Source organism: Nycticebus coucang, chromosome 10 (assembly GCF_027406575.1).
Source record: "Nycticebus coucang isolate mNycCou1 chromosome 10, mNycCou1.pri, whole genome shotgun sequence".
Taxonomy (NCBI): domain Eukaryota; kingdom Metazoa; phylum Chordata; class Mammalia; order Primates; family Lorisidae; genus Nycticebus; species Nycticebus coucang.
Genome location: NC_069789.1, coordinates 92,898,594 through 92,970,682, shown reverse-complemented (window position 1 = coordinate 92,970,682; position 72,089 = coordinate 92,898,594). Strand labels below are relative to the sequence as shown.

At 39.6% G+C, this 72,089-nt stretch overlaps 1 protein-coding gene and 1 non-coding gene across 2 annotated transcripts; one reads left to right on the top strand and one right to left on the bottom strand.

Moving 5' to 3' along the window:
* Positions 1-49,851: 49,851 nt before the first annotated feature.
* LOC128597964 (small nucleolar RNA SNORD56) lies at positions 49,852-49,923 on the bottom strand. Its single transcript, XR_008383497.1, has one exon. It is a non-coding gene; the product is annotated as a small nucleolar RNA SNORD56 (small nucleolar RNA).
* A 17,377-nt stretch (positions 49,924-67,300) lies between these two features.
* On the top strand, positions 67,301-71,197 carry XCL1 (X-C motif chemokine ligand 1). The gene is made up of 3 exons (XM_053607535.1): positions 67,301-67,481; positions 69,909-70,023; positions 70,891-71,197. Exons 1-3 carry the CDS (start codon positions 67,421-67,423, stop codon positions 71,057-71,059), a joined length of 345 nt encoding a protein of 114 aa, XP_053463510.1. The 5' UTR covers positions 67,301-67,420; the 3' UTR covers positions 71,060-71,197.
* The last annotated feature ends 892 nt before the right edge of the window (positions 71,198-72,089 follow it).

Sequence of the window (72,089 nt, the reverse complement as noted above, 5' to 3'; positions counted from 1 at the left end):
TCAATATCCCTGACCCCATCCCATTGCTAAGTCTCAACATAGGCCTGGTCTGTGTTTCTCTTTCCTTTTTTCCTGATCCCTCCTCCTGCTTACCCTAAGAGAGCAGTTAGGATTGCTCACATCTTTGTCCTTAAAACTCTCATTTGCAGAATATAGGAGAGAGAGTGGGTGGGGAAGAGATGCTAATTTCATCCTGGCTCCATGGTGTGCCCTGAATCCCAAACAAGAGTTATAAGGAAGCACTGGGACAGAGGTTTCAAGATACTGGAAATCTAAACTTCACCAGGAACTGGGGCTGGAGGCTTGAAGGGATTGCAATGGTGTCAGAGACAGCAGAACTTCCTCCCATAGTGACTCTGACAATGTTTAGAGACCTGGAATTCTAGATGTTGAATGTCCCAGATGACAAGCAAGTCATCAATAAAGAAATGAAAGGTTCACTGTCCTACGGCTATCCATTTTTATGTATCTTGATTAAATTTGTGTTGCATGTTGTTGTTGTTGTTATTAGCCAATTGTCAGTATGACAGAGTGACTAGTACTGGGTTGTGAAGAAGGATGATCCGGATTCTCCAATTGTGTAGCAGTGTAGTTGTGGGCAAATCACATTTTGATATCCCAGGGTTCTTTTCAGCAAAATATGAAGGGTAATCAGATTATGATGAGGGTTAAATGAGTTAGTGCCAAAAAAGCGTCCAGCACAATATCTGGCACATTGTAAAAGTGCTCCCAATCGACAGCTGGCAATTATTATCAGATAATAGTGACAACCAAAAGGAGTCCCTTTTAGCCTGAGGAAAGCCAGGCTAAATATACTGTTAAATACGTTATTTGGAACTTTGGAGAGGCTTTGCCTACTTAGCTGCTTTGAGGCAGTGCAATGTTATGGAACAGTGATCATTAGGCTTAAATCAGAAGACCTAGGTGTTAGTTCTGATTCTGTTTTTCTTAGAATGTAATCTTGGGCACTTCACCTGAGAATTCTTCTCTCTAGTTTCCTAATCTGCAAAACAAAAGGATCAGCTGAGATTAACACTATGATCCTTTCAAGCTGCAAAGCTCTGTGATTCTTTGTTTTCACCGAGCCTCTCTTTTGGACTCAGGTCCAGATGAAAGTTTGGCATGTTGGTCAGTAACTGGAAAGATGGGGTTGTTTCTGTTCTTGCCTTTGATCACTCACATTGGTTTCAGTAAATTGAGCCAGTGAGGTAAGGTTCTGTCAGCTTGGACATCTGCATCCTTGCCTGGGCAGGTGACTTTACAACAACGGGCTTCCCAGGCATACGTTCCATGTGGGCAACTTATTCCAGAGAGAGAAGCCAGAGGCCTGGAAGGTTCTTTTTACTGCTGCTCAGTTTCTCTTGTTTCCTAACTCTTGAGAAGTCCAAAGTATTAGAAAGAGAATTTGAGACATCTAATCTGACTCCAAAGCTGTGCTCCTGGACAATCTGCTGTGCTATATCAATAATACTGAATCTGTATTTTAAAGATTCTGGCAATTACTCTGTAGAGATAAATTAGTCCGTGGGCCATACTGTATGTGAAAATTAGTCTATCTGCAATAACTTCCTAAAAACAGAAATAGGACAGCCTATAAGTAAGTAGATGAAACAGATAGTCCATGAGGCCTTACACACAGTTATAGTTAGAAATTCTTTCACCCTGAGGTCAAATGATCTTAAAAGAAGTAATGTTCCACTTTGATATGTGATGAAGGAACCAGTAGTTATTAGCCTCATTTAAGGACACAGAGAAGATACTGGGGAGGAAGGCTATGCATGTGGCACTGATTTGTGCTACCCTGAGCTCCCTGCCCAGGCAACTACAAGAGGTCTTGTCTAAGTTTCCTCCTAGAAGACATTGTGGTAACTAGGCTTCCTGGGTGCTGCCACAGATGGAAATCCCCAGAAAAGACAAAGGGAACTGTGAGAGATATTGGCAATCATTTATAAGAGGTTCCAGATCACTAGAGAATTTCATGGACTCTAATAGGCACCCAAAGCAGGGTCAAACAGCACTGTGTACATCAGCTTTGGGATCAAAGGGTCTGAGCAGATGCAGTTTTCTAGTCAACCTGGTTGAGAAAACACTTCTAAGTTGATATCATAGTTCTTGTTTGCTTCTTGAATCTTGAGAGATAGAAAGGAATTTTTAAGTGGCTGCCTAAAGAATAGAAAATTGGGTGGCAGTGGTTGCTTCCAGAACATGGGCTTCCGAATGTGCCCACCACATATATGTAACCCAGATATTTGTTAGCATTGCTTACCTATTAAGGTTCAGATTTTACTCATGTAAGCACTATTTTAGGTGGAAGTTCAATGCCTCCTAAGATGTCTTGCAGTTTCACAAAGGGGCTTTAGTTCTGAGCTCTGCTGCCATTGGTCCAATTTCTAGACCATTCTTTGTGTACAGTGGCCATTCCACACTGGTCAGCTCTGTTCTTTTACCCCTTCCTGTCCCACACACAGTCTTTGCAGGTCTGGAAGACTAATGCAGTACAAAAGGGTGGAATGCAGTTACTAAAGGCTGGGAGAAAAGGAAAATAAGTATAATATTCACGCTAAGCAACATAAAAACTTTCAATTTATTATGCTTTGCTGTTAAAGTCCCTTTGGGCAGTCTGCCTTGTTACTGGGCCATCCTCTCTCCCCTTCTGCTTCCTGCTTGTATTTTTGGCTTGTTTAGTCAAACTACTGATGCCCTTGGGGTTTCACCTTCCTCCCCGGTGATTCTCCAAAGATGATTCCATCTCTTAAGGGGATTCTGATGCCAGATGTTCAGATAATGCCTACATCATCCAGCATGTACCACATATATAACATTGAAGGAGTCTTGGAACAGAGCTGATTCCTCATCTTTGTTTATATCTGGGCAGTAAAATAGTTGTCAGTAAAGTCATACATGTTTCTGTCTGTTTCATCTCCAGGCTATTTTGTTTGATCCTTTCAAGAAGCTGATTACCTTGTACAGGGGTTACCTCTGGAATCTCACTACATTGTTAGTCAATGTCTGTTTATTCCTCTCTGATATGTTCACCAGTGGCTTTTCTGGAATTTCCACCATCTGCCCTTATTCCAAGGGTGGGGCTCAACTGTCACTTCCCATTTACTTTCTTTTTTCCTCCACTTAGGGGAAAACCACAGTGGCCCCTACTCTATAATCTTCCCTCCTTTAGGTTCTATACCTAAGAAGAAGTGTGTCCCCAAGGTCTCAGGTGGATAGATGTATGTTGGAGGACTCTCAGGGCATCCAGTTACCATTTTCTTAGGTTTCTCTTCTTCAAGGAAGTGTTCCTACATGGATTTTTTTTTTCATACAATCTATGTATTATTATAGTTGCCTTAACTTATTATAGTCTGTTTAATATTGAAGTTTCCATGATATTGTCAGTCCACTGATATAATCAGGTACATGTTGTTTTGAGTGAGTATAATTTTTTGTTGTTATTTCTTTTTTTTAAATGTTTTCTTCTGGTGTAAGGTTTGTTTTGTCAATTTTTTTTAAAATTTCAGGTTATTATGAGGGTACGTATGATTGGGTTATATTATTTGTGTTTGTAAGGTAAAGTCTAAAGTCTGAGTTGTAGTTGAGCCCTTCATCTCGGAAGTATGCCACATACCCCTGGATTGTACCCAGTACAATGGGAACTTACCAAGCTCAAACTCAATTGTGTTTTTCTTCTTGAATTTAATTGTATTTTTCTCTAGTGTGGGCCTGTAGTTATTGATCTACTAATTTCAAATTAGTACTGTGTACATGAGATGCTTACTTTTCTATTCTTTTTTTTTTTGTAGAGACAGAGTCTCACTGTACCGCCCTCGGGTAGAGTGCCATGGCGTCACATGGCTCACAGCAACTTCTAACTCTTGGGCTTACACGATTCTCCTGCCTCAGCCTCCCGAGCAGCTGGGACTACAGGCACCCGCCACAGTGCCCGGCTATTTTTTTGTTGCAGTTTGGCCGGGGCTGGGTTTGAACCCGCCACCCTCGGCATATGGGGCCGGCGCCCTACTCACTGAGCCACAGGCGCCGCCTACTTTTCTATTCTTAAGATACTTTACTTAGGTGAATGTTCTCCAAATCCATCCAGGTAAATACAAAAGATTCAAAGTCTCCATCTTTCTTATGGCTAAATAGTATTTCATGGTATACATATGCCACAGTTTATTAATCCATTCATAGATTAATGGGCACTTGGGTGATTTCCACTTCTTTGCAATTGTGAACTGTTGAGCTGCTATTAACATTTGAATGTAAATGTCCTTATGGAAAAATGATTTTCTTTTTCTTCTGGGTAAATGCCTAGTAATAGGATTGCAGGATCAAATGGGAGGTCTACTTTTAGTTATTTGAGGATTCTCTATACTTCTTTCCAAAAAGGCTGACTGGTTTGCAATCCCACAAACAGTACATCAGTGTAGCCCTCTCTCTGCACCTACACTAGCATCTATGGCTTTGGGAACTTATGATGTGCGCTATTCTCATTGGTGATTAGGTGATATCTCAATATGGGTTTGATTTGTATTTCTCTGATGATTAGGGATGATGAGCATTTTTCATGTGTTTTTTGTCCATCTTCTTGGAAAAAGTTCTGTTCATGAGCACTTAAGAAAATAGGCATAAATGGACATTTTTTAAATTGATAGAAACCATCTACAACAAACCTATAGTCAATATCATACTGAATGGAAGAAAACTGAAAGCATTTCCACTTAGAACTGGAACAAGACAAGGATGTTCACTATTGCCTCTGCTATTCAACATAGTGCTGGAAATCCTGCAAATGCAATTAGGCAAGAGAAAGATATCAAAGCTACCCAAATGGTGGCAGAGAAGGCCAAACTTTTGCTTTTTGCTGATGATATGATTTATTTATTTTTAGGAAACCCTGGGGACTCAACCATGAGACTCCTGGAAGTGATCAAGAAATACAGTTAATGTCTTGGGATATAAAATTGATGTCCTTAAATCAGTATCCTTCATATACACCAATAACAATCAAGCTGAGAACCAAATCAAAGACACAATATCCTTCTCGGTAGCTTCAAAGAAAATGAAATATCTTGGAATATTCTTAACAAAGGATGTGCAGGATCTCTACAGAGAGAACCATGAAACCCTGAGAAAAGAAATAGCAGATGTTAACAAATGGAAGAACATATCATGCTCATGGCTGGAAGAATCATTAAAAGGTCTATATTACCCAAAGTTATCTACAGCATCAATGCAGTTCCCATTAAAACAGCACTGTCATATTTTGAAGAACTTGAAAAAATACTTCAATTAGTATGGAACCAGAAAAAACCCCCAAATAGCCAATGCAATATATGAAATAAAAACAAATTGGGAGGTATCTTGTTATCAGACTTCAGGTGATACTACAAGTCTATAGTGATCAAAACTTCATGTTACTGACATAAAAATAGAGACATAGATCCATGGAACAGAATTGAGAACCTGGAGAAGAAACCAGCCTTCTATTACCATCTGATCTTCAGCAAACCAAACAAAAGCATACAGTGAGGAAAAGAATCCTTGTTTAAAAATAGTTCTGGGAGAACTGGGTAGCTACAGTGTAAAAGATTGAAACTGTACCTGCACCTCTCACCACAAAAAAAAATTAACTCACATTGGATAGATAAAAGATTTAAATCTAAGACCTTAAATGATAAAAACCCAAGAGGAAAGTGTGGAAAAAACTCTTAATGCTATCAGCCTTGGGAAAGAATTCATGAAGGAAGACCTCATTGGTAACTTCAGCAACAAGCAAAATAAATAAATGGGACCTGATCAAGTTAAAAAGCGTCTGCACTGCTAAGGACACAATCAACAAAGAAAACAGGTAACTTTCAGAATGGGAGAAGATATTCACATATTATGAATGGAACAAAGGGCTAGTGACTAGAATATACAAAGAACTCAAGCAAATCAATGAGAAAAGAGCAAAAAATCCATCAATCAATCGGCAACTGACCCCAACACCTTTTCCCAAGAACACAGATGAATGGCCAACAAACACATGGAAAAAATGCTAAACATTCCCAATCTTCAGAGAAATGGGTATAATTTAAATTCTCATTTCTGCTACATGATGCTTACATAGAATTTCTAGAAACACGGTCCCACCAAGCTTTTATTAATATTTTGTCTCTGGAGGACAATCTCATTAGTTTTACATTGCATCAAACCCAGTAAATAAGATGATTTGAATGCTTAAAATAGCCCAATGGCCTCTTTCTTTTTCCTTTCTTTTTTTTTTTTTTATTGTTGGGGATTCATTGAGGGCACAATAAGCCAGGTTACACTGATTGCAATTGTTAGGTAAAGTCCCTCTTGCAATCATGTCTTGCCCCCATAAAGTGTAACACACACCAAGGCCCCACCCACCTCCCTCCTTCCCTCTTTCTGTTTCCCCCCCATAACCATAATTGTCATTAATTGTCCTCATATCAAAATTGAGTACATAGGATTCATGCTTCTCCATTCTTGTGATGCTTTACTAAGAATAATGTCTTCCACTTCCATCCAGGTTAATACGAAGGATGTAAAGTCTCCATTTTTTTTAGTGGCTGAATAGTATTCCATGGTATACATATACCACAGCTTGTTAATCCATTCCTGGGTTGGTGGGCATTTAGGCTGTTTCCACATTTTGGCGATTGTAAATTGAGCTGCAATAAACAGTCGAGTACAAGTGTCCTTATGATAAAAGGATTTCTTTCCTTCTGGGTAGATGCCCAGTAATGGGATTGCAGGATCAAATGGGAGGTCAAGCTTGAGTGCTTTGAGGTTTCTCCATACTTCCTTCCAAAAAGGTTGTACTAGTTTGCAGTCCCACCAGCAGTGTAAAAGTGTTCCCTTCTCTCCACATCCACGCCAGCATCTGCAGTTTTGAGATTTTGTGATGTGGGCCATTCTCACTGGGGTTAGATGATACCTCAGGGTTGTTTTGATTTGCATTTCTCTAATATATAGAGATGATGAACATTTTTTCATGTGTTTGTTAGCCATTCGTCTGTCGTCTTTAGAGAAAGTTCTATTCATGTCTCTTGCCCATTGATATAAGGGATTGTTGGCTTTTTTCATGTGGATTAATTTGAGTTCTCTATAGATCCTAGTTATCAAGCTTTTGTCTGATTGAAAATATGCAAATATCCTTTCCCATTGTGTAGGTTGTCTCTTTGCTTTGGTTATTGTCTCCTTAGCTGTACAGAAGCTTTTCAGTTTAATGAAGTCCCATTTGTTTATTTTTGTTGTTGTTGCAATTGCCATGGCAGTCTTCTTCATGAAGTCTTTCCCCAGGCCAATATCTTGCAGTGTTTTTCCTATGCTTTCTTGGAGGATTTTTATTGTTTCATGCCTTAAATTTAAGTCCTTTATCCATCTCGAATCAATTTTTGTGAGTGGGGAAAGGTGTGGGTCCAGTTTCAGTCTTTTACATGTAGACATCCAGTTCTCCCAACACCATTTATTGAATAGGGAGTCTTTCCCCCAAGGTATGTTCTTGTTTGGTTTATCAAAGATTAGGTGGTTGTAAGATGTTAGTTTCATTTCTTGGTTTTCAATTCGATTCCAAGTGTCTATGTCTCTGTTTTTGTGCCAGTACCATGCTGTCTTGACCACCATGGCTTTGTAGTACAGACTAAAATCTGGTATGCTGATGCCCCCAGCTTTATTTTTGTTACAGAGAACTGCCTTAGCTATACGGGTTTTTTTCCGGCTCCATACAAAACGCAGAATCATTTTTTCCAAATCTTGAAAGTACGATGTTGGTATTTTGATAGGAATGGCATTGAATAGGTAGATTGCTTTGGGAAGTGTAGACATTTTAACAATGTTGATTCTTCCCATCCATGAGCATGGTATGTTCTTCCATTTGTTAATATCCTCTGCTATTTCCTTTCTGAGGATTTCATAGTTTTCTTTATAGAGGTCCTTCACCTCCTTTGTTAGGTATATTCCTAGGTATTTCATTTTCTTTGAGACTATGGTGAAGGGAGTTGTGTCCTTAATTAGCTTCTCATCTTGACTGTTATTGGTGTACACAAAGGCTACTGACTTGTAGACATTGATTTTATATCCTGAAACATTACTGTATTTTTTGATGACTTCTAGGAGTCTTGTGGTTGAGTCTTTGGGGTTCTCTAAGTATAAGATCATGTCGTCAGCAAAGAGGGAGAGTTTGACCTCCTCTGCTCCCATTTGGATTCCCTTTATTTCCTTGTCTTGCCTAATTGTATTGGCTAGAACTTCCAGCACTACATTGAATAGTAAAGGTGACAGAGGACAACCTTGTCTGGTTCCAGTTCTAAGAGGAAAAGCTTTCAGTTTTACTCCATTCGGTAAAATATTGGCTGTGGGTTTGTCATAGATAGCTTCAATCAGTTTTAGAAATGTGCCACCTATGCCTATGCTCTTCAGTGTTCTAATTAGAAAAGGATGCTGGATTTTATCAAATGCTTTTTCTGCATCTATTGAGAGGATCATGTGATCTTTATTTTTGCCTCTGTTAATATGGTGGATAATGTTTATAGACTTGCGTATGTTAAACCAGCCTTGCATCCCTGGGATGAAGCCTACTTGACCATGATGAATGACTTTTTTGATCATAAGCTGTAATCTATTGGCTAGGATTTTGTTGAGAATTTTTGCGTCTATATTCATGAGTGAGATTGGTCTGAAATTCTCCTTTTTGTTTGGGTCTTTTCCTTGTCTTGTTATCAGGGTGATGTTTGCTTCATAGAATGTGTTGGGGAAGATTCCTTCTTCCTCAATTTTTTGGAATAATTTCTGCAGTACAAGAATAAGCTCTTCCTTGAAGGTTTGATAGAATTCTGGAGTGAAGCCATCTGGTCCAGGGCATTTTTTGGTTGGAAGATTTTTTATTGTTTCTTTGATCTCAGTGCTTGAAATTGGTCTGTTCAGGACCTCTATTTCTTCCTGGCTGAGTCTAGGGAGAGGGTGTGATTCCAAATATTGATCCATTTCTTTCACATTGTCAAATTTCTGGGCATAGAGTTTCTGGTAGTATTCAGAGATGATCTCTTGTATCTCTGTGGGATCAGTTGTGATTGAGGTTACTAGAGATTTTACTTTTCTATTCCTTGTTAGTCTGGCCAATGGTTTATCTATTTTATTTATTTTTTCAAAAAACCAACTCCTTGTTTCATTAATTTTCTGAATGATTCTTTTGTTTTCAATTTCATTGATCTCTGATTTGATTTTGGATATTTCTTTTCTTCTACTGAGTTTAGGCTTAGATTGTTCTTGTTTTTCCAATTCCATAAGATCTCTTGTGAGATTGTTGATGTGCTCTCTGTTTTTCGAATGTAGACATCTAAAGTGATGAATTTTCCTCTCAAAACTGCTTTTGCAGTATCCCACAGGTTTTGGTAGCTTGTGTCTTCATTGTTGTTATGCTCAAGGAAGTTAATGATTTCCTGTTTTATTTCTTCCTTCACCCATCTGTTATTCAACAGAAGATTGTTTAATTTCCATGCCTTTGGGTGGGGTCGAGCATTTTTGTTAGAGTTGAGTTCCACCTTTAGTGCCTTATGGTCTGAGAAGATACAAGGTAAAATTTCAATTCTTTTGATTCTGTTGATATTTGTTTTGTGTCCCAGGCTATGATCAATTTTGGAGAATGTTCCATGGGGTGATGAGAAGAATGTATATTCTTTATCTTTGGGATGGAGTGTTCTATATGCATCTATCAAGCACAGTTGTTCTAGGGTCTCATTTAAATCTCTTATATCCTTGTTTAATTTCTGTTTAGAGGATCTGTCCAGCTCTGTAAGAGGAGTGTTAAAGTCCCCTGTTATTATGGTATTATCAGATATCATATTGCTCAGACTGAGTAAGGTCTGTTTCAAGAATCTGGGAGCATTTAAATTGGGTGCATAGATATTTAGAATTGAAATGTCTTCTTGTTGTATTTTTCCCTTGACCAATATAAAGTGACCATCTTTGTCTTTTTTGACTTTAGTTGCTTTAAATCCACATGTATCTGAAAATAAGATTGCAACTCCTCTTTTCTTCTGAATTCCATTTGCCTGAAAAATTGTCTTCCAACCCTTGACTCGGAGCTTTAATTTGTCTTTTGAAGCCAGGTGTGTTTCTTGCAGACAGCAAATGGATGGCTTGTGTTTTTTAATCCAGTCAACCAATCTATGTCTCTTCAGTGGGGAATTCAAGCCATTAACATTTATTGAGATAATTGATAAGTGTGGTAGTATTCTATTTGTCTTATTTTGTGAGAGTCCATTGCTTAGTTTTATCTTTTGCATCAGTGTGGAGGTTAGGTTCTGTCCTTTAATTTCTGAGTTCTTACTTTGCTGCTGATCCATTGTGGTGGTCAGTGTGCAGAACAGGTTGAAGTATTTCCTGTAGAGCTGGTCTTGTTGTGGCGAATTTCCTCAATGTTTGTATATCCATAAATGATTTGATTTCTCCGTCAATTTTGAAGCTTAGCTTAGCAGGGTACAGAATTCTGGGCTGGAAATTGTTCTGTTTAAGTAGATTAAAGGTAGATGACCATTGTCTTCTTGCTTGGAAAGTTTCATTAGAGAAGTCTGTGGTCACTCTGATGGATTTGCCCCTGTAGGTCAACTGGCGTTTACTCCTGGCAGCTTGCAGAATCTTTTCTTTTGTCTTGACTTTGGACAGGTTCATCACAATGTGTCTTGGAGAAGCTCGGTTAGAGTTGAGGCGACCTGGGGTCCGATAGCCCTCTGAAAGCAGTGTGCCAGAATCTTTGGTGATATTTGGGAAATTTTCTTTTATAATATTCTCTAGTATGGCTTCCATTCCTCTGGGGCATTCTTCTTCCCCTTCTGGAATTCCTATAACTCGTATGTTGGAATGCTTCATAAAGTCCCATAATTCTGACAGTGAACGTTCTGCTTTCTCTCTCTTCTTTTCTGCCTCTTTTACTATCTGAGTTATCTCAAAAACTTTGTCTTGTACCTCTGAAATTCTTTCTTCTGCATGGTCTAACCTGTTGCTGATACTTTCCATTGCATCTTTAAGTTCCCTAATTGACTGTTTCATTTCCTTCAGCTCTGCTATATCCTTTTTATATTCTTCATATCGTTCATCTCTTATTTGATTCTGTTTTTGAATTTCCTTTTTGTTATTTTCCACTTTATTAGCAGTTTCCTTCATTGTTTCCATCATTTCTTTCATTGTTTTCAACATGTGTATTCTAAATTTCCTTTCTGTCATTCCTAACATTTCTTTATAGGTGGAATCCTCTGCAGTAGCTACCTCATGGTCCCTTGGCGGGGTTATTCTGGACTGGTTCTTCATGTTGCCTGTAGTTTTCTGCTGATTGTTCCTCATGAGTGATTTCTTTTATCTGTTTCGTTGCCCTAATTTTCCTTTCACTTCCTCTTGCTCTTTAAGTTCTTGTGCCTGTGGACTAAGGGTTACAGGACCAGAAGGGTGCGAAGGTTGAAGAGCAAAAAAAGGATGAAAGAAAGGAGGACCGAGTGATAAGAAAAAAAAAAGAAAAATAGAGAAAGGAGAGGTGGTGGGTGAAAGGAATATTGACAAAAAGAAGAGAGGCACAGAAAGAGGGAGACAGAGCAATATAGGTGTACAGTAGGGTACTTTGATACAACCTTAAAAAAAAAAAAAAAACACCTTCTGGGGGTGCCCAGTTGGGTGGTTCCCTTGAGGTCAGCAGCTTTTTGCTAACCTGATCAGACACAGTACCCCACCTCCACCAAGTAGAGAGGAAAGACAAAAATGCTATAAATCAAACCAAAACAAGCAAAGAGAAAACTTTACGGGATAAAATTGGGCGAAAAACCAAATAATAGCGGTAGAAACACTAACAAAAATGAAGTTCTAATTATTGAAATAGGCAGCAATGGGAAATTATAATTAAACTAGCAAAATTGAGAAAGAAAAAGGATCTGTATGGAAAAGGTTGAACTTAAAAAACAAAACAACAATCAACAACATCAAAATAAACAAAAAAAACAACCAAACCAAAAAAAAAAAAAAAAAACCCAACCAAAAACAAAGCAGTATGTATATGTTATTGAATATTGTCTGGGCAACACGTGGTCTTCTGGGGTATGAGATGTTAATCACAGTTCTGATATGACTGGAGGCTGCTAGTTTCTCAAACCCCAGCAGGTAGACACCCTAAATCTCTCTTCAGCCCACTTAAAAGGCACTTTGCGCTTGTTCACTTGCTGAGCAGAAGCTTTCCCAGGGAAGTGCTTGTCGCTGGAATCACTGCTGAAGTGGCTATCCACTTACCCTGTGTGCCAAAACTGGTCTCCCTCTGCCCCCGAGGGTTAGGGCTGCAAGGTGGCTCAGACCCCGCCCTGAGGCTACTTGGTCGCTGGGTTACCAGCTCCCACCCAATTCCAGCTCTGCAACCCTGCGGGCGGAGCTTGCTGGGGCAGATCACTCACAATGTCTGCCTGTGACCCAGAGCCAAACACTATTAGCTCCGTCTGGCTCAGCAGCCCAGACTGGGGCCCCAGAGAAAGGCCAAAGTTCTCCGCACTCCCGCTCAGGCTCTCCCCAAGGCAGTCCAGTTGAGTGCCAAGTCCAAAGACACCAAAATAGTTCACAGGTAAGGCCTTTCTGGTTTGCAGTCTCGCTGCTACTGAACTTACAGTTGCGGGCAGGTTTAGACGGATTGAACACATGCGACCACTTGCCGGTTTTCCACTGTTTTAGTCCTCCTCTTGGGGTCCAGAAGTCTCTCGCTGACTCCCTGTATCCTCTCAGGGGTGATGATAGGCAGATCCCACCAGCCAGAGATGCCTGGAGTCCTATCTCCCCAGACTCACAGTGCCCAGATGCAAGGAAGCTGTTACTCGGCTGCCATCTTGCTCCGCCTCCCCTTTTTTTTCCCAATGGCCTCTTTCAAGCAGTGTACAGTGGAGTTGAGTCACTGCAAGGGAAAGTCCACATCTCAAGTGCTATTATGGTCAGAGGAAGGGGAAGTACCATAACGTTTTCCAGATCAGTTCCTGAACATCAGAGGGTTCATGGTCTCTGCTGAGTTTGATAGCAGGTCCAGCTATGTGACCTCACATGGCCTGCTGAGTCTTGTCTCACAGCCCTGCTTCCCAGTCCTGCTGAGAAGGCAAGAGACAGAGTCCCAAAATCTGAGGGGAGATTGGACTGGAGTGGAGCACTTAGGAAATACCTTAAACAGCCCAAACAGAGAAATGTCTGCAATGTAATGAAAGGTCTCTTCTCTCATCAGGTGTCTGATTGGGTCTGAAAGTAGGACTAAGACTCATGATGGGGTTGCTAAAAGGAAGCTGGTGGTGAATGTCCAAATTTACCCATCAAGGGGTGCCGGGTCCTCTGGCAGTCGCAGTTGAGGGAAGATCGGGGCCAGCCCGACCTCGTCCCAGGGGCTGAGCGGGATGGTGAGTGTCGGTGGTTCGAAGAAAACCACACGGAGCCGGGAGGCTGTCAAAGCAGTATCTCAACTTTATTGCGTCAAGTAGCCGCTTATATAGAGCATGGGGAAGGGGTGGGGAAAGGAAGCGGGGGATGAGGTATGTGAAATGGTGTGATGGGTGGTATAACAGGGTTGGGCCAATGGCGTGATACCATGTTGGCTGTATCTAGGTAGAGGCAGTTTCAGGCCGGGCCTTGCTGAGTCGTTGCTACGCGGAAGTAGCTCGATGGATCTACTTCTAGTCAAGCTCAGGAAGTTGCCCTAGGCCTCAGGCACATGGCAGGGCCCAACAAAGGGGGGTGATGTGTACTGGGCTGGTGGCTGAGGAAACAAGAGGACAGAAGTGTGGGCTGGAGGAACAGAAGGAGAAGTGTTATCTGGGGGTATAAGGTGATTTTTTGGGAGGAAACCGGGTTGTATGATTTGGTGTGAGGCTGGGTATGGAGCACATGATAACCTGTTATTTGTTGAGGGGGATGATGAAGGTGAAGGTCACAGAGAAATTGCAAGTTTGGGAGTTGACTCTGGCCATAGACTGGGGTAAAAAACTGAGTACACGTCAGCTGACCTGGAGCACCTTACTTACCTGAGGACTTAAATGTCTTCACTCAATTTTCTAGACTTTAGTTCTGTTGAACACTAACTCAGACATGGTTATTTCACTCATTCTCTGACATCCTCATATTAAATTAAGTATCTCAGACATAGCCACACTATTAATAGCTATAATTCCTTCTCAGCATTTATTGCTATACTTAACCAGGCCTACATTCCTACCTGTTTAACCTCTCTCACTCTTCTAGAACATTAGGTTCCACAAAAGCAGGCGGTGTATTTGTCCTTCTCACCATTGTATCTCAAAAACGTAAATAATTATTTGTTGAATGAATGAATCCATTAAATAAATGTTCACTGAGCAACAGTTGTGTGCCAGGTCTGAGGTAACTCCTTAGAGGAGAAGCCATGATGAGTTAGCCACAGACCCTGACCTCCAAGTGACTTGTGGGCTAGGATTAGAGTCACACGTGAAATAACACAAGGCCTAACACAGCACAGGAGGGGAGGACAGAGGGTTCAGGGAGGGGACAGCCACCAGCCAAACCTTGTCTGCAACTGTCAACTGCAAAGATTATGAATAGAATAATTTGCCTGTTCTTATATGGGACTGTGTGGAATGCAAGGTGGATGGATGTTATTATTAATAATATTATTAATATTTTATATATTATTAATTATGTTATTAATATTTTTTTCAGAGGAGGAGCTAAGATTCAGCAGAGACAGAGGTGGTCTGAGATTTACCCAAATTGGTGGTGTCCATTTTTTCCCCCAGAACACTAGTTTCTTATCCCTTTTGAGAGAGTTATAGAAGAAGGAGAATTTTTTCTTTGTTCTATAATGTGAGAGAATATTGACAGTCAGAAATTGATGGAAGAGATGGAAAGAGAGCATTCAAGGAGGAGGAAACAGCATTAATACAATTATAGATGTAGAGCATTCTAGGACCTGGGAACCCAGCATCAAATATGTCAGGGCTAGAGGGAATGTAGACCATTGAATCCAAGTTCTTTATTTTATAGATGCAGAAACTTAGACCCAGAGAGATGAAGTTGCCCTATCCACAGGCACAGAGCTGGTTAATGTTAGAGGGATTATCTGGAAGCAGGTCTTTGGTCTTTTAGATCTTTGTAGCTACCCATAACGTTCCTATAGTGTCCTGTGAAGTAAGTTCTAGTATTATATCCAGTAGGGGAAATTGAGCCTTATGAGATGAGGAAATTTATCCAAATTGGCTGTGATGCTGACTGGAAGAGCTGGTATTTAATCCTACATCTCAGATGATCCAAAGCCTGGGTTCTTCTTTAATGGTCTTCCCAAGTCTCTAAATATGGTTCTAGGAGCTACAGCTGGGAAACAAGGAGAAAGCATGATGGTATAGAAGCCAACAGCAGCGTTTGAAACAGTGTCTACATCCTATGACTTAGAGCAGAAAAGCAGGCAGTTCTCTTCACTACATTAAAAAGGTGGTATAATTTTAAGAACTTGCTTGACGCCTGTAGCTCAGCAGCTAGGACACTAGCCACATACACCATGGGTGGTGGGTTTGAACCCAGTCAGGGCCTGCCAAACAACAATGACAACTACAACCAAAAAATAGCCGTGTGTTGTGGTGGCCCTGTTACATGGGAGGCTGAGGCAAGAGAATCACTTAAGCCCAAGAGTTTGAGGTTGCTGTGAGCTGTGACATCACGGCACTCTACCAAGGGTGACAAAGTGAAACTGTCTCAAAAAAAATTTTTTTTTTTGAAGGACTCGATGAACCTTCCTAATAAGGGCTCTGTCAAATCCTTTTTCTGACATCAGGAACTTTATTAACTTGAACAAAGCTTTTTGATTTCACAAGAGAATGTTTAAACATAATTCTGAGTTAAGCCAACTCACTCAATTGTGAATTTGTCAGGTCTATGGGCGAACCCAAGTTTGAGGTAGCTGTGTGGAATAAACTGTAGCAATAATGACATTAGCTACTTGTATTCTGTAGTGCCAGGCCCAGGGTATAGGGATGTGACCTCACATGGCTCACATGGTCCTAGATGGCGAACATTCTGCTTTTGCTTCATTTTATTTATTTATTTATGTATTTATTTCAGAGTCTTACTCTGTTGCCCTGGGTAAAGCACTATGGCATCATCGTAGCTCGTAGCAACCTTAAACTCTTAGGCTCAAGAGATCCTTTTGCCTCAGCCTCCCAAGTAGCTGGGAGTACAGGTGCCTGCCATGATGCCTGGCTATTTCTTCTTTTCTTTTCTTTTTTTCTTAAGTAGAGACAAAGTCTCACTCTTAGGCTGGTCTCGAACTCCTCAGCTCAAGCAATGCCCCCCTCTTCAGACTCCCATGGTGTTAGGATTACAGGCCACCAATCCCAGCTACATTTAAAGATGGAGAACAGGAGGCACAGAGAATTGAGGCATCTTTTGATCATTATACGACCAATAAGTGATGGATATGAGATGTGGACCCAGAAAGGCTGTCCTCCCTCTGCTACCAGGTGATCTAGAGCTCAAGATGGGCTATAACAAAGTTTTTTTTTTTTTTTTGTAGAGACCAAGTCTCACTGTACCGCCCTCGGGTAGAGTGCCGTGGCGTCACATGGCTCACAGCAACCTCTAACTCTTGGGCTTACGTGATTCTCCTGCCTCAGCCTCCCGAGCAGCTGGGACTACAGGCGCCCGCCACAACACCCGGCTATTTTTTTGTTGCAGTTTGGCCGGGGCTGGGTTTGAACCCGCCACCCTCGGCATATGGGGCCGGCGCCCTACTCACTGAGCCACAGGCGCCGCCAATATAACAAAGTTTTTATACAGTTGATCATCAGAGATGTTACTAAGAAATGAAAATGGACTATTAGGTCAGCAAATTTTTGATGTCACAATTTCTAACCCTGCTGTGGCAAACTGTGGCGTTGTTTGTTGTAGGGAACTTCTCAGCTTTTGCTAAGAGGTTTAGAAAGTGTGAGAAATCCTGCCACTTTATCTCAAACGCCTATGAAACGGCTTGCCACTTATCCTCAGGTTCAACCTGTCCTTTAGTTGTTGCTTCTGTTGAAAATTGTCTCTTGTCAGATGTGCCATTGGCAGAGTCATGGGTTTCTGGGATTCAGTTTCCAATGGCCGATGTATGGGCTCATTGTCAGTTTACTGATGGGTTGTCATTTTCACTGAAGTGTACACACATGGCCTTCAATGTTTCAGTATCATTGAGCAGTCTTCTTCTGGGTCCAAAACGTTTCTGGGGATTGAATTATCTGAAAAGAAGAAAGAAAGGAAGGAAAGGGAACTTCAATGGAAGCTCAAAATCAAGGAAGGTGTTAAAGGTGATCACTGACATTGGAGGTGAAGTGCTGGACAAGGGCTCCTAGTACCCTGGAAAGTCCAGCTGCTGCTTAGGGATTTATGGGTCATCAAAGCTTGTATTTTCTTTTCTTTCTTTCTTTTTTTTTTTTTGTAGAGACAGAGTCTCACTGTACCGCCCTTGGTAGAGTGCCGTGGCGTCACATAGCTCACAGCAACCTCTAACTCTTGGGCTTACGCGATTCTCTTGCCTCAGCCTCCCGAGCAGCTGGGACTACAGGCGCCCGCCACAACGCCCGGCTATTTTTCTGTTGCAGTTTGGCCAGGGCTGGGTTTGAACCCGCCACCCTCGGCATATGGGGCCGGCACCCTACTCACTGAGCCATTTTCTAATGTCAGCAGTGGCCAGTTAACCTGAGGGGGTGTACTGACCTCGGCGGGGTTGACTGCTGAGGAGGGCCCATTTACTTTGGGCCATTTACTCTGCCCCAGTCAAGACTAAATGGATTTCGTGATAGCAATTGAAAACAGATGGCTCTGAACTATATTAAAAATAAAAGTTCTGTCAAATGCCAAGGGACTTCAAAGTTACAAAAGAATGGAGGATAGTTGAGGGAAAGTGCCATCTTCTCCCATGTGTTAGAGAGTTTTGGGAGGGACTGGCTACAGCGTTTACAGCACGGAGTCTGAAGGGCTTTGTGGAGTCCACTCCTCACTGTGGGGAAGCGCTGTATATAGCCCTGTCCACCTCAGAAAACTGGAGTCCACTCCTCACTGTGGGGAAGCGCTGTATATAGCCCTGTCCACCTCAGAAAACTGCCCTTTATCCAGGGCACTCCTTCCATTTACAAACTAAATCCTACCCTTTTGCAAAAAAAAAAAAGGAAAAAGTAAAGAATAAAATCAAGAAATTTACTGCTTTCTTCTATTTCCCTTGTCGCTGTGTCTCACACTCAGACTTTCCAGAGCATAGCACGGGGCACTTGAGAATTGTCTTCTGCATAAGGAAGTCTTCCTTTAGAGCTTTCGAGCCCTGCATACCCCACTTTTGTCTAATCAAGGATTTCACCCCTTATTGCTCTCTTTTTTGCAACAATTAATGATCCTGTTTCTGAAGAGTTTGTCTTCATCAGTGGCCTCTGCACTCCACCCTTTCCTCTGAACTCCAACTCAATCTCCATCTTCATTTGGGTTTCTTACAGACAAATCAAGCTTAGTGAATCCCAAACCAACTTCTGCCCCCTACTCTGCTTTAGGCTTCCTCCTCCCAGTAAATGTCAACTCGTTTCTTTCATGTTGTCAGGACCAAATCCTGAAACTCTCCTTGTTCCTCTCTTTCTCTCACACCCTGATGTCTCCCACTTTTCCCACAGTAACCTGACTGGTGGGGGGGGTCTCTCCCCCCCTCCCAGGCATGAGGGGTACCGGGGCCTCATAGCCAGTGATTCTGTTTGGTGCTTTGGGGTGGAGCACTTGCCCCAAAGGAGTGAAAAAAGCAGAGTGGAAACAATGACTTCCCTTGTCTTGCTCTGAGTCTGTGATAAAGAAGTCTGCTTTCTATTGGGCTGTATCTACTTGCCTTCCCAGAGTAACTAAGAAAATACAATCAGAAGAGAACTTCCATATGCTTCCACACCCTTGTCTCTCAGTCCACCTTTCCTCTTAGGAACAAAGCATTTCTTCTCCTGCCCAAGCCAAGCCTTCCTCCAGGGAGCTGGACCCCATGTTCCTCCTACCCAGCCAAGAACACCACTCCAGCCTTGTTTCTGCTGTCTCTTGCCTCTTTCCCTCTTCTGGATTTTCCAGTCAGCATATGAATGTGCAGTACTGTACCCCTTCTACAAAAGAAATCTCTCTTGAACATACATGTTTCTTAAATTACTTATTGGCCTATGTCTCTGCTCTTCTTTGTAGCTAACCTCCTCAAAAGGATTATGTCTACCAGCTGTCTCTCACTTTTTCTCTTGGACCATGATAGTCAAGTTTCTCTTCTTTTCATCACTTAAAAACCAAGCCAAAACAAAAGCCAACCTGCTTTTGTCAAGGTTGTCATTACCAGAGCGATGGTTTGTCTTATTTTGTTCAGAACAATCCTGGCTTATGCGTGTTGTCCTGTTGTAGTTTAATTATCAATTGCTCATATCTTCACTCTGAGAAATATTCCAATTTGGGCAATAGGTTGTATGGTCACTTTGCCTACTAATAACCCCCGTGTCCCAAATCCAATGGTAAGTGGTAAATTTTCACTCCCCTTAATCAGGAAGATTGGACACAGTTTATCTTACCTTTGTTTTAGAAGTGCTTCTTTTCCTGGCCTCTGGGTGCTGGTCTCTCTTTTCTCCTCTCCTTTTCTTCTCTTCTTTTTCCTCTCTTCTGACTTCTCTGGAGGCTGTTATTAAGTCTCCTTTAGTGGTGTTCATTTTTGTCTTTTGATGAACTTATCTGATTTCCTAGTTTTAAGTATAGTCTAAATGCTGATGATGCCCCAAGTTATATTTTGTGCCTGGACCTTTCCTCTGAACTCCAACTCAATCTATAATCCAGCAGCTTCATTTGGGGTTCTTTTTTTTTTTTTTTTGGCCGGGGCTGGGTTTGAACCCGCCACCTCCGGCATATGGGACCGGCGCCCTACTCCTTGAGCCACAGGCGCCGCCCTCATTTGGGGTTCTTAAAAGGCAAATCAAGCTTAGAAAATCTAAAACCAACTTCTGCTCCTTCCACCCTGTTAGACTTAACTCCCTGTTAGGCTTCCTGATCTCAGTAAATGACAGCTCATTTCTTTCATGCTGTTGGGACCAAATCCTGAAACTCTCCTTGTCTCCCCTCTCTCTCTCACATCCTTGTCTAATATATCAGCAAATATCAGAGCTTTAAATTCAAAATATATCCAAAATAGAACCCTGTTTTCTTGTCTTCTCCCATATTTCTATAGTCCATGCTACCACCATATTTTACCTATTTTATTTCAGTCCCTTACCAACTGGTTTTCTCCTCTCTGTTGCTTCTCACCTCACCCTGAATCTCTTGACTACACGATAGCCAGGGTGATTCCTTTGATGGCCCCTGAGACCCTCCCTGATTTGGCCTGGTCACTTCTGTGTCCTCACAGTCTACCACTCTACTCCTTGCCACTGACCACAGTCAGGTTGGCCTCCTTGCTCTGCAAGCACATGATCATGTTTCCATTCGACCTCAAGGACTATGCATTTGCTGTTTCCTTTTCCTGGAATTCTCTTCTCTTGGATTTTCCAAGAGGTCTCACTTCATATGTCTCTATTCACATTTCAGCTTGTCACTTTCCCCGACAACCCTCCCTGTATTCAATAAAATCCAGCACCCTTTCATGATAACAACCCTCAAAAAACTGTAAAACTACACCTCAAAATTATAAAAGCCATATATGACAAAATCACAACCAACATTATACTGAGTGGGTAACAGTTGAAAGTGTTCTCTTAAGAACTGGAATATGAAAAGGAACTCACTGTCATTTCTCTTCAACATAGGATCAGAAGTCCTGGCCAGAGCAGTCAGGGAAGAGAAGCATTTAGTGAGCATCCAAATAAAAAAGAAGGAGGACAAACTATCCCTATTTGTGGATGATACGATTTTATATTTAGAAAACCCGTCTACGGCCATACCACCCTGAACGCGCCCAATCTCGTCTGATCTCGGAAGCTAAGCAGGGTCGGGCCTGGTTAGTACTTGGATGGGAGAAAACCCTAGCGACTACAACAAAAGCCTCCTGGGATTGATAAATATTCAGCCAAGTTTTAGGTTACTAATCTATGTACACAAATCAGTATAATTTCTGTATCTATTTAGATGATCGTATGATCTTTGTTTCTGCTTCTGTGTATGTGTACATTTATTGATGTACGTATGTTGAACCATCCTTGCATCCCTAGGATAAAGCCCACTCGGCCATTTTTTGATACACTGCCGAATGAGGTTTGGTAGTATTTTGTTGAGGATTTCTGTATCTACATTCATAAGGGATGTTGGTCTGTAGTTTTCCTTCTTTGTTGGGTCCTTTCCTGGTTTTGGTATCAGGATGTACTGGCTTCATAGAATGAGTTAGAAAGGATTCTCTTCTTCTCAATGTTATGGAATAATTTCTATAGGATGAGTGCCAGTTCTTCATAGGTCAGAAGGATTCAGTTGTGAATCCATCTGGACCAGGTCTTTTACTTGTTGAAAGATTTTATATAACTGCTTCAGTCTCAGTGCTCATTATTGGTCTACTCGGGATTTCTATTTCTTTCTGACTGAGTCTTAGAAGGTTATGTTTCTAAGAATTTGTCCATTTCCACTATGTTTCCTGGTTTATGTGCAGATTTTTAAAAATATTTATGGATAATATTTTGTATTTTTGTGGTATCCATTGTAGTATCACCATTTTTTCTTCGGATCGAGCTTATTTGGGTCCTTTCTCTTTTATTCGTGATTAATTTAGCAAAGGGTCTATCGATTTTGTTTATCTTTCCAAAGAACCAAACTTTCATTTCATTGATCCTTTGTATTGTTTTTTTGGTTTCCATTGTTTTTGGTTCTGGTCTGAGCTTTATTATGCCTTTTCTTCTGCTAGCTTTGGATTTGGTTTGCTCTTCCTTCTCCGGTTCTTGGAGATGTGGCATTATGCTTTAATTTATGATCTTTCTGGTGTTTTGATGTAGGCATTTAAAGCTGTGAATTTTCCCCTTAGGACTGCTTTTGCTTAATCCCATAGATTTTGAAAGCTTCTGGCACCTATGAAAAATTGGCCCCACAGATCATTAATTAAGGAAACTCTTTGCTGGCCTCTCATGAGCAAGGACATGCAAATTGTAACTTCAGGTTCACAGGCTATGTTTGGCTTCTAAAACTAAAGTCTATTCAATTCCACACTAATCATGAATTATAAGTTTATCTGTATAGTAACAGAACAGAGACAAGACAGGATCAGGCATCATTCTGCACACCCAGGACAGCTACATAATCAATCCTTTCTTTACTCCCTTTTTCTCCTCTAGCATTCTCCTTATTTCATGTAAAATGTAAATTTTCCTGGGTCTCATAAGAATGTAACCATTGCCTCACTACTGCTTCCTTCCTGACTTTTAATGCTGAAAACTTCCAGATTTCCCCTTCAGAATAAAACAACCCCAGTTTGGTTTGTGGTGTGAGTTTATTCCTCCAGCCATGTCCTCAATTTTTAGTAAACCCTAGTTGATTGAATTTTTTGCCTTCAGTTGCTTATTTGGGTTGACACTAGATATGAATCTTTTGTTTCTTATATGTGAACAATTATTTCCTCTAAATGGTAGCTTGTGTTTTGCCCTCTTTATAAATCTTTATATACATAGAAGTTATTAATTTTAAATCAAGTTTATCAAGGTTTTTATTTAGGTTTTCAGTTTTTGTGCTTTGTTTTAGTCATAAAGGTCTGTATTTTCTTCTATAAGTTTTATTTTAATCTTTTTTTCACATTTAAGTCTTTAATCCATCTGGAATTTTAATTGTTATAAGGTAGGGATCTTATTTCATTTCCCTATGTATGGTTGAGGAATAGCTCCATACATTTCTTAAATTGTGTGTCTTTCCCCACTGATCTGCAGTGCCCAGTTGGTCATAGATTAAGTGAGTCTGTTTCCAGGCTCTTTTGTCTGCTCCAAGGGTGGGGTTGTGTGTTTCTTTTCTAACAGTACACTGTCTTAATTACTTTCCTTTAAGTCAAGTGTTGATCTCTGTCTTCTAGAGTATGACCCAACTTCTGTCTCTTCCTCCTCATGTTTCTCTATTTTACTCGGTAGTCATATCTAATTTTTTTTTTATTGTTAAATCATAGCTGTGTACATTAGTGCAATTAAGGGGTACAATGTGCTGGTTTCATATACAATCTGAAATATTCTCATCAAACTGTTCAACGTAGCCTTCATGGCATTTTCTTAATTATTGTATGTGGACATTTGTATTCTGCATTTAGTAAGTTTCACCTGTACCCATTCTAAGATGCACCGTAGGTGTGGACCTACCCGTTACCCTCCCTCGACCCTAACCTTTCCCCTCCCTTCCCCTTCCTTGGCCCTTTCCCCATATTCTTGTGCTATAGTTGGATTATAGCCTTCATGGGAAAGCTATAAATTAGTTTCATAGTAGGGCTGAGTACATTGGATACTTTTTCTTCCATTCTTGAGATACAATTTTTTTTTTTTTTTTTGAGACAGAGTCTTGCTCTGTCACCCTGGGCAGAGTGCTGTGGTTTCATACCTCACAGCAACCTCAAACTCTTGGGCTTGAGTGATGATCTTCCCTCAGCCTCCCAAGTAGCTGGGATTACAGGCATGAATTATCATACCTGACTAGTTTTTCCTATTTTTAGTAGAAATGGGGGTCTTGCTCTTGCTCGGGCTGGTCTCCAACTTCAGAGCTCAAGCAATCCACCCACCTCGGCCACCCAGAATGCTAGAATTACAGTGTGAGCCACTGCCCCGTGGTTGCATCTACTCTTGATACTTTATTCTTAATTAGAAAGGTGTTTCAGTCTATTGCTCTCCATATAGCCAAAAATAAATGTGCCATCTCCCCCTTTCTTTCAATTAATCTTTGTTTTATAGAGTTGTTTTGAAAATCACAGATGATGTAATGAATGGAAAAGGTACTAGAGAAAAGAAAATGGTCTTCAGTAATTTATTGGATTAGGGAATTTTCTTTTCTTTTTCATCATTCTTCTTAATCTTTAGATTTTATTTCTCTCATCAGTTCATGATCTTAATCTGTGTAATACCTGTAGAATGATGCTGATCTGTAGAATAAATTAAAAACCCTCAGACTGAAAGTACAGATGAAGAAACTCACCTTAAATATGTAACTTCCTGTGGATACTCAGTTTTATTTCCTGGTTCTTAGAGAAACCAGGTTTGGTGATTACACATGAGGCCCTGAAGAATGGGAGAAGTCAACATTCTATGGAAAGGGTACAGGGTGGAGCCATTGGAGACAGAAATAAAACATTGTTTCTATGAGAGCTTGTAGGTGCCCCCACCTTCCTCCACCCTTGAGACAGGTGCAGCCCCTCTGGTCACACATTTCACGTGCTAGCCTGGGGCTGGAGGTGCCGCAGCTCACAGCTCCTCCTACTCTTTCCTCACAGGGAGATCTGACTTTCTGTAGGTAGGGGGAGCTGCCATGATCATATCAATGTATACAGTTATGATTTAATAAAAAAAAAAAAAAAAAAAGAAAGACTCTGTGGCTTTCCCTGCAGGCAGCTGTGGGTGTGACCAAGTGAATGGGTACTTGCATGTGTTAATAAGTGGTATACGTCATCTTCCAGGGGAAAAGTACAGTAGCACTCTGCCATCACTGTGGTGGGTTTCTTTCTCAGCCCATTAACCTTTTCTATTTTAGTCTATGCTATAGTAACCCTTGGGTGCCTTACAAATGTCACCATGTTCGCCCCTGCCTCCCCCTCTTTCTCTTCTGTGATGTTTCAGAATGTCCTATGGGCAGGGCTTTCATTTAAGAGCTTTGGATCTTTTTTTTTGTAGAGACAGAGACTCACTTTATCTCCCTTGGTAGAGTGCTGTGGCATCACACAACTCACAGCAACTTCCAACTCCTGGGCTTAGACGATTCTCTTCCCTCAGCCTCCTGAGTAGCTGGGACTACAGGTGCCCGCCACAATGCCTGGCTATTTTTTTGTTGCAGTTTGGCTGGGGCTGGGTTTAACCCACCACCCTGGGTATATGGGGCCGGCACTCTACCCACTGAGCCATAGGCGCTTCCCAAGAGCCTTGGATCTTGATGCAGGATTTTTTTCCTCAACCCCCCACATTCAGGAGGGCTGAAAAGCATGTTGCTCATGTTCAGCATATTTGCCTAAAAGAAAAACGTTTCTTCGTGAAATATTACACTTCCCAATTTTGCCATTCAAAATGTTGTGGAAAATCTCCCTTTCTTTGGTCCTCCCTTTCTTCATATTACTACTTGAAAAGGGGAAGTGGATGAATTTCAATCAGATTTGCAGGGAGCTAAGGGTAAGTAGTTGAGTTCATCACTTTCCATTGAGAACTTTTCCAGTGTACATTTAGACCCTGTCTCCATGTCAATCTCAGATATGAGTGCAGTGAGGTGAAGAAAACACTCTATTCACCAAGATTACATGTAGAGAAAAGACTACTTTTATTTGAGAAGAAATACTTTGATAAATTGCTTGGATTGAAGGTTGAGACTTCAGGGCATGCACAAGCAATAATCCTACAACTTCTAGGCGGGAGAAAAATAGTACAATATATTTTGCTTCAAGAAAGAAGGGTGCCAAGAGAGAAGAAGGGGAGCCAGAGTGACTTGATGGGGAACCATGGGCTGTGTGAGCTGACCCCATGTCTTCATCCCTCACTCCTCCAATAATCATTAAAGTTACAGATCTCCCAAGTTCTTGATGGGAGTGACATTTTTGCTGAAATCTGAGGAACTGAGTTTCTTGTCAGCACTGAAACAGAGACAGTATATATAGAAGCAGGAGATAGAGGCAGAAAATACCTCAAGAAAGGAAATGTTTCTAGGAATCTGCAGAAACCATGGGGAGAGTTTTGAAATTACAAAGGCTGTGGAGTTTGAGGCTTTCTCCTGGACCCTGAGGTCAGAAGGACCGAGGGTATGAACATGTGTTTGTAAGAGGGAAGTGATTTGATCACCACGAGGAACCTGTTGCCCTTCTATGCTCCCTCCTTTTGCTCTCTGACCATTGCACTGGAACTTTGGACATTTGACACTGTCAGGGCTTATATGTGCCACACACACCCTGGGTATTTAGGATATTTAATTCCTTTCAGATTCCAGGACTCAAGAAGTCCCCTGACCTCAGAAAATCTACTGAGCATTTTTGCAGTGGTAAATCTGTACACAAGATGTGGTTTCATCTCCTAAAACCAGAACCAGTGGCTTTGAATCAATCAGGACACACTCTACAAGTGAGAGAACCCAATGTGCAATTTAATTTTGAACATTGTATAAATTCAATCACTTTGTGTATGTGCCATAAACTAACTGTAACCTCGAGAACAAGTTTGGAATTAAGACATAACTAATATTTTGAATCTGGATCTTTAAATTCTTAGATTCTGAAAAGACATCATGAGGTAGCAAAAATGAAACCCATCACTGTATAAAGATCAGGCGACTCTAATCAGAAGCCATATTCACATAGTTATTTTGTAAATGTGAACCAATGTTATTTATTTTATCCATTTCATAAATTAATAACAAATTAACAATAAAGTTACATATTTATATACACATTAAATTTAAGAACTAATATGTAGATTATTTCCAGTCAATATGGCAGAGGGGACGGACACTGACGTACACAAATCCCCTCCATGCTAAATGTGTGCAAGTGCTGAGTAAATTATAGGATAATGGTATACTATGAGATAACTAATTTTTTTTTTTTGCAGTTTTTGGCTCGGAGCTGGGTTTGAACCTGCTACCTCCAGCATATGGGGCTAGCACCCTACTCCTTTGAGCCACAGGCACTGCCGGAGATAACTAATTTTTGAATTCAAAACCATGGAATGGAAATCTGAAGGTGTTAGAACTGAACTTAAAGGCTGAGTGAGGAGTGAGCAGGAGCTAGAGCTAAACAGTGCACAGTGGTTGTAGAAGCAGGATACAGACTTCAGGGGTGGGGCGGGGGCTGGGATTTTCATGGATAAAGAGAGAGAGAAAAGGCAGTTTCAGGCTTCTATGAGGTGGAAAGTTGAAAGCGGTCTTCCTGGGCAAAGCCAGGTTTCACAATTGCCCCATCCATGAGGTTGACTGAAAAACATCTCTGAGCAATAGTTACACAGTATTTTGTAAACATGAACCAACATCAATTTTATCCCTTGGACAAATTTATTTGAATTTAATTCTTTAGTATGTGAGTAGGTCACATATTCTGGGCTATGGATTGAAAAAGGAGAAAAAGGATTACCTAAGAGAAATTAGAACTGAAAACTTGTGTTGATATTTGGCACTGAGTTCAGGCTACTCCTTCAGGAGGTCCTGAGTCTTCTCTGAGCTCCAGGTTTGGGCACCATCTTGTTAACAGAAAACAACTCAAACTCTGTAAAATAATTTTAAAACGTTTATTCTGAGCCAAATATGAGTCACCATGGCCTGGAGCCATGCCCAAGAGGCCTTGAGCAAGTGGGCTCCTCAATAATGATAATAAGTAATTTCTGAAACAAAAAGTATACATGTTAAAACTTAATAACAGTCACCAAAAGAATAGAAATAAATAGAATGTCTAACTTTCAAATTAGTAGAAGAAAACTAAGGGAATAAATAAGACTTGATTAATTTAATAAATGTAGATGAAGGGGAAAAAGGTAGAAAAAGAGAAGTCAAAGCAAGATGGTACAAATCAGTGGTCAGTAAACTTTTTTGTAAAAAGCCAAAAAGTAAGTTCTTTTTTTTTTTTTTTTTGGCTCTGCAGGCCATATATCTCTATTGTAACTATCCAGCTTTATTGTTGAATCATAAAGCATCCAACCATATATGATATGTAAGTGACTAGTGTGGCTATGTCCCAACACTTCATAACATATACACAAAAGCAGGTTCTGGGCTTTATTTGTCCCAAGGGTCATGATTTGCCAACTCTTGGTATAAAGAAGTCCAAATTTATCAGTTATTACAATATAAATGGAGTTACCTTACCTATTAAAAAGGTGGATTAAAAATTCAGCCATTTTCCATTTATAAACATACTTAAAACATAATGATAAAGACAGATTGAAAGAAAAAGAATGAAAAAGATGTGCCAGTAACATAGAAAATAAAAATCTAGGAGGCAATAGCAATCTAGTCATAACCAAAATTTATAGAGGCAAGCACCATTGTAAGTACTGTAAGTCATACGATTATGAAACGCTGAGCTGAAATCTAACCAACCTGTTTGTCTCCAAAGCCCATATTCTTAAACACCATTGTATTTTAACTATACAATGAAAAAAATATTTAAAGGTATACAAAGTTATTTTACTTAATGAAAATGCTGGGGTGGGAAATGCATAAAGATATAACAACTATGAATCAATATGCATCTAAAAACACAAAGACACACAGAGCACACATGGAGAAACTGACAGTTCTAAAGTCAGTAATAAGAAATTTCATGGTATGAAATTTCAATACACCTCTTCCAGATCATGCAGATAAAACATTGGGAAGAAATACATATAGAACATATGTCAGTGCAAATTACAACCTGGATCTCATGCATTAAAATTTACATTCAACATAAAAAACCTGCCCTCAGAATGGGAGAAGATATTTGCAAGTTATGTCTCTGACAAAGGTTTAATAACCAGAATCCACAGAGAACTCAAACGCATTAGCAAGAATAGAACAAGGGATCCCATCGCAGGCTGGGCAAGGGATTTGAAGAGAAACTTCTCTGAAGAAGACAGGCACGTGGCCTTCAGACATATGAAAAAATGCTCATCATCTTTAATCATCAGAGAAATGCAAATCAAAACTACTTTGAGATACCATCTAACTCCAGTGAGACTAGCCTATATCACAAAATCCCAAGACCAGAGATGTTGGCGCGGATGTGGAGAAAAGGAAACACTTTTGCCCCGCTGGTGGGAATGCAAATTAATACATTCCTTTTGGAAAGAGATATGGAGAACACTTAGAGATCTAAAAATAGATCTGCCATTCAATCCTGTAATCCCTCTACTGGGCATATACCCAGAAGACCAAAAAGCACATCATAACAAAGATATTTGTACCAGAATGTTTATTGCAGCTCAATTCATAATTGCTAAGTCATGGAAGAAGCCCAAGTGCCCATCGATCCACGAATGGATTAATAAATTGTGGTACATGTACACCATGGAATATTATGCAGCCTTAAAGAAATATGGAGACTTTACCTCTTTCATGTTTACATGGATGGAGCTGGAACATATTCTTCTTAGTAAAGTATCTCAAGAATGGAAGAAAAAGTACCCAATGTACTCAGCCCTACTATGAAACTAATTTAGGGTTTTCACGTGAAAGCTATAACCCAGTTACAACCTAAGAATAGGGGAAAGGGGGAAAGGGAGGGGAGGGAGGGGGAAGGTGGGTAGAGGGAAGGGGATTGGTGGGATTATACCAGGGGTGCATCTTACAAGGGTATATGTGAAACTTGGTAAATGGTCTGTAAAGCTAGTGAATGATGCCCCATGATCATATCAATGTACACAGCTATGATTTAATAAAAAAATATATATATATAAAAAAAATACAAAACCTATTCTTTTCAATTATACATAGAAATCCTAGAATATATTTATAAAAATGGACCATACTAAGAGATAAACATAATGGAAAAAATTTAATATTTTCATATGCCAGCAAGAACCAGTAAAATATATGATGATGATGATATGCCAATCAATTTGGCTATTGTTTTCACTAAAACAATGAGGTATTTAGACATAAATCTGATAAAATATTTGAAGAGACAGCATGGCTTATTGAATGAGCACAAGGCCTCTGGGGCCAAACACGGACTGTTTTAAGTTTTGTCATATGCAACATGACAATACAACGGGGGAAAATAGTAGTTTCATCTCATAAAGTTGTTGTGAAGCTTAAATGAATTAATAATTTATGAAGTGCTTATAATGGAGGCTTAGTACATTTAAGTATTTGTTAAATGAATACCTAACCATGAACAAAATCTATGCAGGAAATATGGAAAGACAAAAGTAAACCCAAATCAAGAAAAGATATACCAGGATTCAATATTATAAATATGTCAGTTCTCCCCAAATTAATGAATACATTCATTAGTAGCTTTATTCAAAATATGACAGAAGTTTTGTTTGTTTTATCTTAGCAAATAGTGTTTAAAATTCACATGGAAGAATAGTCAAGAAATCAAGACTCTTTTGAAGAATAACGTTGAGGACAGAATTAACAGGCTATGCAAATAAAATATTAAGATATTAGCATGATACAGAGTCCACAGAAATGGAGTTGACAGCCCAGAAACAAACCTAAGACCACATATATCAAGATCATTTTTTAGTGTACTCCAAACATTTTTTGCCATAATATTCAGGAAGAAATATATTTTATTTCATGTCCAACTATCCACTCTAAGTATGTATATGTATATGTGTTCTGAAAATACCATATAACCTTACTATATGCAATGTAGTCTGATATCTTCCGTATTATTTTATTTTCTGAACAATGGTAGCCAGAACCCATTAAATTGTTTTATACATTATTAATATATTGTATACTGTTATAAATATACATATATAAAATATACAGTTGGTTTAGCTATAAATATATAGAGAAAACTGGCTTTCTGTAATGAAAAATATAGAACTAGATCCCTACCTCACCAATATTTCAAAAAAAAAAAAAGATTAAATGACCAAATGTGGGAAAAACTTTTAGATCAAAATATAAGATAATATTTTGATGGTATAATGAAAAAAAAATTTTTTTTTTGAGACAGATTCTCACTTTGTCACCCTCAGTAGAGTTCTGGGGCGTCACAGCTCATGGCAACCTCAAACTCCTGGGCTTAAGCAATTAATTCTCTTGCCTCCTCACCTTCCGAAAAAGCTTGGACTACAGGCACCTGCCACAACACCCGGCCTGTGGCAGGTGCCTGTAGTCCAAGCTACTTCAGAAGGTGAGGAGGCAAGAGAATTAATTGCTTAAGCCCAGGAGTTTAAGCAATTAAACTTGCAACCCTTGCAACCCACCAGCTCACCACTGACTATGGGCGCCAAGCTGATGAAAATGTTTTTTATGCTACAAAATGAAAAATTACAAAGGAAATGTATTAGTTTTGACAACTTCAGTTTAAAACTTCTTTATTACTTCTATGTAACTAAGAAAATATATTTATAAGATTAGTATCCAGAATATTAAAGAATTCTTAAGACTCTTAAAGAATCTTAGGAAAATGGGCAAAACCTATTAATAGACTGTTTACAGAAAAGGAATTTTGGGAATGCTAATCAATACATGCAATGTGCTCAAGATGCCTAGTAATCAGAGAAAGGCAAGTTAAAACAATGACATACTATTTCACAACAATCAGATTCACAAAAATATAAGACTGATAATGCCAAGTTTGGGAGGGCGGAGGAAATAAAAATTATCATAGTAAGCTGCTGGTACTAAAGCATAAACTCTATCACTAAAAATATGCATCAACTGTGGGATGTTGCTTGCCTCTGCTCAGGGATGACGGGAAATAAGGTGAGGAATGTGGGTACTGAAGAGATTGCACTGTATCATTTTACATCATGGTTAAAATCTGAAGTACATTGATATTTGTTATTTTATCCCCTGTACTTTTCTTTAAATTAAAAATATTTTTGATTTTTTTTAAAAAAGAAAAGATGTAAGTAATTATTAAATCACTAATTTACTTTTTCTTCAACTAAAGGCATGAGCCAAGGAATAGCTGTTAGCCACAATACAAATCCCCCACGAGCCTTGGTCCTGTAAAAGTTGTCATCCAGATCTTCAATCAGAGCAGTATGTGCATGGGAGGTTCTAACAAGCACCTTTGCCGCTCCAGGTTGAGAATCATGTCCCTGTACATTGTTTAGGTTTGTGTCAGATGCATGGAGGACCTTCAAAATTGGTGTCTAGAAAATCTCAGTCCTTTAAAGGTTCTCAAGTAGGCAGTGAGGGTGCAGAATAGGAAGACATCAACAGGTGATTTTACAAAATACACACAGAGATTAAAAACTAGAGCTCTAGGCTGACTAGTCCTGATTCTACTTTAGATTCACCACATTTAATCAATGTCCATGATATCTAGTCTTGGGGTATTTGAATCAAATCAACTTTGTATGGTGAGTTTAGTCAATAATTATTCGTTGAGCATCTATTTTGTGCCAGGTACCATACCATTCTGGAGGTATAAAAATAAACAAGAAACCAATTGTCCTGAGGAGTTCATAGACTATTTGAAGGGGAAGCATAAGAGAAACTTATTTCCTCTGTAGGTTAATTAATCAGATTAATGTTTTAGCTGTGGGCCTTTGCAGATTGCATTTCCATGTGTAGAACATGTCTTTGAATTTTGGAACTTAATGGAAGGATGGAGATCATTATTTTTTACTTCCTCACTTTATAGCTAAAGTTATCAGTGCCCAGAGTGGTGGAACAACTTTTCCTGAGGCACAGTCACACAGATCTTCTAACTCTCAGTCCAGTGTCCCTTCAATTTTATGGTATTCACTGCCACACAGCTAATTAGTGGCAGAGTGTGTGCAGGCTTCAGGTCATTGATATTGAATACAAGCCAATAAGGTAGCAAAACAGTTTACTAATTCAACACAAGGTCTTAGGCTCTGCCACTAAAACCTGGTTTCTAGTCCTATCCTGTCCTTGTGAAGCTCCTGATTTATGTATCAGATGGTTAGGGTATATTTTAATCTGTGTGCACAGCCTCTGACAGCTCTATCCAAGTGGTGATTCCCTCTTCTCCCAGACCTCTCCCTATCCTGTCTCACTCCTGAGTTGGGTTCAGGAAATGTGGTTGCTGCGATTGCTCTCTCACGTGTATCGCAACAGCAAATATTGAGAAAAATCACTTTCTCTCCTGATGGAATCCTTACCCTGTGATCCAGGAGAAGAAGGAGAGGGTGAGCCGAACACCTCGGTCTTACTCTGGATCTGTGGTGTGTGACCTCCCCAGGTGGGCAACAATTGGTCTTAGGCAGTGCTTACAGGTGAAGGGGCCATATCCGATGGGGGAGCTGTCCTGGTGGGAATTGCATCAGGTCTTGGGGTTCTCATTTCTTTTAATTTCAGAGAACTCTGGCATGCTGCCCTTCTTCCCAGAGCTCACAAGTCTCCCATAATGATTCCTCTTCGAAGTTACTCTGTCTGACATGAGAGGCCTTACTCCCTGGCAACTGAGGGGACATACATTTTGGAGGGGAGCTCATGAGATTAGGATTCTGATGGCCTACCTTGAATCCTGGCTTTGCCACATAGTTGGATGGTTCATTTATTGCCCACCTATTATGCCAAACACAGTTATGCTGCTGTGTCTGCAGTGGTAGACCCCACAGGCAAAGCACCTGCCCTCCTGCAGCTTACCTTCAAATGATCACAAGACCAAAACTCAAATAAGTAAGCAAGTCAGTTTCAGAAATTGATAAATGTTCTGAAGCAAATGAATAGGGCAGTGAGATAGACAGCAATTATGTGTTCATCTGTAATTTTGAGATAGTGAATTTTTCAGGTTATTTTTCTTTATAAGTTATTCTCTAGAGATATGGTTAGACATCTTTTTCTTATCCAGAGGTAATAAAGATCCTTCCTTCCTTCCTTTCCTCCTCTTCCTCTACCTTCTTATTCTCTCTCTCTCTCTATTTCTTGTGTACATATTTGTTGTTCAAGTCCTGGCATTTAATTCATCCGGAGTTTATTTTTATACATGGTGTAAGGTAGGAATCTTATTTTATTTTTCTCTGTAAGATAAACAGAATTTTCCAACAAGACATACTGAATGTATGTACTGAATAGTATCCTTATTCTTTTTTTTTTGAAGTATATGATAATTAATAAAACTTTAATTGATGATTAACATTACAGATCAATGATTCTTTACCAGGATTTTTTGCTTGTGGGGAGGGTCTACATGGATTTTTTTTTTTCTCTTGGATTGTTTTGGTCCCTGAAGGAGTTCTTTTTTTTTTTTAATTTTATTTATTTATTTTTTTATTGTTGGGGATTCATTGAGGGTACAATAAGCCAGGTTACACTGATTGCAATTGTTAGGTAAAGTCCCTCTTGCAATCATGTCTTGCCCCCATAAAGTGTGACACACACCAAGGCCCCACCCCCCTCCCTCCGTCCCTCTTTCTGCTCCCCCCCCATAACCTTAATTGTCATTAATTGTCCTCATATCAAAATGGAGTACATAGGATTCATGCTTCTCCATTCTTGTGATGCTTTACTAAGAATAATGTCTTCCACTTCCATCCAGGTTAATACGAAGGATGTAGTCTCCATTTTTTTTAATGGCTGAATAGTATTCCATGGTATACATATACCACAGCTTGTTAATCCATTCCTGGGTTGGTGGGCATTTAGGCTTTTTCCACATTTTGGTGATTGTAAATTGAGCTGCAATAAACAGTCTAGTACAAGTGTCCTTATGATAAAAGGATTTTTTTCCTTCTGGGTAGATGCCCAGTAATGGGATTGCAGGATCAAATGGGAGGTCTAGCTTGAGTGCTTTGAGGTTTCTCCATACTTCCTTCCAGAAAGGTTGTACTAGTTTGCAGTGCCACCAGCAGTGTAAAAGTGTTCCCTTCTCTCCACATCCATGCCAGCATCTGCAGTTTTGAGATTTTGTGATGTGGGCCATTCTCACTGGGGTTAGATGATACCTCAGGGTTGTTTTGATTTGCATTTCTCTAATATATAGAGATGATGAACATTTTTTCATGTGTTTGTTAGCCATTTGTCTGTCGTCTTTAGAGAAGGTTCTATTCATGACTCTTGCCCATTGATATATGGGATTGTTGGCTTTTTTCATGTGGATTAATTTGAGTTCTCTATAGATCCTAGTTATCAAGCTTTTGTCGATTGAAAATATGCAAATGTCCTTTCCCATTGTGTAGGTTGTCTCTTTGCTTTGGTTATTGTGTCCTTAGCTGTACAGAAGCTTTTCAGTTTAATGAAGTCCCATTTGTTTATTTTTGTTGTTGTTGCAATTGCCATGGCAGTCTTCTTCATGAAGTCTTTCCCCAGGCCAATATCTTGCAGTGTTTTTCCTATGCTTTCTTGGAGGATTTTTATTGTTTCATGCCTTAAATTTAAGTCCTTTATCCATCTTGAATCAATTTTTGTGAGTGGGGAAAGGTGTGGGTCCAGTTTCAGTCTTTTACATGTAGACATCCAGTTCTCCCAACACCATTTATTGAATAGGGAGTCTTTCCCCCAAGGTATGTTCTTGTTTGGTTTATCAAAGATTAGGTGGTTGTAAGATGTTAGTTTCATTTCTTGGTTTTCAATTCGATTCCAAGTGTCTATGTCTCTGTTTTTGTGCCAGTACCATGCTGTCTTGACCACTATGGCTTTGTAGTACAGACTAAAATCTGGTATGCTGATGCCCCTAGCTTTATTTTTATTACTAAGAACTGCCTTAGCTATACGGGGTTTTTTCCGTAATATGATACGCAGAATCATTTTCTCCAAATCTTGAAAGTACGATGTTGGTATTTTGATAGGAATGGCATTGAATAGGTAGATTGCTTTGGGAAGTATAGACATTTTAACAATGTTGATTCTTCCCGTCCATGAGCATGGTATGTTCTTCCATTTGTTAATATCCTCTGCTATTTCCTTTCTGAGGATTTCATAGTTTTCTTTATAGAGGTCCTTCACCTCCTTCGTTAGGTATATTCCTAGGTATTTCATTTTCTTTGAAACTATGGTGAAGGGAGTTGTGTCCTTAATTAGCTTCTCATCTTGACTGTTATTGGTGTATACAAAGGCTACTGACTTGTGGACATTGATTTTATATCCTGAAACATTACTGTATTTTTTGATGACTTCTAGGAGTCTTGTGGTTGAGTCTTTGGGGTTCTCTAAGTATAAGATCATGTCGTCAGCAAAGAGGGAGAGTTTGACCTCCTCTGCTCCCATTTGGATTCCCTTTATTTCAGTATCCTTATTCTTATCTGATCATAGTTTATACGTGTGTGTATATATATTCTAGAACCGCAATTCTGAGATTTCTGTTGTTGGGGTTATCCATCCCTAAATTAGTACTGTAGTTTTTCTTATAGCTTTTTAAATGTCTTAATATTTGATAGGGCAAAGATTTCTTCTCTGTTTTTCTTTTGCCAACTTGCTTCAGCTATTTGTGAATATCTTTGTCATACAACTAAAAATTAGATGAGAAATTTTCTTCCCAAAACTCCATGGAGATTTTATTGGAATTGCATTGATTATTGGATTAATTTAGAGAAAATTGAAATCATTATTATGTTTGCTATCTGCTTCATAAATATTTATGCATTTTTGTATTCTGTAGTATGTGTAGAGTCAAATATTCCTTTTATATTAAAATGATATAAATATATTATGAAGCCAAATGCAAAATTGTCACACATTTTAAGGCAAGTCATGGGACTTTGAGGAACTTCCAATACACTTACTATGTATTGAAATTCCTTTCCTACCAAGACCTTCTCTGCTTTGGGAGAGGTTTCTCTCTGACTTTAAAGCTTGGCTGGAAAGGTCTTATGAGCACTCTCCTTATATATTTTCCTATAAGATAACTCTCTCTTGCATGAGTGGTTAAGTATGTGAGTGCTGGAGTCAGATCAGTTGGGTTCAAATCCTCAGTCATTTATTAGCTGTGTAGACTTGGGCAGGTGCTTTAACCTCTTCAAATTCTTAGTTACATCAGGAGTAACTAGGAGAACCAGATGAGACAATGCATACAAATGCTTTGCAGAGTGCTAGATACCGAGTAGTGCTTAGTTAATGTTAGCCACGGTTATAAGCAATTTTAAGCTATAATTGCTACCCTCCAACACATGAAAAGGTGTGTGTGTGTATACCTGTAAATGAAAAACAGGAAAACTTTTCCCTATCAAACATCAGATGACCTCTCTGAGGCAATTATAGTTTAAGACTATTTTTCATTTTCTTCAAAATGCATGACTATTAAAAAAATCAAATGTAGAAGGATAAATAGACTCAACGAATAAAGAACATAAATAGGCTATAAAAGAAGAAAATTAAGGGATCTGGTAGCAGCAAGAAGTGGATACAATATTAAGTGTTTAAGTGAAAGAAGATAAAGAGCTTCCTAGTAGGAATAATGAATAATTTTGTTATCCAAGCAATTACTGTCTATCTAGAGTGAAAGTAGGGACCAAGAGGCCAAGAGAGAAACCCCATGGTTACTTCATAGAGTTTTCACTACTTTTGAGTTGGGGTGAAGAAAGAAGCAACAGGAAGGAAGGGTTGAAGGTTGTTTTATTATAAAGCTGAACTGCATTTGGGCAGGAAACCACAACGATAAGATTCTCTTGAAGCAACTGCTTAAAGTAACACCATCAGCAAGTAAGAATTCTGAAGTCAGTGAAAGTGACTGCAGAGACAATAAGCTAATTACTGCTGAATTTCCTCAAAAGTTAATATTCCATTCTCATTAGGGGATCATGGTCCACTAATCTGACTCATAGGAGAAATCGACTGTCACCATTAGAAGTTTGAATAAACATCTAGGGTTACTTCAAATACTAACCAGTAGCATCTAAACTAGAAGAGTTCTCCCTGAAGCCAGTCTATCCCTAAAGATGACTTTCCTTGTAATTTAAAAGTGAATTGTGCTTATTCTAATTGTTAAAACATATAGGGTCAGGTGCAGAGGCTCTTAGCACTTTAGGAGACTGAGGTGGGAGGATTACCTGAGATTGGGAGTTGGAGACCAGCCTGAGCAACATAGTAAGACGTTATCTCTTACAAAAAAATAGAAAAACGAGTCAGGTGCAGGGGCATGAAACTGTGGTCCCAGCTACTCAGGAAACTGAGGCAGGACAGTGCTTCAGCCCAGGTGTTTGAGGTTACAGTGAGCCATGATGACACCACTGCCCTCTACCTCAGGCAATAGAGTGAAACCCTATTTAAAAAAAAAAAAAATTTTTAAGCTTCCTAAAGGTATATAATTTATGTTTAATGTCTTTATAAAACTCTTTTAATGAAGTCCTACTTTTATCAGAAATGTATAATTATTATGGACTCTAGCATGGTATTCTTTATTTTTTTCTCTTATCTGTACCAGGAAATAGTTTAGTCATAGACCAATTTGCTAATACTGGTAGTTCCTGGCAGAAATAATGAAATTGAAACCATAAAGCATCAGGGGTACATAACCAGTATCTAGGGACATGCATTTGGGAATTGGAATTGTTGGAAATGGCAAATACATATGGCTGAGGCACCGTGTGTTATACTAGTTGTTAAACTTTCCACCTGGTCATCCCATCAGCATACAAACCTGTTCTTAATTCTCTCAGTAAAAATCAAAATATACAAACAAAGGGCCCTTTCCGCTCCCCTTCCACCTTTAGCTACAGTCCTTTTTTGTCTCCAAACCTCTGTAGTAACACTTATTAGGCAAATGCACTCAAACTATTCTCTTTAAAGAGCTGTCTCCACTGGCTGTCTCCAGTCTTCTCCTTGGTCTTCTTGATCCACTTCATTAAGGTTTTTTCCCCACCACTGAAACTTTTCCCTTCAGGGTCATCTGTGAGCATCATGCTGTTAAATCTGTGAGCATCATGCTGTTAAATCATTTCCAAGTTCTCATTTTCTGGCATATCCACACTCTCTATTCCCACCAATGCTTTCCTGTCTAGATTTCCAGGACACTACACAGGGTCACGTTCCTTCTGTCTTTCTGACTACTTTTCGATTTCCCTTGCCAGTTTCTCCTTATCTTCCCAAGCTGCAGACTTTGGAATATCTTAAGGCTTAGTCCTTGAACCTCTTCTCTTTTTTTATCATCTCTTACTACTTACGTGTTTTTATCTATGATCATGGCTTTAAATGCTATGTATATACCAACGACTCTGAAATTATTTCCAGCCCAGACATTTCCTCTGGTTTCTTGACCTATATATCTGTCTACCTGGCATTTTCTTTTGGATGTCTACTAAGTATCTCAAACTTTACATGACCAAAACTGAGCTCCTAACATTCTCTCCTAACCCTTTAACTCCTGCATTTTCCTATAGTTAATAGCCACGTCATTGTTCTAGGTGCTGGCCTTAAAAGCCTTGGTCTCACTCTTGACTCTCTTCATCCTCTACCACTCTATACCCACTTGGCCAGCACACTACATCAGTTCTACCTTTGAAATAGAATCAACATTTGATCTTTCCTCAACAGCCCCTTGGTCCACTCCACCACCGTCTCCCACATGGATTATTGCAATAGCCTCGTACGTGGTCTTCCTGTGTCTGTCTAGGCCCCAGCAAGAGTGACCTGTTGAAGCCTAGGTTAGATTGTATCACAGCTCTTCACACATCCTTTCAATATCCTCGTTTCTCACTCAGAGTAAAAGTCAATGTCTTAACAACAATCTATAAGGCCCAGAGTCATCCCTCTCCCTGTCACCTCTCTGACTTCACGTTTTATGACTTTCTCCTTTGATTTCTCAAACCAGCTATGTTGGACTAACTACTTGACTACTTTTTTTTTTTCAGGTTTTAAAGCATTTTACTCACATATTTAAAATATTTTGTAATCCAATAATTAAAATCATTTGAACAATGACAAAAAAATGACACTATGATTAAACTGCCTTTTACAGCCTGCAGGGCACTGGGGACCAGCTTGGCTTTGCTTTAGATTTTATTGCCCTCCCATTCTGTTTCTTCCTTCACCGACATGCGAGTTCTTTTCCTCCCCTGCTAACCAGACAGGCAGATGAGAGCTCTATCCTCACTAGTTCTGGATTGTTTGGAAGGGGCAGTGCAGTCATTTAAACTTGATCCAACCTCTTTGCATCTTACAAAGTTAAACAGCTAAAAGAAGTAAAATAAGAAGTCAATTGTTGGTCCAATGTACAGTGTATACTGGCAGCGCTCACCTCATCATGATTTCCTGCTTACTTCTCCTGTTCCTTTGTTTCTTAGGAAGGCAGTGGATTTCTAACTTGCATTATGGTCTTACTCAGCTCAGAGTCATTGAATTTCTCTATCTCAGTCATATTGGGTTCATCAGACGTGGTTGCAGAGGGAGCAAAGTGAGGCACAGGAGCAAGTGGAATGGAGTTAGTGCAGTGTCCACTGCCAAGTCTTGAATTATCAGGCATACAACTGCCTCAGGGCCTTTGCACGTGCCATTTCTGGAGTGCTCTTTGCCCAGACAGCTTTATGGCTAACGCCTCCATTTCCTTAAGTCCTTTGCTTAAGTCATGTTCTCAGTGGGGCTTTTTCCCAGCTACCCTAATCTAAAACCTCACTTACCCCTTTCCCAATATTTCATTTTCTCCTTCCATTCTTTATTATTTTCTCCTTAGCACTTGCCACTTTCTGGGGTATAATACTTGTATGTTTATTTATATAATCCTGTTATCTTTCCTTCCCATCGGAATATTTGCTTCCATGAAGTCAAGGATTTTGTTTGTTTTGTTCACTCCTGATGTCCCAATTCTTAGAAATAATGGTTGACATGTTACAAGCCTTAATAAATATTTAATGCATACATGAATAAAAGTAAATGTAGACAAAGATAAATAATTTCTTAAAACTCTATTCCACCACTGTTCTTTCCAAACATTTAAAAGTATTCTTTTTTTCTTTCAAGTTGAATAATTTTTGCCATTCTTAGCCAGAGAATCATTGTAATATTGAGATACTCAAATTTTCAAACACTGAAAAATGACAACATTAAATGGTTTCTAACTGTATATTTTAATCAATCATTTATTGATTACCCATTTAGTTCCTAGAGGTGGCTATTTGCTAAATTGTTACTAGAATAGAGAGCGTTAGAGACTAACTACTCTTTCATTTACCAACTGTGTGACCCTGGGCAGTTACTAAATCTCTCTGGACTGTAGTTTTTCCCTCTGTGAATAAAGATCATGATATACTCCTCCAAGTTGTAGAAAGCTCTAAGAAAGTTCAACATAAGCATAATTGTGTATTTCTTTATGACTTCATCCCAAGGAAAACAACTTCACTAGACAGAATAGTTTTTTTAGTAATAACACAAGTTTTTCCATGTGTGCTTCTGCAAATGTTCCAGATATTCCTGTCCATTATTTTCTGCTGGGGGTGGGGCTGGAACTAGTACTTGTAAGGGAAGACAGGGACAGAAGAATGTCATTTCCACATGCGGGAGAAGACTTAACCCACTCTATAGATGCAAGGCCACTAACCACAGCAAAAATTGAGCCATTAGAATATTTTGCTGTATAGAAATACCCTCTCAGGCCTTATTTCATTCTGAAATCACATTTGATAGGCAGAATTGACATTATCCTTTCCATTTTTAAGAGAAGAAACAGGCTTCTTTTTTTTTTTTTTTTGTGGTTTTTGGCCGGGGCTAGGTTTGAACCCGCCACCTCTGGCATATGGGACCGGCGCCCTACTCCTTGAGCCACAGGCGCCACCAGAAACTGAGGCTTCTTTTAAGTGACTTGTCCAAGGTGATAATGGTGGGTGAGGGGTGCAGCTAAGATTTTATTTCAGATTTTTTGAACTCACTCTCTTTAAAGTAAGTTCAGGTGAAAACCTCACTGCAATGTGCTTTGCTGGTGTCGTCTCCCTGCAGTGTTGGTGTTCTTGGCCAGAGTTCAAGTTTCCTCACCCTCCAACACACCTTTCCCTATTATTTTGGAGAAGTCTTCTGAGGCCAGCAGAAAAATGCAGGAAGTTACACAACGTGTAAGCTTTTTTTGACATTCCCTCAAGCACCTGGTGATATGATAAAATGCCCATGCTGCATGAGTGCCCAAAGAAGAAGCAGAATCTTGAAAGAGAAAATGACAGGCCAATGAGCCCTTTTCAAGAGTCATTATGTGCATGATGCAGAGGGGAGACAGTCAAGACTGGAGCCCTAATTTTGGCTGGATGGCTGACGATCTCACCCAGATTCATTACCACTCTGCTTGAAGACTTCAGCAGGACACCTCAAACACCCCAAGGTGAAAATCCACGTGTGGGTTTGAAAGTCGCCATCCTTTGCCATCTGGCCTCTTCCACCTGTGCTGTCCTGTAGCTCACTCCAGACCAGCTTGCCCCATCACTGTTCACACATTCTATTTCATCGTCTCCTGTGTCATTAGGTTTTTTTCTTTGTCTAGAATGCTGGGGCACCTTCCTTACTTCTTTATCTGGCAAATCCATACTCATCCTTGGAGCCCTGTGAGTCCCTCATTTCCATCTGCTCATCACTAGGAGAGATGTCCCTTCTCTGGGTTCCCCCAGACCTTTGCTGTTTTCAGTTACAACAGGTAATTACAACAGGATTCCTCTGTTGCAGCTGTTATCTTGATTTGCCCATTGTCCTCAGTGCCATCACTGGGTGTGAAATTATATCAATGTATTATATTAATGAGTAAAATATGGGTGAACTGTCAACTAGGCGGTGATGATTGGCAAAGCAATATTAACTGCCTACACAGCCTATGATAGGAAAGACGAAAGTTAGCACACAGGGATAGGCATAATCTTAACCCTCACAGCCCCTGTGACCCTTGGGATTGAAGGATGCTTTTAAGGGCTCAAGGAGCATCCTGGCTAGCCTGATCCCCCAGAAAGTGACAAGATCCTCTCTCATAGAGCGGAGCTATGAAATACAGCCATAGCAGTGTCACACAAAGGCCACGTGAAAGCAAGAGCTGTTGTGAGGACATGTGGGCATCAGAGGAAGTAGCTGGCTTTGCCACGTGGACCCCCAGAATACAGTACACAGAAAACACCTTGTATTAAAATGATAACCCAGCATCAAAGGTTGAAACTTCATGAAGGGGGAATCACAATGTGACCCTTTGTGGTGTTGAATGGAACAAATACCAGCTTTTTCACTGGTGTTTCACTGGTGTTCACAGAGGCTCACCCAGAGCATTGATTTTTTTTGAACAGCCCCCCCACAGGCAGGTGGTTCCTTCCCTAGCTTGCTGGTGAGGTGGTGGCACTGGTGGTCTCACACCCAGGGGAAATCTCCAGCTCAGTAGAGGGACCCGAGAACCTTAGAGTCACACTGGAAAGTTTAATGAGTAAGATTTTAAGTCAGTGAATAGCAAAGGGTGAGAAACTTGGGGGCTGAGGGGCAGGTCAGGCTTTTCCTCCTACTGCCTTAAATAGAAATTGTTTCCCCCGTTCCACTGCCTGCCCCGACATCAGCCTCAGGGTGGTCTACCACAAACCTTCTGTGATGGCTGACGGCAGAGAAGCCACTGACCTTCCGGTCAGGCACCAAGCGGAGGAAGCATCAGCCTGGGCCAGGCCCTAACAAAAACAGCAGAAAGCACACTGGCCCTCTGGCCAGCATGAAGGGTGGGGGAGCTGGTGAGGGAGCTCTGGAGAAAGCACTTTACCTCTGTGGGTCTGCATGTGGCTGGGGAAAGAGGTATTGAGGAGAACCATGAGTGTGGAATCAGATGTCCTCCTGGTCTCTGAACCTGCCATTTGCATAACACTTGGCATCTGGAGGTCATTCAAAAATGTCCATTACATCATTGAATTATGAGAGAGAGTGAGAATGAATATGGGGTTATTCCCTGGAAGGTGACTGGGTGCTTGCCAAGTAGGGAGAACAGGAAAGAAATAACTTTCATTTTGTATTTTTTTCTAAGGAGTCAAAGAAGTAGCAGGAATGAAACAGGAATGCTCAGTTATGTCTTGTAAATAAGTACAGGGAGTTTGCCTCATAAGGAAATGTACAACTTTGGCTCTTTAGATGTTATTTAGCATGAAGGAGGAGATATTTTAAGTCATGAGTAAGCCCTAACTTGGATAGGGGGCAATTTCTCCAAGAGCAGCTGGCCTGGGTACTAAGTAATAGTTTCATTTATTTATTACCCAAGGGCAGGGCACCTGTGCTCACAGGTGGAGGAGACCATCCTAATCATGGCTTGATTTGAGGGAATGGGGATCCAGGTAGGGAATAGCATATGAGAAGGCCCTAAGGTATGAGAGAGCAGTCTTGGAAGTGACATATAAATGGGGAAGAAGCAATGGAACTTAGTGGTATGAGAAGTTTTAAGCAATGTGAAAAGTGTAATAATGATTCTTATCTTCTTAATATGATAGAATCACGCATCAACTTTTGAGAAGAGGTGCCTGAAAATCCAAGCTTGGGTTTAGGTTAAAAGCTTTTTATTTTATTTTATTTTTGCAGTTTTTGGCCAAGGCTGGGTTTGAAGCTGCCACCTCTGGCATATGGGGCCGGTGCCCTACCCTTTGAGCCACAGGCGCTGCCCTAGGTTAAAAGCTTTTGATCCCACCTCTGCTCTACCTCTGCACCCTTTCTCTGCCCCCATCCTTGCTAAAATTACAGAAAGGGTATCATCACTGTTGATTCTTTCTGCAATAAACAAATCTCCAGATTGCTTCAATCTTCTACAGAGAAGCAGAGAAAGAGTTTGCTTTGTGGCTGTTTCTTGCTGAATCTGCGTTACCGAATTTGAGTTCAAAAATGTGCCTTCTTGGGCCTCCTCTTGCTTGTTTGTTTAGTCTTTGATAAGTTAGTTTTGTTGGACATCTATTGTTTGCTTGTTTCCACTTCCAATTTTCTGGAAAAAACTACTTCTCCATCATCCTATACCAACGTTTACATCTATCTCCCAGGAATTTTGAATGGAGCTTAACAAGATTCCAGTTTCAGAATGGCTGAGACTTGGAACACAGAACGTGGACATTGGGGTGTCTGTGATGTGCCACATGGCCGGCTGTGAGGCAGGGGAGGCCTCCTGGGGTCTCTGAGATGCTCCCCACCTGCATTCAGACAGTCTTCTGGGCCTGGGCACATCCCTGCCCGTGGTGTCCACAGGCTGCTTTCTGTCCTCATGATCATCTTCTCATTTCTACGTACACTAGTTCCACTGTCCGTGTGTGTGTGCACGTGTGTACACACTAGTTTAAGTGTGAGAGAGAGAGAGAGAAAGGGAGTGAGAGTTAAGATTATAAGTATAGAGGAAATAGCTAAAAGAGTTAAACATAGTTGTGTTGCAGGAGGAAGGCTGAGGATGAATGAATCCTTCAGGAATCCTTATTTTCATTGCAAATCATTGTCTTTAAGGGAAATTAGACATTTTAAAAAACCATGTCCATGTGTCATGTTGAAAACCTTTAAAGATATATAATTAAGCCAGTAGAATAATTTTTAGTCACTATGATTGTAACTAATCGTGGCTGTTTTTTCTAAGCACTTACGGGTAATTTGTTTACCAATCTGTTCTGGAAACTGGGTCAAACTGAGTATTTTGTCATTTGGGAATCTTACGGTATCTTCACTTTTTTTTTTTTCCCCTTGGAGACAGAGTCTCACTATGTTGCCCTTGGTAGAGTGCCATGGTGTCATAGATCACAGCAACTTCAAACTCTTGGACTTAAGCGGTTCTCTTGCCTCAGCCTCCCAAGTAGCTGAGACTACAGGCACCCACCATAATGCCCGGCTATTTTTTTGTTGCAGTTGTCATTGTTGTTTAGCAGGCCCGGGTTGGGTTCGAACCTGCCAGCCTCAGTGTATGTAGCCGGCGCCCTACCCACTGAGCTACAGGTGCCGATCCGGTATCTTCACTTTTGATAATGGGGAAAATGCTTATGTGCTTTCCATCTCCTGGCAAGCCTTCACCTCCCATGATTGTTTAGCTCTTACTCTGCTTGTATCCCGTCGGTATTCCAGGCCGGCCTATTGGCTTGAGGTAACACAAGGGCACACAAGCAGTGAGAAAGAATAAACAAGATGGGGTTCAAGCACAGGGGGCTGAGTGTGCCCATGTCCATACCGTGGCACCGATTCAGTTATGATTCAGCCACAACTAGGCCCCCACAGGCTGGCAAAGCAGAATGTCACAGAATCGGAGCAGGTGGGGCTTCGGAAATCAGAGAGTCATTTCACATCTCTGTGGTCTGAGGAGGAACTGGGCAGTGTCCGGGGGCTGTTACTTTGAGAGTTCTCAGATGCAAAAATAGAAACTAACTCCAGAGAACATGCCAAAAGAAGGCTATTAAGTAGCTCACTGAATTTTCAGAAATTCTGGAGATAAAGAAAGAGCTGGCAGGCAAGGGATAATTAAGAGGACACCGCAGGGACGGCTTCCTGAGGACACCACTGCTGGCACCATCCCCACTGAGCGCTCACCAACCCGGTGCTGACAACTCTGCTGTCTTGTTGTTTGGCTCTCAATCTGGTCATACCTAACACGAATGATCTCTGATTGTCTCCAAACCACTATACCACTCTCTTTAGAGTCATTCATTCTAGGGAGAAGCATCCATTTGAGTGTGTTTGTCTTGTGTCCGGGGGATTGGGAGAGAAACGTGTTTGTCCCTCCCTCTTTCTACTGGGTGCTATGGTCTTGTTTCCTATCTGTCTTGGGTTTTGGCCCAGCAGGACAGGTGTGTGGACACCAGATGGCCAGGGTCTATGTCCAGATGTTTTAGTGATCCAATGTAGGACTGTGTCTACAAAGGAGAAAATGAACAGTCCCAACTCAGTGACATAGAAAGGACAGAGCCTGGGCCATTACAACTGGGCTGACATCATTCATCTTGGTCCACATTTGAATTTATCAAAATGTCTAGCTTTTCTCTTGCTATTTTCCTCTTGTCTACAACTTCAATACCCTTTCAAGTGTTTGCTCTATCCTTGACAGTTTGAAAATCATTCCCTTTACTAGAGAGGCTGATTTATTCTGATTTTTCTTTCTGTCAAGTGGGTTTTATTAAAAAAGCTGGCATGCTGCCATGCTTATTATGAATGGCCTCTAAAAACCATACACAAATAAGATTACAATTGCTTATATTAGAAAGGTAACTGGAACGAGCATGGTGGGGGGGGTCAAAATTTAATAGGAAAATGATATTTTCTTTGTCACCAGCAGCTGAGAACTTGGCTAAGGTGAATCTTAGCTGTGTGGTTGTAACAGGATGCCCAGTTATATCTGAATTTCAGATAAGCAACAACAAATATTTGGTGTAAGTGTGTCCCCTGCAATAGGATATACGCATGTTAAACTTATTTGTTGTTTATCTAAAACTCATTATTTTATATGAAATTTACATGTAACTGGACATCCTGTATTTTACCTGGCAACCCTCGTTGGAGGAGACCACAAAGGAATTCTATATGATCTTGGTACAGAAATATGCTTACATCCACTTCCAACCTCCCTCTTCAAGAAGCAAGAAATCATAGAGGAACAGAGTGTTCTGGGTCAGGATTTTGAGTTCAAATTTCAAATCTGAAAAGCAAAAAATGGAAAGGAAGATTAAGTATCTTGGCAAATCAGGAAAAATTCCCATTTGGTTGTCTGTTAGTCATTTAAGCAAAACCGAGTGGTTTGGACTCCCTTGACTAAAATAAGTTGGTAATTTTCCTCACATAACATGACTGTAGAGTATTCTTTTAAGAACTTGCATTCTCAGGTATGTAAGATTTTGCATAATATTAACACCACATTAATAATGTCAACCACTCTATATTGAGGGCTTAGTACATGCCGGGGACTCTTCTAAGTACATTGCATGTGTTAACTCATTCTTCTTGCAATAGCTCCATGTGGTGTATTATTACCTCCATTTCATGTAGATGGGGAAACAGAGGCACAGAGAGGGTAGGTACATTAAGTAACTCAGTGAAGGCCTCATAGTTCATAAGTGATCACGCAAATATAACCTGGCAATCTGGTTCCAGAGCCTGGGCTCTTAAGCAAGGCAGCACATTAGCTCTAAGAGTTAGATAGTCCTAAATAAACAAAATCATATTAAATTAAAAATAGAGTTTACTGTGTGTTCTGGTGTCTGAAACTGCATATTTGGTTCTACCACTTTAATAGACTTCCTGATTTTAACTGCTTGATTAAATAGCTCCACATTATGGCCTCTCCCACAAGGCCTGTCAGCTGCTGCTTCACACCTCTAGGGTGAGAAATTAATAAAGTCGATGAGTTGATTTGCTAGATTATTCTTTGTAGTTTCCTCTCACTTAGATGGATCCAGAGGAGCACATAAATTATAAGCAATCACACTCCACTAGCTGACGATCAGTCTGCCTTCCTGAGGTTTTTTTTTTTTTGCTTTGGTCCACATACCTTCAGCTTTTCAACTATTCCTTTGAGTGCTCAGGAATAGTTCAATCATTGTTAAGTTCTGTGATTGGGATGGATATTGTCTCCTGGGGCATAAACCTGTCAGTAGAAATTTTCCAATCATGAAACTTCCAATCATGAAACGCTGGTGAAACTTTAGTACATGCTCAAAATAAAAAAAATCACAACATTTTGGCTCAGTACCTATAGCTCAAGCAGCTAAGGTGCCAGCCACATACACAAGAGTTGCAGGATTCGAATCCAGCCCAGGCCTGCCAAACAACAATGACAACTACAAACAAAAAATAGCTGGGTGTTGTGGCGGGCACCTGTAGTCCCAGCTATTTGGGAGGCTGAGGCAAGAGAATCGCTTAGGCCCAGGAGTTGGAGGTTGCTGTGAGCTGTGATGCCACAGCACTCTACCCAGGACAATGGCTTGAGACTCTGTCTCAAAACCAAAAAAACCCCAACAACAACAACAACAAAATCACAACATTTTAAAGGATATCAAAAAGCAATATTTTTCCCTTGAGCCTTTGGAATGGAAATTCTGTCCTTATAATTTCCCATGGTGATCTTATATGCATGGTCCTTTCCAGAATGATGTACATCCATTCTGATGTACATCAACTCTTGGCAATGAAGGGTAACAAATGATAAAAATATTTTCTTTTATATTTGAGGCTTGCTGCATATTTTTTTCAATACTTTAAGTGTAGGGATTTATAGTGAAAGCAAAGTATTAAATCCTTGCATTTACCTCCTTCCATGCCAAACGCTGGTGAAAATCCCCGGACAGATTGTTTTGCACTTTATCTTTTCCAATCCTTCCTTTGAAAGGCAAATCTTTTACAACGGACAGATTGTTTTAACTTTTACTTACATAGCCTCGCATTGGAACTTACAGAAACCTATGGAGAGAGGAGATAAAGAGAAACAAGAAATCTGGCTTACCTGATCACTGACGTGAGAAGGGACAAGCAGTGGCTGGAGAAAGTTTGGTGCATGTGATTAAGTTTAGCCCCTGAGGAAGGTATGATGGTGGTTGGAGTCTAAGGGCTAATGGTTTTGAAAGTATTCATCATCAATGGTGACAAAATTTCACTGCAGTTTTGGTTACTTTCAATAAACCACATAGACCCACAGTGGATTCTGTGAATATGCTATAACTAACACTCTGTAAGTATATACCAGCGAGACTATGCATTAGGGTGTGTGTGTGCATACATGCAGCAGACAATGGTGTGGGGAGAGGGAGAGAGAGAATGGAAACTGATAAGGAACCAGCAGGGGTGTTGATTTTCCCCCAGTACATTCTGTCCACAGCTTGTACTGTTCTCTTCAGATGAAGCAGGCCTCAGCAGTACTCTTAGAATCAGATCTACCATGATTTTGTGCTACTTTATCAAGAACAACCCCAAACTTTTTTTTTTTACTTTCCACTGATGTGAATTCTGATGTACAATGATTTTCATCCATGGAAACCAATGCATTCCACTCCATTTATTTAACCTAGAAGTTGTGCTTCTGGAAATTGGCCTAACTAAAGCAATGGACAAGGGCAGAAAGATACATGTGAAAGATTATTCATTGCAGTCTTGGTAATATCCTCTGCCCATCATAGGAGTTACCTAAGCATCCACCATTAAGAGATTACTTAAATGAATTCTGTTACATGATTTTAAGGGAATTGTCTGTGGCCATTAAAAATGACACAGTTCTATATCTGCAGACCTGAAATATGCTTATGATTTTTTCTTAGACCCAAAGTATCAGCACTCACTAGGTGACGTGCTGTTGATGAAAAAAAATTGCCATCATTGTGGAATTCTCAATTTTTCATCTATTTATCTACACCTAAGTGCAGAGGAAATATTCTGGAAAGATAGCAAAATTCTAGGAATAATTATCTCCGCTCAGTAGAATTATAGGTGTTTTAACTTCATTTTTGTTGATCCATTTTCCAAATAATTTTATATAATTGTCATTAAATTGTTCATATAAAAAGAAAAAAATAAATTTTTTTAAAACAAAAATAAATAGACCATATAACTGTATTTTTGTTTCTGGAAATACTACTTTCAACAATATAAAGTCTAAACATACAACTTATGTGGATCCACATTAGTCACATGATGTACTGATCTCTTCTTTCACTTGGATGGGACACTACCATACAATTATTATTTTTAAATCATGGAGTTGCTGCTGCTTGAAAGATTCAGCTTGTGCTTAAAGTGCTTGTATTGTCCAACCATTGCTCCTAAGTTGGCACATCCAATCTAAGGAGAGCCTTACTTTATCTTTTGAGACTTTGTAGTAACAAGATTATCCCATGTATGACAGATAGCAAGTATTAAAAGCATTAATTGAGGGCCTCCTATTGTCTGCTTAATTATTTTGATTAATATCACTTATTTCTATAAAACAAACTATGTGGCAGAAATTTATCTTCATTTTCAGAAAAATACAGACATGGGAAAGTCACTTGATTTCTAGCATCATATGGTTAGTCATTGGCAAAGCTAAGACTTAGATCTCAATCTATTGATTTTAAATCCCGTTTTTTTTTCTCATTTCCATATTCCACAAGAATAATACAGAACTAAATACATTTGGCAACTTCTTATCGAAGTCTATCTCTTCTATGTTTGGAGATCATTCTTTCAGTCTGAGTTCTTAGTTGCAAACAACAAAACATGTTTTAGTTGAGAATAATTTGCAAACCACACTATAGGATGGCCTATAGGTGGATTTTCACAGCACTTGTCAGAGATACAAGCTTGAATTTTGGATAACTCTTGGGTCACACTCATTAGGACCTGTGTTATGGGGCTTCTGAAAACTCCATGACAATAGAGACAGTGTGGTATAGATGAAATAACAGACAAATAATCAGGGGAACAAAGCAAAGCCCAGAAAGTGGCCCATACAAGCAAAGTCAACTGATACTTGACAAAGGACTAAAGGCAATTCATTAGAGAAAGGATAGTCTTTTCAACAAATGGTTCTGTAACAACTGGACATTTACATAAAAAAAAATTTAGAAACAGAAATTATATCTCTCACAAAATTTAACTCAATATGGATCAAGACTTAAATACAAAACCATTAAACTCCTAGAAGCTAACATAGAAGAAAATCTAGACACTAGGTTTGGAGATAGTGCTTCAGAGAAGACACCAAATGTTCTATCCATGAAAGAAGTTGATAAGCTGGGCTTCGTGGAAATTTAAATTTCTGTTCCATGAGAGATACTGTCAAGAGAATGAGAAGATAAGCCACAGACTGCCAGAAAATATTTTCAAATGATATAGATAATGAAGCTATGGACTTGTTATACCAAAAGTATACAAGGAACTCTTAGAACTAAGCGATATGAAAGCAACCAATCTAATCAAACAACCAGGGCAATGATCTGAACAGATGCCTCACCAAAGAAGATACACAAATGGAAAATAAGCGCATGTAAGGATGTTCCATGTCATACCTCCTAAGTGGATTGAAAATGAAAATAACAATGAGTTGTCACTATACTCCTATTAGAATGGATAATGTCCAAAATACTGACAACATTGAAAGCTGTCAGTATTCCACGAATTCAGCTGTCAGCGTTCATTGAATGCTGGACATCCTCACATTGAGGATGTGAAGCAACACGAACTCATTCATAGTTGGTGAGAATGCAAAACGATATGGACTTTGGAATACAGTCTAGCAGTTCCTTACAAAGCTAATCATAGTTTTATCATATGATCTGTCAATTGCATTTCTTGGTATTTATCCAAAGGAGTTGAAAAATTATGTCCATGCAAAAACCTAAGAAGTTGTGCTTATAGCAGCTTTGTTCATAATTGCAAAAACTTGGAAGCAACTATATTGTTCTTTAATAGGTGAATGAATAAGTTGTGAAAAGACATGGAAGAACTCTGAAAGTCTATTACTAAGTAAAAGAAACCAATCAGAAAAGGCACAACTATAGAGGCAGTAAAAAAAATCAGTAGTTACCAGAGGCTTGGTGGGAGGGAGGGATGAAAAAATGGAGCACAGGTGATGTTTAGAGCAGTGAAACTATTGTGTATGAACACTAAAAGGATGAATATGTGTCATTATACATTTGTCAAAACCCACAGAATGTACAGAACAAAAAGTGAGCTCTAGGGTAGACTAGGAATTTTGGATTATAATAACGTGTCAATGTAATTTATCAATCGTAACAAATGCACTACTTTGGTGAGGGATGTTGGTAGTGGGGGAGGTTGTGAGTGTATGTAGGGTGGGTGGGTATGTGGGAAATCTCTGTATCCTTTGCTCAATTTTGCTGTGAACCTAAACTGCTCTTAAAGATAAAGTCTGGGTTGTTTTTTTTTTTTTTTTTGAAACAGTCTTACTTTGTCATACTTGGTAGAGTGCTGTAGTGTCATAGCTCACAGCAACCTCAAGCTCTTGGGCTTAAGTGATTCTCTTGCCTCAGCTTCCCAGGTAGCTGGGACTACAGACGCCTGCCACAATGCCCGGCTGTTTCTAGAGAGGGGGGGTCTTCCTCTTGCTCAGGATGGTCTCGAACCTGTGAGCTCAGGCAATCCACCCACTTTGGCCTCCCAGAGTGCTGGGAGTATAGGTGTGAGCCACCATGCCTGGCCTCGATAAAGTCTGTTATTAACAAACAATCTCCATGATTCTTGACAACAATTACAAAACTCTCCCCAGATATGGATTATATGTGGAGTCTCTCCCTCCATGTATGTCTCTTCCAAATCCAAGCTTGCAGAGGTGGCTTGTCTGGCTCAGTCTAAGTCATGTGCGGCTGATGGGTTTGAGAATGGAGTTCTGGTTTCTACCTTGGGGTAAAAAAACTATCCTATGGGAGCTTATAGACACAGGGAGCCAGACTGCCACTGTTGTTGCAAATGTTCATCATAGACACCGATATGGACCAGAGTGGGGGGCACCTTACCTTAAAATTTTCCAACACATAACTCCATCACAGGCACAAAATCACAATTCACTCTCTTTTCTTCTTGGGAAAAAATGTCTTTTCTATTTTGCTATTAGCTTCCTTTAATTTCTGTAAGTGCACTTTTTCCCGTGTAGAGGGGAGAGTCCCAGCAGAAAGGCCTAAAGTGCATGTGTAACTTTTTTGAACTGCCTTTGATACATCCACTTTTAGGAACTATTTACTACAAGGGCTAGCCTTCCCCTGCCACAAACATTTTAAGTATAAACTAAGCAAAGTGTACACACTTGTATAAACTCTTTTTTGTGTTAGCCACACGAATGTGATTTCCCTTTGCAAATTTACTTTGGCTATCTGAGAAAAACTCAGGTGCTAAAGAAATTATCAAAAGATAATGTATCTTTTAAATGTTAAAATTATCAACTAACTATACCAGTGTAAGGATGATTTTATCTTTAGCTTTGACAATACACTCAATAATGAATTGGACTTGGCTATTCCAATTGGGAATAAATACACGAGAAGTCAAGAAATTCCCACAGCAGGAAAAATACAAAAGACAAAAAGAAAGAAGAAAGAACAAGAGCAGAAGGAAGAATGGGTTCTGGGGGAAGGAGGTTGGTGCAGTTAGGGTGGTTATCATTACTACTGGCTGTATGAGTTGAGAACCAGAGAAAAATAATCATGATCATAAAGAGAAAAGAAAAATCTCACAACTCAGGAGCAAAATCAACATTAACAAACACCTAAAAAAAAAAACCCTCGAACCCCAAACCCTATTAAAAATAGACACTTCTCCAAGGATGACATACAAGTGGTCAACAGGGGTGTGATAAAAAAGGGCTCATATCATTAACATTGAGGAAATGTAAATAAAAACCATGATCTATCATGTCCTAACTATTAGGATGGCTTTTTTTTTTTTTTGAAGACAGTCTCACTATGTTACCCTCAGCGGAGTGCTGTGGTGTCACTGCTCACAGCAACCTCCAACTCTTGGGCTTAAGTGATTCTCTTGTCTCAGCCTTCCAAGTAGCTGGGACTATAGGCGCCCACCACAACACCAGCTATTTTTTGGTTGTAGTTGTCATTGTCGTTTGGCAGGCCCAGGCTGGATTCGAACCAACTGGCTCTGGTGTATGTAGCTGGCTCCCTAGCTGCTGAGCTACAGGCGCCAAGCCAGGATGGCTATTATAAAAAATAAAAGATAAGTGTTGGTGAGAATGTAGAGAAATTGGAACCCTTGCATACTGTTGGTGGAAATGCAAAATCATACATTTGCCATGGAAAACAGTCAAGAGGCACCTCTCACAGTTAAACATGAAAAATTAAAATTAGAACTATCACATGACTCAGCAATCCCACATTAGCATGCATGTGCAAAAGAACTGAAATCAGAATCTTGAAGAGACATTGGTAGTCCCATAGTGTTTGCAGCATGATTTACAAGAGGTATGACATGGGAACAACAGAAATGTCCATTGATGGGTGAATGGCTACAGAAAATGTAGCATATACATTGGAGGAATATTATCTAGACATGAAAAAGAAGGAAACCCTTCCATAAGCAACAACATAGGTGAACTTGGAGGACATTGTGCCAAGTAAAATAAGCCAGTCACGTAAGCACAAATACTGGATGATTTCTCTTATAGAAAGTATCTAAAATAGTTGAACTTAGAAACAGAAAGTAGAATGCCAGGGCGGTGGCAGAGGGAGATATGGGGAGTTGCTGTTTAACAGATACACAGTTTCAGTTATGGAAGATGACTAAGTTCCAGAGACCTGCTGTGAAACACTGTGCTGATAGTTAACAGTACTATATTTTGCACTTAAAAATGTAGGAGGGTAGATCTCATGTGAAGTGTTCTTACTATAATGAAACAACCACGGATTATACCAAAAAAAGAAAGGAAGGGAAAGGTGAATTGTAAACTCAGCCTGAGTACCTACTAAATATGATACAGAACTTTTACAGGTTTTAGAGGGAAGTTGGTACGAATACAGATGTACATTTATGGTTTATTTAGAAGGATATTAAAATACCAGACAATGAAATTGTGGGTATTGAACACAAAGGAAAACACCAGACAACACTCTGAATTTTTAGAAAGTTTTTCAAGTGATGTCATTTACAGAATAGCAGGAAGCAGATGTGCTCAAATTGTGTGGTGTTCTCAGGTCCTACTGCTGCTTAGAATTTGTCTAACTTTGCCTGGAGGCGGAGCAAGATGGTGGCCGAGTAACAGCTTCCTTGCATCTGGGCACCGTGAGTCTGGGGAGATAGGACTCCAGGCATCTCTGGCTGGTGGGATCTGCCTATCATCAACCCTGTGAGGATACAAGGAGTCAGTGAGAGACTTCTGGACCCCAAGAGGAGGACTAAAACAGTGGAAAAATGGCAAGTGCTCGTGTGTGTTCAATCCGTCTAAACCCGCCCGCAACTGTAAGTTCAGTAGCAGCGAGACTGCAAACCAGAAAGGCCTTACCTGTGAACTGTTTTGGTGTCTTTGGACATGGCACTCAGTTGAACTGCCTTGGGAAGAGCCTGAGCGGGAGTGCGGAGAACTTTGGCCATTGTCTAGGGCCCTAGTCTGAGCCGCTGAGCCAGACGGAGCTAATAGTGTTTGGCTGTGGGCCACAGGGAGCCGTTGTGAGCCATCTGCCCCAGTAAGCTCCGCCCTCAGGGTCGCAGAGCTAGAATCGGGTGGGAGCTGGTAACCCAGCGAAGGGTGGGGTCTGAGCCGCCTTGCAGCCCTAACCCTCAGGGGCAGAGTGAGACCAGTTTTGGCACACTGGGTAAGTGGATAGCCACTTCAGCAGTGATTCCAGCGACAAGCACTTTCCTGGGAAAGCTTCTGCTCAGCAAGTTTACAAGTTCAAAGTGCCTTTTAAGTGGGCTGAAGAGAGATTTAGGGTGTATACCTGCTGGGGTTTGAGAAATCAGCCTCCAGTTGTATCAGAACTGTGATTAACATCTCATACCCCAGAAGACCATGTGTTGCCCAGACAATATTCAATAACATATACATACTGCTTTGTTTTTGGTTGTGTTTTTTTTTTTTTTTTTTTGGTTTGGTTGTTTTTTTTTGTTTATTTTGTTGATGTTGTTATTGTTTTTTAATTTCAACCTTTTCCTTACAGATCCTTTTTCTTTCTCAATTTTTCTAGTTTAATTATAATTTCCAATTGCTGCCTTTTTCAATAACTAGAACTTCATTTTTGTTAGTGTTTCTACCACTATTATTTGGTTTTTCACCCAATTTTATCCCGTAAAGTTTTCTGTTTGCTTTTTTTTGTTTGATTTATAGCATTTTTGTCTTTCCTCTCTACTTGGTGGAGGTGGGGTACTGTGCATGATCAGGTTAGCAAAGAGCTGCTGACCTCAAGGGAACCACCCAACTGGGCACCCCCAGAAGGTGGGGTTTTTTTAAGGTTGTGTCAAAGTACCCTACTGTACACCTATATTGCCCTGTCTCCCTCTTTCTGTGCCTCTCTTCTTTTTGTCAATATTCCTTTTACCCACCCCCTCTACTTTCTCCATTTTTCTTATCACTCAGTCCTCCTTTCTTTCATCCCTTTTTTGCTCTTCAACCTTCTCACCATTCTGGTCCTGTAACCCTTAGTCCACAGGAACGAGAACTTAAAGAGCAAGAGGAAGTGAAAGGAAAATTAGGGCAAGGAAACAGATAAAAGAAATCACTCATGAGGAAGAATCAGCAGAAAACTCCAGGCAACATGAAGAACCAGTCCAGAACAACCCTGCCAAGGGACCATGAGGTAGCTACTGCAGATGATTCCACCTATAAAGAAATGTTAGGAATGACAGAAAGGGAATTTAGAATACACATGTTGAAAACAATGAAAGAAATGATGGAAACAATGAAGGAAACTGCTAATAAAGTGGAAAATAACCAAAAGGAAATTCAAAAACAGAATCAAATAAGAGATGAATGATATGAAGAATATAAAAAGGATATAGCAGAGCTGAAGGAACTGAAACAGTCAATTAGGGAACTTAAAGATGCAATGGAAAGTATCAGCAACAGGTTAGACCATGCAGAAGAAAGAATTTCAGAGGTAGAAGACAAAGTTTTTGAGATAACTCAGATAGTAAAAGAGGCAGAAAAGAAGAGAGAGAAAGCAGAACGTTCACTGTCAGAATTATGGGACTTTATGAAGCGTTCCAACATACGAGTTATAGGAATTCCAGAAGGAGAAGAAGAATGCCCCAGAGGAATGGAAGCCATACTAGAGAATATTATAAAAGAAAATTTCCCAAATATTACCAAAGATTCTGACACACTGCTTTCAGAGGGCTATCGGACACCAGGTCGCCTCAACTCTAACCGAGCTTCTCCAAGACACATTGTGATGAACCTGTCCAAAGTCAAGACAAAAGAAAAGATTCTGCAAGCTGCCAGGAGTAAGCGCCAGTTGACCTACAGGGGCAAATCCATCAGAGTGACTGCAGACTTCTCTACTGAAACTTTCCAAGCAAGAAGGCAATGGTCATCTACCTTTAATCTACTTAAACAGAACAATTTCCAGCCCAGAATTCTGTACCCTGCTAAGCTAAGCTTCAAAATTGACGGAGAAATCAAATCATTTACGGATATACAAACATTGAGGAAATTCGCCACAACAAGACCAGCTCTACAGGAAATACTTCAACCTGTTCTGCACACTGACCACCACAATGGATCTGCATCAAAGTAAGAACTCAGAAATTAAAGGACAGAACCTAACCTCCACACTGATGCAAAAGATAAAACTAAGTAATGGACTCTCACAAAATAAGATGAATAGAATACTACCACACTTATCAATTATCTCTATAAATATTAGTGGCTTGAATTCCCCACTGAAGAGACGTAGATTGTCTGACTGGATTAAAAAACACAAGCCATCCATTTGCTGTCTGCAAGAAACACACCTGGCTTCAAAAGACAAATTAAAGCTCCAAGTCAAGGGTTGGAAGACAATTTTTCAGGCAAATGGAATTCAGAAGAAAAGAGGAGTTGCAATCTTATTTTCAGATACATGTGGATTTAAAGCAACTAAAGTAAAAAAAGACAAAGATGGTCACTTTATATTGGTCAAGGGAAAAATACAACAAGAAGACATTTCAATTCTAAATATTTATGCACCCAATTTAAATGCTCCCAGATTCTTGAAACATACCTTACTCAGTCTGAGCAATACGATATCTGATAACACCATCATAACAGGGACTTTAACACTCCTCTTACAGAGCTGGACAGATCCTCTAAACAGAAATTAAACAAAGATATAAGAGATTTAAATGAGACCCTAGAACAACTGTGCTTGATAGACGCATATAGAACACTCCATCCCAAAGATAAAGAATATACATTCTTCTCATCACCCCATGGAACATTCTCCAAAATTGATCATATCCTGGGACACAAAACAAATATCAACAGAACCAAAAGAATTGAAATTTTACCTTGTATCTTCTCAGACCATAAGGCACTAAAGGTGGAACTCAACTCTAACAAAAATGCTCGACCCCACCCAAAGGCATGGAAATTAAACAATCTTCTGTTGAATAACAGATGGGTGAAGGAAGAAATAAAACAGGAAATCATTAACTTCCTTGAGCATAACAACAATGAAGACACAAGCTACCAAAACCTGTGGGATACTGCAAAAGCAGTTTTGAGAGGAAAATTCATCGCTTTAGATGCCTACATTCGAAAAACAGAAAGAGAGAGCATCAACAATCTCACAAGAGATCTTATGGAACTGGAAAAAGAAGAACAATCTAAGCCTAAACTCAGTAGAAGAAAAGAAATATCCAAAATCAAATCAGAGATCAATGAAATTGAAAATAAAAGAATCATTCAGAAAATTCATGAAGCAAGGAGTTGGTTTTTTGAAAAAATAAATAAAATAGATAAACCATTGACCAGACTAACGAGGAATAGAAAAGTAAAATCTCTAGTAACCTCAATCAGAAATGATAAAGGGGAAATAACAACTGATCCCACAGAGATACAAGAGATCATCTCTGAATACTACCAGAAACTCTATGCCCAGAAATTTGACAATGTGAAGGAAATGGATAAATATTTGGAATCACAGCCTCTCCCTAGACTCAGCCAGGAAGAAATAGAGCTCCTGAACAGACCAATTTCAAGCACTGAGATCAAAGAAACAATAAAAAATCTTCTAACCAAAAAATGCCCTGGACCAGATGGCTTCACTCCAGAATTCTATCAAACCTTCAAGGAAGAGCTTATTCCTGTACTGCAGAAATTATTCCAAAAATTTGAGGAAGAAGGAATCTTCCCCAACACATTTTATGAAGCAAACATCACCCTGATACCAAAACCAGGAAAAGACCCAAACAAAAAGGAGAATTTCAGACCAATCTCACTCATGAACATAGACGCAAAAATTCTCAACAAAATCCTAGCCAATAGATTACAGCTTATCATCAAAAAAGTCATTCATCATGATCAAGTAGGCTTCATCCCAGGGATGCAAGGCTGGTTTAACATACGCAAGTCTATAAACATTATCCACCATATTAACAGAGGCAAAAATAAAGATCACATGATCCTCTCAATAGATGCAGAAAAAGCATTTGATAAAATCCAGCATCCTTTTCTAATTAGAACACTGAAGAGCATAGGCATAGGTGGCACATTTCTAAAACTGATTGAAGCTATCTATGACAAACCCACAGCCAATATTTTACCGAATGGAGTAAAACTGAAAGCTTTTCCTCTTAGAACTGGAACCAGACAAGGTTGTCCTCTGTCACCTTTACTATTCAACGTAGTGCTGGAAGTTCTAGCCAATACAATTCGGCAAGACAAGGAAATAAAGGGAATCCAAATGGGAGCAGAGGAGGTCAAACTCTCCCTCTTTGCTGATGACATGATCTTATACTTAGAGAACCCCAAAGACTCAACCACAAGACTCCTAGAAGTCATCAAAAAATACAGTAATGTTTCAGGATATAAAATCAATGTCCACAAGTCAGTAGCCTTTGTGTACACCAATAACAGTCAAGATGAGAAGCTAATTAAGGACACAACTCCCTTCACCATAGTCTCAAAGAAAATGAAATACCTAGGAATATACCTAACGAAGGAGGTGAAGGACCTCTATAAAGAAAACTATGAAATCCTCAGAAAGGAAATAGCAGAGGATATTAACAAATGGAAGAACATACCATGCTCATGGATGGGAAGAATCAACATTGTTAAAATGTCTATACTTCCCAAAGCAATCTACCTATTCAATGCCATTCCTTTCAAAATACCAACATCGTACTTTCAAGATTTGGAAAAAATGATTCTGCGTTTTGTATGGAACCGGAAAAAACCCCGTATAGCTAAGGCAATTCTCTGTAACAAAAATAAAGCTGGGGGCATCAGCATACCAGATTTTAGTCTGTACTACAAAGCCATAGTGGTCAAGACAGCATGGTACTGGCACAAAAACAGAGACATAGACACTTGGAATCGAATTGAAAACCAAGAAATGAAACTAACATTTTACAACCACCTAATCTTTGATAAACCAAACGAGAACATACCTTGGGGGAAAGACTCCCTATTCAATAAATGGTATTGGGAGAACTGGATGTCTACATGTAAAAGACTGAAACTGGACCCACGCCTTTCCCCACTCACAAAAATTGATTCAAGATGGATAAAGGACTTAAACTTAAGGCATGAAACAATAAAAATCCTCCAAGAAAGTACAGGAAAAACACTGGAAGATATTGGCCTGGGGAAAGACTTCATGAAGAAGACTGCTGTGGCAATTGCAACAACAAAATAAACAAATGGGACTTCATTAAACTGAAAAGCTTCTGTACAGCTAAGGAGACAATACCAAAGCAAAGAGACAACCTACACAACGGGAAAGGATATTTGCATATTTTCAATCAGACAAAAGCTTGATAACTAGGATCTATAGCGAACTCAAATTAATCCACATGAAAAAAGCCAACAATCCCATATATCAATGGGAAGAGACATGAATAGAACTTTCTCTAAAGATGACAGACGAATGGCTAACAAACACATGAAAAAATGTTCATCATCTCTATATATTAGAGAAATGCAAATCAAAACAACCCTGAGATATCATCTAACCCCAGTGAGAATGGCCCACATCACAAAATCTCAAAACTGCAGATGCTGGCATGGATGTGGAGAGAAGGGAACACTTTTACACTGCTGGTGGCACTGCAAACTAGTGCGACCTTTCTGGAAGGAAGTATGGAGAAACCTCAAAGCACTCAAGCTAGACCTCCCATTTGATCCTGCAATCCCATTACTGGGCATCTACCCAGAAGGAAAGAAATCCTTTTATCATAAGGACACTTGTACTAGACTGTTTATTGCAGCTCAATTTACAATCGCCAAAATGTGGAAACAGCCTAAATGCTCACCAACCCAGGAATGGATTAACAATCTGTGGTATATGTATACCATGGAATACTATTCAGCCACTAAAAAAAATGGAGACTTTACATCCTTCGTATTAACCTGGATAGAAGTGGAAGACATTATTCTTAGTAAAGCATCCCAAGAATGGAGAAGCATGAATCCTATGTACTCTATTTTGATATGAGGACAATTAATGACAATTAAGGTTATGAAGGGGGGAAGCAGAAAGAGGGAAGGAGGGAGGGGGGTGGGGCCTTGGTGTGTGTCACACTTTATGGGGGCAAGACATGATTGCAAGAGGGACTTTACCTAACAATTGCAATCAGTGTAACCTGGCTTATTGTACCCTCAATGAATCCCCAACAATAAAAAAAAAAAGAATTTGTCTAACTTTGAGGTCTGTCCTGGCCTGACATGGGACTGCAGAGATAAGCAGCAAAGAAGCCACGGAAGGGGACTGGATGAAGTATGGATCCAGCAGGTGAATCTGTCCCTTCACCTTTTTCTGGAGTGAGTGCTGTGGCGTGTAGTAGGAAAAGCAAACCAATAAATGTCTTACAGGCAGTCCCCAAGTTACAAGCATCTGACTTATATCCAACTCCCACTTATGAAAGAAGGTGATTATAGGAAGTCCAGGAGTCACAAACATCTGATTGACATATGACTCACACTGACAAACAGGCTGTTACGGATACTAGGTGTATGTACCTGCTCCAACTGACATATAAATTCAACTTAAGAACAAACCTACAGAGCCCATCTTGCTCGTAACCCAGGGACTATGCGTAATTATTCTTCCTCATATACAGCCCATCATATTTTTTGTTGTTGGTGGTCTTTGTTCTTTCTCTGATCACTACTGAGGGAGGTGACAGAACAGGCATTTGTGTCATGACATTGCCCGTAACTCTAATCTGTTTTCTTACTCATAGAAAGATGATGAATTGACTAGATATTAAGAATTTCTAAGATCTCTTCTAGCCCCTATGTCCCTTGGCCCTTTTACCCCTTTATTCTTTGTCATACTAGGATGATATTGGTGAAAAGTAGCCATCTACAAGTCACATGGAACAGGGCTTCTGCTCTTAGTTCATACAAGAAAGAACATGATAAGATGACTTTATTTATTAAGTAAATGACTATTTCGTGAGTTCTTGTATTACAGGTGTTGAGGATTCAGTAGTAATTTTCACGGGCATTATAATATAGCAGGGGGAGAACAGAGAGTGAATACAGCGTCAGGTGAAACGGTAACTGCTGTGCCTTACAAGGAAGACGGTTATAAGAAACTGCAGGAAGGGGGTGGTGGCTGCTATTTTATGTGGAGTGATGAGGGCAAGCTTCTGATAAGGCAACATTTGATTAATTTGTTTCCACAATCAACTTTGGGTACTCCTTCAGGTTCAGGCCAATGTCATATACCCTTTAAGGTAAGGCAACCACTTTAGGAATCCTTCCAGGTTCCGCGTGCCAAGTGATTGGCTTGAGGCACTAAAACTAAGTAAGCCTCTGTCATCAAGAATTTATTTATTTTTCATTCTGAAGAAAAAAAAACATAGTGGGAAGTTTTTAATAAGGATTAAAATAAAAAAAATTACTTCAAGTAATCTATAACGCTCCATGCTGTCTTATTCTACTGCAGAGAGGTTTGGTTGTATCAGCGAGTGATCCTTTCACTGAGAGGATGGAAATGTGGTCAAAGGTGTCCGATGATATGCCTGCTTCTTCCTTCTGATATTTCGGATATGAGCAGGAGGCCAATGCTGGGGAAGCAGGCTGTTCTAAGCTAGACTGATTTCATAGAATTATTATTGTTCATAAAAATAAAATCATGACTTCTGAAGAAAACTACATATTGCTTATTTGTCACCAACTTCTTGCAGAGGCGATTCCAGTTTCAGAGTCTTTTATAGTTTCAGTGACTACCTTTTAATTATAATCATTACCGTTTACTGGGTCCCTCTTATGGGCAAAACGTGTCGTGTGTTCTGTTTCTAATCCTGATGTCAGTGAGGTAGAGATGGTTTTCATGTAATAGATTCTTTAGGATAAATGTCTGGGTGATCTGATTTTACTGTTCACTATTCCGGCTATAGTATGTGGCTTCTCAAGGGAAGGCTCCTTAGGATGGCTGTTGGCACTAAAGTTGGGCTACAGGCCCAGGCTGATGCATGATCTTTGGCAGGCAGACTGAGTCTGACTGATGTTCAGTTTAGACAATCCATAAATTCTTTTGAATTCTGTATCACAGAGTATTTTAAGTTTATGGCAGACTTTGTGGCAGAAAAGGCAGTCCTCTTCTTTCCCAACAAAGTGGTTGACTTGGCATTATAGATACTAGGTGTCATTTTTCTTCTCAACTGAATCTTTCCTGGAGAGTTGGTTACTTTGACTCACTCTCTTATTCTGCTCAATTTCCCATTGATCTGTGATCAGTGACCAATGTAACCAGAACAATTTTTAAGCAACTTCTGGGTAGTGCTCAACATGCAACAATTCCTCTGCTACTTTGAGCCAGTGAGTTCCAGACCCTGATATAGATCCTATTATGTATGTAACACAGAGCAGTTTCAACCTTTTGACAACCACTGATATTTTTAGAAATTCCTTTGAGTTCTTCTTTGTTGGCTATATAACTTTTATCAAGGAACAAAGGAGATTATGAACCCATCTGATGAGAGCGTGCCTGTGTGTTAACACCACGTATTTTCACTAGTGAGGAATAAGTAAATAACATATGTAATAAATGATACAAGGGCTTGAAATACAAGAAGCTACTCTCACTCTCCCAGCCAGACCATGAATGTGGTAACTTCCTGGGGAGTTTTTCCACTGTAAATGTTTTCGTGTACTTCTTTAGTCTTTTTTCCCTCTCTACCTTTTTAAAATTTTTACATATTTATATCCTATTGAACATAAATGATTTTAGTAACAAATATAAATTAGGGTCTAACTAGGGGTCAGCAAAGTTTTTCTGTAAGGGGTCAGATGGCAAATATAGGTTTTGAAAAATATGTACCAAACAGGAATGCAGAAGCTTATTTTAAGAATATTTATTTAGAGATTTGTTTATAAAAAAGGGGAAAAACATGTACAATAAAGCAAGAAATTTTTAAGTACAAAAAAAAAAAAGAAAAATATGTACCAGATCAACTTTGCTGTTGTAGTACATAAGCAGTAATAGCCAATATGTAAGGAAATGGGCATTGCTGTGTCTCAATAAAACTTTATTAACAAATGTGGGACAGACATATATGCTGATTCTTGTTCTATGCTTTTAATATGAACTTATATAGATAATATCTATCAGTTATAGATAATATCTATCTAGATGTTAGAATTTACTAATTTAAGCAAACCCAGTGACGCAAGTTATTAAATATAACTTTTACAGGTTTGACAAACATGACTTGAAGTTTGTGACAGTGAAATAACTATTTTTTATTCTCTCTATAAAACTCTTTTTGAAGAAAAAACTAATTCTTTTTGCACAGCATCTCATAAAATAAAAGATCATGTAAAAATTAGATCATTCATTATTAGCAACTTATGGAACTAAAAGGGGTACAATTCCACATTTCCCAGTATTGGGAAATACACACAAGCAGAACAATAATCACCAAGAAAAGTGATGTAGAACCAAGGTTTGTCCCAAGACTAAGGAATTTCACTGGAAGATGTATGATTCAATTGTATTTATACCAAGTATCTCTCTGTCTTCACCTGTGTTGAATTCACCATCAAAAGATCTCCAATGCCTCTTGCTCCAGGAAAGGTCCCGATTTGGACCCTGCTGTGTTTGGCACCTCACCCCCCTCACAGGTATACTTTTGGTACCACTCTCCCCAGGTTGTGCTCTAGACAAGGTTTTCTGAAATGTGTTTTCAGTTGGTTTCAATCTTCTGTGAAAAAGTTTTAGACTGATTACTCTGCCCATGCTGTGGAGAACAGACTTGAAGGCAGGAGACTCTGGACTGTAGTTGGTGTACTACAACAGTCCTAACAAGGAATGATGATGGCCTCCCATGAGCAGTGTGACAAGAAAGGAGGAGCCATCTTGAAGGAATACTTCATCTAGCTCTGTGGAGAGTGACATAGAGGTGTATGACCAAGAGTCTCAGATGATCCCCACACATGTTGATTTGGAAATTGGATGGAAAAAGACACACTACTACTTAACATGGAGTATTGGGGGAGAAACAGTTTGAATAGAATATGTGTCCAGAGTTTAAGGAATGATCAGGTAGTGAAGTAGACATTAGGAGCTGTTCTGAAGTTCAGAGTGATGTCTGGCCAGAAAATTAAATGCCATTAGTGAAAAACCTCTCAGAGGTTATACTATAACCTTTATGAAAATGTATGAATTATAGTGAATGATGCCCCATGATCATATCAATGTACACAGCTATGATTTAATAAAAAAAGAAAATGTATGAATTAATTTTCATATTCCTGAATGCCAGAAAGATTGTAGTACAACCAATATATTTGAACCCTGCTGGAGGCATTGCAAATTAAAACCGCATTTTGAGAAGACTTTATGGCAAGATGTAACAAGAGCTGTAGAGATGATCATGAGGTTTTACCTGGTAATCCTACTCAGGGTTACTAAAGGGAAATAATTCAGTGTCCCTTAGTGAAACGGACCTTATACATACGATCCATGTAAGAATAAATTACAGGGTAATGGTTTAATGTGTATGTGTACATGTTCACTCAAATAGAAAACATGAAGACTAAAGCAATATGGGAAGATATTTAAATTGATCTCAAAATGGTATTTATTTATTTTTTGAGACAGAGTCTTAATCTGTTGCCCTGGGTAGAGTGCTGTAGTGTCACAGCTCACAGCAACCTCAGACTCTTGGCCTTAAGCAATTCTCTTGCCTCAGCCTCCCAAGCAGCTGGGACTACAGGCAACAACGCCCAGGTATTTGTTGGTTGTAGTTGTCATTGTTGTTTTAGCTGGCCTGGGCTGGATTCGAACCCACCAGCTCTCATGTATGTGGCTGGAGGCCTGCCACTGAGTTACAGGTGCTGAGCCCATTAAAATGGTATTTATAATGACCAAAATTACATGAGCATGTGTATTAATATATCAGTGGAGACTCACTGGAAAAACATTAAAAATAGATAATTTTTTAAAAGCACTTAGGGCTGTTATAAGTAATGAATGGCAAGGTTATAAGTAATTTCATCTCTATTTTCCAAAATTAAATTGGTATAGGAAAACTTTTCAAAAGTCTTTAAAAATGTATCTATGAAGCTGAAATAAAACAAACATGAGCACATAGACACAAACAAGACAATGATTGAAATGTTTCTTGGGTACCTGGGGAGAGTGGTATAAAGAAATGCGGGTCAGAGTATGAATGAGGGTAGAGGAGAGAAATAGGAACAAAGAGAAAGCGCAGGAATGGGAATCTCAGTGTGGCAGGCACATCTCTTCCACTCCCAGGGGAGGCAGAGGCAGGTCCTCATGGGCTCCAGGGTTGTGTGAGCCCTATGTCATCGTGGGTGTCTCATGAGGCTGATTGGGATGGGCTGTGGTGACCGCGCTGCCTCATTTCCTTTACACTGTCCCTGTATTGGACAGTGGACATTCTTGAGGTATATTTGCAGTGGAAGATCTGAGTTTAGACTGGTGGCAGAAAAGACAAGCACGTTTTCTTTTATGCATGCATTTGGTTTCATTGACACATTAACCACAGGAGGGGGAAAAGGCCACCAAGTGTGAGGTTAGTATGAACGAGGCAAGGGAACTTTTTGTTAAAGAAAAAAAGCGTTGGTATTGCAAAGACTTTCCGTGATCCCACACCAACTCTGAAAGCCCCCTCACACCACCGGAAGCATGGTGACCATCAGAGGATAAAAGAGGCTGGTGAGGAGCTGGGTCCTCACTTTTCGCTGCCCAGCTCACCAGACTCAGCCATGAGACCCTTCATCCTGGCCTTCCTTGGCATCTGCTGCCTCACTGAACACCTGGTGGAAGGTGAGTGGAGGAGTTGTCTGTGAGATGAGGAACAGGGGACAGGTGGGGACACATTTGGGGTTTGACTCAGGTTTTGACTGCAGTAAGCTGCTTTATCAAGGTAAGCCTCGAACTTCCCATGTGAAAAAAGAGAAATGATAATATCAACTTGAGACTTTGTAGACTTCCAAAACAGAGAGAACTTCATATCTGGGCTCCTACTCTTCCTAACTGGATGATTTTGGATAATTTTTTTAAACCACTGAGGGCCTATGTTTATCTATAAATTGAATATAAAAGACACGCTCTTTTAAAGTTCATTTTTATTTATTTAATCATATCAGATTTCTTTATAAACAGTATTTTTTTGCTTACTATTAGCTATGATGGTGATGATTGTAAATGCTTTTGTAGATTTTGCCCATTAAATATAGATCTTGATGAATTCTCAAAATCTTTGGGAGTTCAGTCACAATGTGGGGATGTACTGGAGGAGGTATGTTCCAAAGAAAATCAAATTTTTCTATTAATAAAACCAAACCAAAATGACTGGAAGTTCATATCTTCATATCCAGAAATCAATTATTACCTTCAAGTATGTGGGAGAATCTATTATTACTGTGATGAATGTTACCATGTATGAAACATCTTTTGAATTTGTAAAAGATTGTATGATAAGAAGTGCTAATAGCCTGTATACAATTGAACAAATCTGCAAGACATATCTGGCTGAGATTCAGATATGCTGAGCCTTACCTGAGGGTTCAACAGATTATTTCTTAAAATGACCATGTTTTCCTGGTGGCTGGAATTAATTCATAGACTTATTTGTATCCTGATGTGTAGACTTATTACTTAGACTATCATATCATAATCTGATCATGGAATCCCCAATGGGAGGTGTCTATGAATAAAGGTGGCAAAGATTGGAAATCCTTGAAATTATGGGCAAAACAAAAAACGTCGATGAAACAAAAATGTTAAAGACTATTAAATCAGGCTGCATGTTGTGACATGGTCAGCATTTTACTGAAATGATAGGTGTACTGTTCAGTGGAGACCCAGATCTGGGTAAAGGAAGGATGCTGTGCTACAGGCTGGGGATACCTGCACAATTGTCTACTTGGAGGACTCTGTAAGTCCCACTGGTACTCAGCTTCTTATGTTCAAAAATGGGGCAAAACTATCTCTGCTGTGATTCAACTCTGCAAAACAAGTACAGGCAATGTTTTAATGAATAACACAGATATACAACATTGCTGAGAATTAGAAAAAGGTTTCGTGGCTCAGAGTACAGAGTAGGATTCTCCAGGGCTTGAGAGTTCCATGTTAAATACTTTGCAGAAAGAAATAATTGTTTCTTACATTATAAGAGAAACAGGGTTGGGTTGGGAAACAAGTTCAGTATTAAAAAATAAACTGGCAAAGGCAGAGGGTGAAGAGTGAGCAGATTGGCATGGAGAGTGATGGAAAGGAGAGGGAAGGGTGAAGACAAGCAACGTCAGTGAGCACCTTTTGTTTATTTCATCTTTAAAAAGATGCTATTTGAACTCGGCAACACTGTGGATCAAACTTGATCATTATCAGCAGATACTTTAGATGTTTTTTAGCTGCATGTTCTCTGGAAGGAAACACCAGTCTATAAAGCTAAGGAGAAAATCAGCACTTAGAAACTGATGGAATTTTAACCCAACCCTTAATAGTATTGACTCCCCCAGCTTTTTTCCCCTTATACCACAAAAGATGGTTCTCTACACTTAACAGGTTCATTACCCTTGGCTTGTTGCTATTGAGAAAGAATGCTTTAGGAACTACTTCCTTTATATGTCTTATAATTTACCATTTCAAATGAGAACACTTTTATTTATTCAGTCAAAAGCAAGTGGCCCATTGATGGTTGCCTTGCTTAAATTACTCCGTATCATAATTACTCTTAGTCATCTGACTTTGAGCACTGTAACACTTGTAAATATTTGAAATGATCTTCTGTGCTTGTCTGTTTGTGGCCTGACGCCCCTCACCAGAACATGTGCTCTATGAAAACAGAAATGACGTCTGTCTGAACGAGCGCCTTAAACGCATGGGACACAATGGGTACTCAATAAAGAGCTGCTCTCTATGGGAATGGATGAATGTTGGGCCTGTGCTAGCCATCTCAAGTCTTCCCATGAAAATACACACAGAGATGGATAACACCTTGTTATTTTCTCTATGAGCATGAAATTCTTGAAACAATGCTCTTGATTAATTTTTTAATTAGTCAAACATTCACTCACAATATATCATGTGCAGGAAACGGAGCATACCAATGTGAACTGTCTCTTCCCCCAAAGAGCAAATAGTCTTGTTTCTATTCCTACGCCATTCTTGGAGCAATCTAACAAGAGATTGTTTCCAGGAACTTGATAATGTTTGATTTACAGTTTTATTTTGCCTTTCCCTCACCAGGTGTGGGGAGTGAAATCCCAGAAAAGAGTATCTGTGTGAGTCTAACCACCCGGCAACTTCCTGTCAACAGAATTAAGACCTATACCATCAAGGAGGGCTCCATAAAAGCCATAATGTGAGTTTGTCTCCCCTAAGACTGGGCTTGGTGGATATACAGAAATACAGTATATGGAAGTGCTGCCTTCCTCAGGAAAAATAGGTCAACATGGAGGAAGACCTTAACCAATACAGCTCCTTTATTTTTCCATATGAATCATATTTTCCTGAAGCCCCACCAAATAGTGATTATTGCAAAAATTTAGCTGTCAAGTATATAATATAAGTCTTCCTTTCTTAGCAGAAGAGTTTAACTGGAAACCAGATGGATACTGTACCCAGTTCTGAGGGCTAGGTTTAGGGATGGGCAAATCCTCAGACCAGGATTTGCCCACATGGCCACCCAGTGTGGGATACTTGGCATCCAAGTGGGGCAGAGTGCCAGCCACATGTTAACAGTGGCTGTAGCACAAGGCAATGTGCCAATGTGTACCTATGTGGTACCATTCTTTTTCTAAGATCTCATTTTTAGATGTAATGGCTTTTCCAACACATAATTGCAAACTCAACCCAAATAAGTTAAAATAAAGAAATCACCTTTTGTCCAAAAAATAAGACAAGTATGTTGAGGCTAGAAAAGAAAGAAGATATGTAGTAATTAAAGTAGAGGGCCCCAAATGTCCTTCAGTGATGACATCTAGCAATACAGATGAGAAAAGAAGCCTGTGCATTATGGCAACCAGAGGAGCTAGGTTTTCCCTGTGGATATTTTTCCTTTTTGTCAAAATAGCAGAAGAAACATGTTCATTTATGGCCTCTTGATTCTGAAAGACTATTTCATCCAGTAATTCATGCACAAGATGTCTTTACATCTGGTCTGAGCTTAACTCCTGGTTCTGAGGCTTTGAGGATGAGGCTAATTTTCTCTCTTTTCCTTGTATTACAGTTTTATTACCAAACGTGGCCTAAAAGTCTGTGCTGATCCACAAGCCAAGTGGGTGAAATCAGCAGTCGAGATCATAAACGGCAAGTCCAAAGCCAAAAGTAACATGCTCCAGACCAAGCCAACAGGACCCCAGCAATCCACAAAGACAGCTGTGACCCTGACTGGGTAGTGGACTTCTGGCACCTTGTTCCTTTGCCAGCTGGCTGGCTCATTTCACTTTACAAGTTCATGGACTAATTAAATTGTACTCACTTTTTATAAAAGTGCTGCTTGAATCAAATTCCTTTCTTATATTTTTGTTTTTTAATGTCTTTCCTCTCCACTTACATGTTTTAATTAATAAATATTTATTATTAAGAATAGTTACCTAATTTATTCATTATATGGGGAAAGGTAATATATTATTTATGCTCTACTTCTGTCTGTCTCTCCCTTTGACAGTATCCATGATGGGGGAGATTTTGGCCGGTATTTATTAGAGATGAGCACTATACCTATCACTCGCAGGTTCCAGATTGTAATGGTTCTTTACACCTGAGTCACAAGTTACAACTGTGACAATGACAACAATTCAAGATTTATTTCAACTTGTCTTCATATTAGAGTTCTATTTATAGAATAAGGGAGAAAAGGGTCCCACTGTCATTGATTTTCCATTCCAGGGTCAACTCCTCAAAAATTTTGGCTTCACCAAAGTTTGCTCTCAAGCAAATTCTTTTACCTTGCTGGGCTTCATTTTACTGTCTTATTAAAGTAAAAAAAAAAAAAAAGACAGGACTTGTCATTTCTTTCATTTATCTGATTTGCAAAAGTTAGGTATTTGGCATAAAAAAACTGTATTCAAATAGAAATCAACATCTTTTGCCTTGGGCAATCATCTCACTATCTTACTGTGATCTAGTTATCATATAAGTTATGCTTTATTGCCAGTAAGTTTTACATTTTTTTAAATTTATATATTTATATTTTACTTCAGTCTTCTTAATTGCATGAGTCAGTAAGCTTTTAGTATTCCAAATACCATCACGTGGAACGTTTCTTAATGTGATTGTGATTGTAGTAAACTTTTAATAGGATGTTCATCTGGCCACTCCATACGCCAGACTCACTACATTGATAACTTGTTTGATGCTTTTGGTTCTACCATTATCTACAACAGGATGGTGACATATATCTCCTGTTGTGTCTAACTCTAAATA

What these genes read in the sequence shown, in the direction of transcription:
- XCL1 (XM_053607535.1), top strand. Translation starts at nt 67,421, where the DNA reads ATGAGACCCTTCATCCTGGCCTTCCTTGGCATCTGCTGCCTCACTGAA. An exon ending in CACTGAACACCTGGTGGAAG is followed by an intron (nt 67,482 to 69,908) that starts GTGAGTGGAGGA and finishes TTCCCTCACCAG; the next exon opens with GTGTGGGGAGTGAAATCCCA. An exon ending in GGCTCCATAAAAGCCATAAT is followed by an intron (nt 70,024 to 70,890) that starts GTGAGTTTGTCT and finishes CTTGTATTACAG; the next exon opens with TTTTATTACCAAACGTGGCC.